The 72,089-nt window shown below is 36.4% G+C and overlaps 2 protein-coding genes across 2 annotated transcripts; both read right to left on the bottom strand.

Annotated features, from left to right (window-relative positions):
* Positions 1-42,234: 42,234 nt before the first annotated feature.
* LOC145803701 (polyol transporter, putative (DUF1195)) lies at positions 42,235-47,375 on the bottom strand. Its single transcript, XM_082897021.1, has 3 exons — positions 46,840-47,375; positions 46,505-46,720; positions 42,235-42,651 (listed from the first exon to the last, which is right to left on the bottom strand). The coding sequence occupies exons 1-3, from the start codon at positions 47,098-47,100 to the stop codon at positions 42,574-42,576; spliced, it is 555 nt and encodes a 184-aa protein (XP_082753147.1). The 5' UTR covers positions 47,101-47,375; the 3' UTR covers positions 42,235-42,573.
* A 2,495-nt stretch (positions 47,376-49,870) lies between these two features.
* LOC145790653 (uncharacterized) lies at positions 49,871-53,445 on the bottom strand. The gene is made up of 3 exons (XM_082868991.1): positions 52,968-53,445; positions 51,899-52,237; positions 49,871-50,508 (listed from the first exon to the last, which is right to left on the bottom strand). The coding sequence occupies exons 1-3, from the start codon at positions 53,253-53,255 to the stop codon at positions 50,026-50,028; spliced, it is 1,110 nt and encodes a 369-aa protein (XP_082725117.1). The 5' UTR covers positions 53,256-53,445; the 3' UTR covers positions 49,871-50,025.
* Between the last annotated feature and the right edge of the window lie 18,644 nt (positions 53,446-72,089).

Here is a 72,089-nt window from a genome sequence, read left to right as displayed (position 1 = left end):
AAGTGTTTTGGGTGTCAGTAGGTGGGACATGTAATCAAGGATTACCCTCAGAGACAGCAGGCGCGACAGGGTCAGGCAGCTCCAGCCAAGGCATTTGTAGTGATGCCAGGAACTGACAAAGTGCAAGGTACTTTTAATCTCTTTCAAGAACCTATTAGAGTACTTTTTGATACTGGTGCCTCTCATTCTTTTATATCTAGACAGTTTGTAGAAAGAGAACATATTGTAACTTCCTCTTTGTCTAGACCTATTTGTATTGAGACCCCTTTAGGAGGGGCAGTTACTCTTTATGAGATGTGTAAAGATTTTGAGATTAACTTTGCGGGCAAAGTCTTGTATGCAGACCTAATTGTGTTAGGGTTTGAGGGGTTTGTAATTATTTTGGGTATGGATTGGTTGCGAAAACACTTTGTGACTCTAGATTGTGCTAGAAAGACTGCAAATATAGATGTTCATGGTATGCCACGGCTTACCCACACTTCTAGGGATGGAGAAGAGTCGGTGATGACGAGTTTTTTGTGTTCGATAGAAATCCTTAAGAAGGATATTAGTGAGGTAGATGTGGTGCGTGAGTTTGAGGATGTATTTCAGGAGATACTTGGACCTCCACCTCGACGGGTAGTAGAATTTTGCATTGACTTAATGCCAGGAACTGCATCAATTTCTAAGGCAACATACAGAATGGCACCAAAAGAGCTTGTAGAGATGAAAAAATAACTAGATGAGATGCTTCAGAAAGGGTTCATTCATTCAAGTAACTCCTCGTGGGGAGCACCCGCGATCTTTGTTTTCAAGAAATATGGCACTCTCCATATGTGCATAGATTACAGAGAGCTGAACAAGGTGACTATCAAGAATAAGTATCCGCTCCCTAAAATTGATGACTTGTTTGATCAGTTGAAGGGGGCAGCCTTGTTCTCTCAGTTTGATCTCAGAACTGGTTACCATCAGATGGGTGTGTCAGAGGAAAGTATACCGCTTACTGCTTTTCGGACCCAGTATAGGTTGTGCGAATTTCCTATAATGCCTTTTGGTTTGACCAATGCTCTTGCTTATTTCATGGACTTGATGAACAGAATTTTTCAATCATATCTAGATAAATTTGTGATTATCTTCATAAATGATATCCTGGTGTATTCTAAGAATGAGGAGGAACATAGAGAACACTTGAAAGTTGTATTGCCGACTTTGAGGGAGTAGCAGTTATATGCTAAGTTCAGTAAGTGTCACTTTTGGGAGAAAGAAGTTCAATTTTGGGACATGTTGTATCCAATCAAAGGATAACGGTAGATCTTGAGAAAGTTATTGCGGTCAAAGAATGGAAGCAGCCTACGAACCCTATAGAGGTGAGAAGTTTTTTGGACTAGCCGGTTATTACAGGAGATTTATAGAGAAGTTTTCCACTATTGCAGCAACCATGACCAAGTTGACCCGCAAGAATGTAAAGTTCTTATGGACAGATGATTGTCAGAAAGCTTTCCAGGAGTTAAAGTAGCGGTTAACTACAGCTCCGGTGTTAACTATACCGGTACAAGGGGAAAAGTTAGTAGTGTTTACTGATGCGAGTGGAACTGGGTTGGGATGTGTGTTGATGCAGCAACAGAAGGTTGTATCTTATGCTTCTCGACAATTAAAACCTCATGAGAGACGATACCCTACTCATGACTTAGAGTTGGTAGCAGTTGTTTTTGCGTTGAAAGTGTGGCGACACTATTTTTTTGGGGAGCACTTTGAGTTGTACGCAGATCACAAGAGCCTCAAATATCTCTTTTCTCAAAAAAAGTTAAACATGAGGCAACAGAGGTGGGTTGAATTCGTCAGTAGTTATGATTTCAAGATCCTTTACCACCGGGGGGAAGGAAATGTGGTCGCTGATGCACTTAGTCGACAACATGGGATTATAGCTTCTTTGATGATTCAGGAATGAAAGTCCTTGGAGTTAATTTCGATGCATGATGTTCAACCAATAGAGAGTGCTGAGAGGGCATACATTGGTAGTTTGACCGTACAGCCAACGTTATTGCGTAAAGTTCGTTAGATGTAGAATTTAGATGGGTTTCTCGTCAGTAAGCTTGATGACCTTGTAGTGGATTTGATCGATGATTGTCCTACTGATTGGTCTGTGGACTTAGATGGGGGATTGCAATTCAAGGGCGGGTCGGGTGTACCTAACATTGTTGAATTGAGGAAAAAGATTATGGATGATGCCCATAGGTCCCAATATACCATTCACCCTGGTGGGACTAAGATGTATCATGACCTGAAGAGGACGTTTTGGTGGGAAGGTATGAAGAAGGATGTAGGAGAGTATGTTTCTCGATGTTATGTGTGTCAGCAGGTTAAGGCAGAACACCAACGACCGTTTGGACTTTTGCAGCCTCTTGAGATTCCTACTTGGAAATGGGAGTACATCTCTATGGACTTCGTGGACGGATTGCAGCGGTCTAAGCGAGGCAATGAATCTATTTGGGTGATAGTGGATCGACTTACCAAGTCTGCTCATTTTATTCCTATCAGTCTTCACCGAACTGTGGATAAACTAGCTAGGCTGTATATTCAAGAGGTGGTGCGACTTCATGGCACGCCAGTTTCTATAGTTTCAGATCGTGATCCGTTGTTTGTGGCAGAGTTTTGGGAGAGTTTTCAGCATGCTTTGGGTGCTAGGTCAGACTTGAGCATGGCTTATCATCCTTAGACGAATGGGAAAACTGAGCGGGTAAATCAAATCTTGGAGGATATGTTGAGAGCTTGTATCCTCGATCTTGGTGGTAGTTGGGAAGAACACTTGCCATTGGTGGAGTTTGCTTATAATAATAGTTATCACTCCAGTATCGGGAGGGCACCTTTTGAGGCTTTGTATGAGAGGCCATGTCGATCACCTGCTTGTTGGATGGAAGTAGGAGATGCACCATTGTTAGGGCCAGAGTTGGTGAGAGAGACCACGAAGAAGGTGAACATTATTCGGGAACGTATTAAGATTGCACAGAGTCGTCAGAAGAGTTATGCTGATAGAAAATGTAAGGAGGTTGAGTTGAATGTTGGAGATTTTGTGTTTTTGAAGGTCTCACTGATGAAGGGTATCATGCGGTTCGGAAAGAAGGGAAAGTTGGCACCTAGATTTATGGGACCATATGAGATCACCGAGAGGATTAGTAATGTGGCTTACAAATTAGCTCTACCATCTACTTTAGCTATGATTCACAATGTGTTCCATGTATCTTTATTGCGGAAGTGTGTACAAGACCCTTCCCAAGTAGTATCACCAGAAGTGTTGGAGATTAATGATGATCTCACGCATGTGGTGTGATTGGTTGCTATTCTAGATCGGGATGTAAAGCAGTTGCGGCGCAAGAAAGTGAACTTGGTAAAAGTGCAACGGAGCGAAGATGAGAACGATATTACCTGGGAGTTAGAAGAGAAAGTTCGGCGTATGCACCTGGAACTTTTTGCCTAGTACTCTCTCCTATCGAATCTCAGGATGAGATTCTTTTGAGGTGTGTATATTGTAGCGATCCTAATTTTCTTAACTCATTATTTATTATTATTATGATTATTATTATCTTATTTTATTTTTGGCTTTATTAATTGTGTGGTCACATGAGAATTTAATGTGATATTTAATTAATTTAATGTGTTATTTAATTAATCCATAAATTTATATATTTATATTTGTTATATAAAAAAAGAGGTGTTATATATATATACTAGCGTATGCCCGTGCCTAAAGGCACGGTGTAAATAATTTTAAGATTAAAATATAGTTATAATTTATACGTATTATGTTGAAATTTATAAAGTTTGTGTCATTTTTTGATAAAGATACTGAAAAAATATATTGAAATATTTTTCTTCTTAAAGAACTTATAACAATTTTGTTTGTATTACACGCTCTACAAAACTCAAATAAAATAACAACTCTCCCTAATCTTAATGCAAATTAAGAAACAAACATATAAGATTTAAAGTTATATTGCATATCAAAATATAAAAGACAGTAAAAAAACGTGTAAACAATGAATAAAAAACAGAAATAAAGTTATACTGTCATACACCAAAAGGGTAGGTTAAAACTTTACAAAAAGTGGGTTAAAGCTTTACAAAAGATGTATGCTTTACAAAAGATGTGTCACTAACATGTCATACACCAAAAATTATATTGTCATACACCAAAAATATGTATGCTTTACAAAAGATGTGTCAATAACATGTCTTCAAATATGCGTTTGCCCAAACTTCCTCCACATTACTTTCCAAAAAGTCTTTGTATCAACTTTTATGTATCCCCAATGAGGAATATGCACAACTTTTATGTTTTTTGTCTACAATATATGCTGGTATATTATGTTGAAATTTTTTGGGGTGTTTTCTTATAATATAAACTACAATATATGTTGATAATATACCAACATATATATGCTGGTATGGATATTTAGGATGTTTTTTGTCTATAAGGTTCATTGGTATATTAAGAAGACAAAAAACACCCTAAATACTACTTAGAGACCATAAACCCCCATCTGAAATATATGTTGATAATATACCAGCATATATATGCTGGTATGGATATACCAGTAAAATAGATGATCCAATCATCTATTTTACTTCACCAATAAAATAGCCAAATAAAAATAAATAAATAAATAAATAACATATAAGAGAAATATTGTTATGCAATTATAAGAAAAAAGCCTTGCCTACTACAAATGCGGATCAACCAACTCACAATTCGTAATAAAAGCATCAAAATCTCTCAAACGCCTTGAGACTCCATCCCCATTCAACTTTTTCAAACAATAAACCCCCATCTTCTTAAAAGCCTTGCCTACTACAAATGTGGATCAACCAACTTTTTTGTTATAAGAAAATATAACAATAAACCCCCATCTTCTTAATATACCAGTTTTTTGTCTATACCAGTATAAGAAAATATAACAAAAAACACCCTAAATACTACATAATATACCAGTATAAGAAAATCTCTAAACCATATGTTAAAAAAAAACCACTCATTTTCTTATAATATAAACTACAATATATGCTGGTATATTATGTTTATATTTTCTTAGTTTATATTATAAGAAAATATTTCATAGTTTATAAGAAAATATAACTACAATATATACTGGTATATTATCAACTAAGAAAATATATGCTGGTATATTTTCTTAGAATGCTATTCTTAACCATTAAGTATAAATATCATCCAGAGTGAATTTAATATATTTTACTGAGTATAAATTTAAGTATAGCTAAGTATAAATTTTATATATTTAATGACTCATATATCATCTAGACTCAACAATAACGCATCATTTTTTTAACATGCAATAACATAGTATACTTAAAGTCATTATCATCTAGACTCATATATCATCCAGACTCATCATGTAAGTCTAACATAGTATACTTAGGTAGTTGAGTCACATAAACCAGAACAATCTACACCACATGGAAATAAGAAGAAATCACCAAAATCACCAAAACATTTACAGTAGTATTTACAGTAATAAGAAGAAATCACCAAGAATCATGTGACCTTGAGTTATTTCAAAATCACCGAACTGAACTGGCTTCAAAACCAGCATGTTATTGAGTCATTAAGTATAAATATAATCAGTTTAAAAATCAGTTTCACATTACCGAGCAAGTTCCCGGCTGAGATTACTGAGCAGCCGAGTTAATCATTTCCACCTCTGTTTCAAGTTCCTGTTTCACATGGAGCCAGAGTGAACAATGGTGAGAGTGGTCAGAGTGATCCACAGAATGGAAATATGAAACTCTAGTACAGCTGAACCATTAGATAATCAAGCATCAAATGCCTAGATTATCATGGCATCACCACTCACTAAAGTAAATTGTTTATAATTTTATCCATTCAAGGATAATGTCATCCTCATTCATAATCCTTAGAATGGTAATATGAGACTTTAGTCCAGCTGAATCATTTACATAACAACCAAGTATGTAACCAATGAACAGAGCTATGATAGCACAATGTTATCCTAATTATCTATAAGTCATAACCCAAGAATACACATGTCATGAGTTCATTTTTGTCCCAAGATGCATGGAAAGATATGAGCCTCGCTAATTGATGGGGATAATTACATTTTTTTGTCTCTAAAATATGCGTTTTGTGTTATTTTGATAACACTTGCATCAGTTTTGTGTCGATAAACTATTATTTAAATGTAATTTAATAATTCAGCACTTGCGTCAATTTTTTCCTATTATGGTTTTCAATATTCACATCTCAATTAACTCTATTTCTATTGTTACTAAAGTTACATTCCACATTTTTTAAAGTGGTTTTAAACAATCAGACCAAAGCTAATAGATACTTATGCATAACAGGATAGACAATAGAGTGCAATAATCTAAAACTTTTACATACATTAGAGCAAAGGAGGAGCTTGACAAAATTCTGTGTAAGAAGTCCCAAAGATTTTTCCTTCCTATTGTCTGTCAACAAAAGTATCTCTTCATGGTAAGTTCAACAATTGACCCAAGACTCACAACATTGACTTGTCCAATTGTTCAAGTATAATTACCAATTGACAAAACAAAAAGATCAGTAAGTAGCAATATAATAATAAGTATGTGATTGTAACAATATAATAATAAGTACGTGATTATATGCTCTGATTATTCAAAGCTGTTTTTTTTTTTTTGCTTTGAATTTCTAACATGTAAACATAGAATTTCCTGTTTAATGTTGAAATTTCCTGTTTAAAAAAAAAAAAAAAATTGTCGAAATTTCGGAGGGAGGGTAACACCATAATAATTGAATCTCATTCTCCAAGCCAAGTTTGGTAATGGTAAGGAAGATCGAAGGTGCTGTGATTGTGTGAGAGAATAAAAATGAGAGAATACTCTATGAAAATGAGTATATAAAAATGAGAGACCCAATTCGGAGCTGTGCATAACTGTGCATATAAGAGACCCATGAGAGACCCATATGAAGCATATAACTGTGCATATAAGGAACCCAGCATCCATATGAAGCATATAAAAATGAGAGACCCAATTCGGACCTAGCATCCATCATAAAGGAACAATACTCATCCATCAAAAATGAGTATATAACTGTGCATATAAAAATGAGAGAATACTCATACGAAGCATCCAATAACTGTGCATATAACTATGCATATAAGAATTGGATAACTGTGCATATAAGAGACCCAATTCGGCAGTTAAGAGAGGAAAGGAAAGGAACCCGAAACATAATATATGAATTCAATAACTTTTGAATTTGAATTCAATAACTGTGAGCTAAGAGTGCAGTCTGTGAGCTAAAATGTTGACATGTGCTTGTCTCCAACCTTCTCAAATCAATTTGGGAAGAAGACAGAGGGTATGAGGGAGTATGGGTAAGAAGACAGAGGGTAAGAAGACAGTCTGCTTCTCTCAATACACACCTCACTATCTGCTCCTCAACTCTGCAGCAGTATGGGAAGAAGACAGAGGGTATGGGGGAGACAGAGGGTATGGGGCAGACACAGAAATGTGTTGGGCGGGAAACCTTTGATACATTTTGATATAAACCATTGATCTAAACCATTCATATATACTTGGGATTAATCTTAGCCATTGGATCAAAATGTATCTCACATACATTTTGATACATTTTTCAAAAACCTTTGTGACTTATTATATAGATGTTAGGTAAAAATGGTAAAACAGAAATTCATGACAATCCATAATCAGCCATGACCTTTTCAATTAAGAAAAACTGATAATATTATCAATTTTACTAAATATAGCTTATTAGTTTAAATTTTTTTAGATAAAACCTAAACTATCATAAATATTTATAAATTAAACTTTTAGGTAATTAACTCTTACTTATTCTACCATCATTCTAAAAGGAGACGGTAAGTATGATATTAATATCATAAAAAAAATCTCTCCCTCGTAATGAGACTCTCATGATAACAACTGGACTCTCAAATCACTTTCAAGTTCTATTATCCCATCTAAAACCGATTGATGTTTGGAAAGAGATCATTTACGTATTTTCTATGTTCAATATTACAATCACAAACTTATTTTTAGAGTGACAAAGCAGCATTGTGTACACCAACATCAAGCCCTATTGAATCACATTAGTGACTTCAAACTTGAATAGCACAGTATGTCATACTCCATCAAATTTAAAAATAAATATAAAAATAATAATAGTAAAATTAAAAATAACCTTACAAAGTTACCATGTATTGTAAATGAATAACATAAAGCAAGTCAGTCTACTCTTAAGATTCGTTTATTATGATTAAATCACGAATTAAGACTCAAGAACATAATAAAGTTGAATTGAATATCAATTTCATCATCATGTTGAGTTATTCATTTATTCTATTCACGAAGTAGTTTTTCGTTCTGTATAAAAAAAATTGTGTATAATTTTTTTCATTATTTATATGATTTCCGAAATGGTATTTTTCGGAGAATGATTTCTGGGTGGCTGAGCGTAAATCTAGGGTTTGAGAGAGAGGGAGAGAGAAGAGGAGCAAACAGAGGAGCGAACTTGGTGAGCCAATCGAAGTACAGTTTCACAGTTCTCAATCGGATCAATTGAAAACCCTACCAAAACACTGAAGTGGGGAAAAAAACTCAAAAGTTCCAACAAAAAAATGCAATAACTGCAATAATTAGGCAGTTGCTCTCAACAATGGCTTTAATCAAGAAGGATGAAATAAACCAATAAAGGGGGGAAAAAAAAGGCAAACAAACACATATTACTAAACCAAATCTTACAAACTTGATTTAGAGCAATCCAAATACCTAAAAAACCCTAATTAACAAATCAATTTAAGGTTTAGAAAAACAAAAATCAAAACCAAAATGAGTAATCTGTTATATGATCAAAGCCCCAACTCTTCGGGATATATGATCAAAGCCACAAAACTATAATGAAATCGAAAGGGTTTGTAAGGGAATCTTACCTTGCGATGAAGAGGAGCGTGACGAATGAGGAGGAGGAGGAGCGTTGGTAGCAAAGAGGGTGGGAAGGAGGAGCGTCGGTAGCAAAGAGGGTGGGGTTTTTTTTGCTTCTATCGAAGAAGAGAAGAACAGAGAGTGAGAGAGAGAGAGAGGGGGAAGGTGGGGAGGATGGGATCAGACGTGGATATATTTGGGAGGCAATCCTCATTCATTTTAACCAATCTGAACCGTGGATATAAACTTAAGATTCATCTCAACCGTTAATATCAAATGTATCTCACACACATTTTATACATTTTCAAAAACCCTCTTCCCTTATTATATAGATATATATTTAATCTTATATTTATATTTATAGATATTATAATTATGTTGTATTATATAATAACATATATTATAATAGTTCATTAAGTTAGAATATGATTAGGTAATCAATCAAAAGAAAAGAAAAGAAAGAGAGGTGCGGCAACAAAGAGAAAGCCACGAGAGAGAGAGATTCATCCAAAACCATAGACAGTGCAAGTAGAGAAGAGAGAGACGGCTTGGAGAGAAAGTGGTGAGGAAGAGGAGAACAAAAAAAAAAAAAAAAGGAAAGAGAAAAAAAGAAAAGGATTAGGGTTTTGTTTTGATAATTTCATTAGTTCTTCAAATATTTCTGTAATCTTCAAAATAATATTGTGAGTACAAAACCCACTTCCCTTGATTTATGTTTAATTTGTTATTTGTTATTTGTTATTTGTTTATTTATTTATATTTATTTGATGTTAGTTTGATTTTGTTTTTACATAAAGATGATAGATTGATTTTAATTATTTTGATTAGTCGTGTATGTAAGGTTTAGGACTTTTAGATGATTGATTGATTTTAATTATTTTGATTAGATGCGTATTTAAGGTTTAGGGTTTTTAGATGATTGATTGATTTTAATTATTTTGATTAGTTGTGTATGCAAGGCTTAGGATTTTTATATGGATTTATTTTATGGTTGTAATCACACTCATGGATATATAAAATTAAAATAAATTAGGAATCCATAGATAAATTCCTTACACTCCACCATGACTCCATGGATTGTTGTTTTATTTGAGTGTTGGTGAGAAAGAGTGTATAAAAAAAAAGTGAGGATTATGAGATTTATTTGAATGTCTTAGGCTTGGCATTATTATGTTTTTTCTCATGAGTAAGATGTTGTGGATATATATTGTTGCCTCGTTCTCATGAGTAGACGAGTGCTTTGATTTACGTGCGTACGTATATGCTAACCATCCGAGGAGTGTGGGTTAAACTCGGGACGATATCCCCATACAAGTTTGGCTTCGAAGCGGTGTTAGGTATACGGGAGATACATAAGATATACGTGAGGTCGGAAGTGGAGGCCGAAGTGGTGGAGTTTAGGTACAAAGAATTTAATTATGAGTTTGTTAGTATAGTGTGAATTGTATTGATTTGTACATCTTAAAAAAAAAGTAAACGATCTCAATAAATTATGAAATTTGAGCAGAGGCATGTATACGTGATTCTAGACAACTTTTGTGTTTTAACTTTTTATTAAAAAGATTGATTAGAACTTATAATCATTTAATCTTGGTTATTGTAGTTTTGATTTATTTTAGCAATGTAGATTTTAGAGGCTGTTTTAACCTACAAAACGAGCTCATTTTTATTGGTTTCACAAAACTAAAGTAAAATGTTATTCTGCACACTTTTCATGTTTTGAACTTTTCCGAAAAAAATCATCTTAGGACATTTTTTGTTCATTTTCAGCTTCAAATTTTTCGGTTGAAATCCGTCTAAGTTCTTCTATCAAGTCTTTCTCTCAACCTGTTTAGTTTCTACTAAATTCGTTCACATAGTCTTTTAAAAAATTTAATTATGTACAACTTTTGTTCTTTGAGTTTTGGTCAATTCGAATTATTTAAGTATGAAATGGTGCATTTTTATACTTCTTTAGCAAGTTGTTTAAGATTAAATTATACTAACTTTATTTTTTGCAAGATGGTGGGTCTTACTAATTTTTTTGCAGGACTGACTCACCATATTTTTATTTCTATTTTATTTATTTCATACTCAATTTATATTTCGTTGTGAACGGGCAAGAAACTAAATGCCACCGTATCTCGAGAAACTACCCATTCATCTCGGTGCGGATGGAACTACTTGTTTTATCCTATAACAAGAATCAAATGTATTTTTATTTGTGTCTGGTGGAAATTTGGGTGTTAAATCTTGTATTCATACCAGTATACCTATATACTGACCCGTTTTATCTTTTGGCAACTCAGGTGCGTTTTGTTTAAGCGCAGCTGTAATAACCCCGACCCGTAATTAGCTACTAATCAGTAATTAATGATGTTAATTAAGTGAATAAAATAAATTACGGGATTATTATGTAAATTGCATGAGGTTTGGCTTTCTATCTGTCACTTATAGAAATATCTGTTTAGAATTCCGCTTTGATATGAAAATTGAAAGCCTTATCGGCATCCGAAATCGAAATTGACTACACCAATGTGTTATTTGGAATTTTTAGAATCATTTGGCAAATTTTTAATAAAATTGATTCAATCTGATTCGTTAAGTTGCGTTTGGCTAGCTTAATAATCCAATTAATGCATTTTTGACATCATAGCTTTATATATGGGCCTTAAACTCATTTTGAGCTCATTTCTTTTACCACTTAGTGCAAAAATCTGAGAATACATTCTAGAGTGAGAGTGAGACTCCATTTTAGAGAAAGAGAGAGAGTGTGGATTCAAGGAAGAAGTGAAGAATTTTGCTAGAGTAGCTCAAGTTTGGCAAGGATCTTGTGTAATTTAGGGCTTTTGGTGAGTATCTAACCCATAATTCATGAAGAAGTTGTGTTATAAAGATGCATTCACGGAGTTGTTAGGATCATTTGCATGTAATTTACATATGGTTGTGAAGAGGATGGAGGATTTGACTATACTTCCACTTGCACGTGTATATATATATTTAGAGGTTGTCATTTGAGTTTGATTTTGAGCATCTAACTTATTTTGGGAGTTATTTGGTGCATGCATGTTAGAATCACCATGTTTAATCATTGAAATTCATGTTTTGAATTGCATGCATGAAAGTTTTGGTTCTACTTTTGGTAAATTCATGGGTTTTGACTAAAAAGAATTGATGAAAATCATACATTCATGTTTATGAATAAGTTTTGCAAGTTTATGAACAAGCCATGCACGAATTTGCCATTGAAATTGCTTTTGAAGCTCAAAACCCTGTTCTGGAAAACCCAGATTTTTTAAGGCCACTCGAGTGGGGGATTTGCCGCTCGAGCGGACATTTCATGCATCCAGTACTTTTGTCGAATTTTACAGTATGCTCGAGCGGGGAAGTTTACGCTCAAGCGGAGCTCTATTGTCTGCATTCCCGCTCAAGCGGGGAAAACCACGCTTGAGCGTGGACCTCATTTTCACAAATTTTGCCTACGTGTTCCAAGGCGTGTTTTGGCATCCTCATTGCATCTTAGGCATTCCTAAGCCTTAATTAAGCCATAGTAATGAGGATATGGCTTAGAAACACACTAAGAAAAGAATGTACTAAGTTCCAAGGCTGCAAGGGTGTGTGTGTTAAGTAATGTGTTAAGAATGATCATGAATCAACCTAATGAAAGCTAAGCCATATTGGCCACATGAATGTGTAATGATAAGACATGCTTGTGTTATGTATTTTGTGATTGTAGGTCAAGACTCGGGGATTGATTGACAACCTACTGGAACCACTGTGAGTAACGTTATTGTAAAGATACGTTCATATGAATTACGTTCCAAATAAAATATGATAAGTTTTGATTTCTGAAATGATATCTGTTTTCGTGAACGAATATTCCATGTTTGAAATCTATTATGGCATCCATAGATAGTCCCAAGTCATGGGAGACGGCATAAAAATGCGGGTCCATGACATACAAGTAATTACGAGATCTCGTTAGCCGCTTTATTGTGGTGATATGTGTTTAATCGGTATCCGGAACCGATTACTCTAGTCGGAAGACGTTCTGTGATGTGTTCTATGGGATGTACCATTATTATGTTCTGATATGAGAATGATTATGCTCTGATCTGTTTTCTGCTTATGATATGTTCGGATTTCGTTCACTAACCCCTTTACCTTAATGTTATTCACTGGGTTTTAGATCACTGTTTGTATATATATGTATATAGGTGAACATTCTGGAGTGCAAGCCCGAAGGCTTTTGCCTGGCGCTGTGTTTCTGTTGTCAGCCAACCACTGCGCCTTACGTGGAGGTTCCCGAAGTATCCTATGTTCAGTCCTTTGGGTTGTGTATATGTATAAGACTTGATTTGATGTTGTTGGCTGTATTTAAAATACTGTAATGCGTGTGGGTATAACGTATGGTTAACTATCGGATATGTATATAAAGTTTTAATTATTCTGTTTCATATAAGTCAGCACAGCTCATTGGACAAGTATATTTATGTATTTGCTTCCGCTAGCCCCTTAATTTTGTTAACTTGTTTAGAGGCCTTTGGCAATCCAAGGATTACTGGCCGGTTACGATGCTAAACCTATAGGGGCAGGTTTGGGTCGTGACAGAGTGGTATCAGAGTTATACCGTACACACGTGTCCATATGAGCTATAGGATGTCTTAGAAATGAAATAGGGACATTGCATTATCATGTGTAAGTATGTGAGCTATTATGACCATGTCCTTACTGAAAATACATTGAAATGAAACCTTTGTGCATGATCAAAGAAGTTAAGTGGAATAACATGTAATGTTAATTTCAATACCGAATGTGGAATCTACGTGAACATGAACGTATGAAAGTAAGGGATCATGTGACTGTATCTGAATTGAAATGAAAGTATAGACGCGTCTGATATGAAATGGAATGTGAGAACAGTGAGAACTTTCCTTATATTAATAAGCACCCTGCTTGTGTGTAGCTAATGGAAAGGACAAAGAATATAGATGAATCTGAATCTTCTGACGCTAGAATTAGCTGGTTAGAAAGAATGGTTGAAGCCTTAACCGAAAATCTGAAATAACAACAAGAAGGGCAAATACATGTACCTGAACCAGCTAGTTATGATATGATAACACTGACACAGAAATACAATAAGATGAAACCACCGGAATTTTAGGAGGGTATTGAACCGTTGAAAGCTGAGGCCTGGGTCTTAGAAACTGAGAAAATATTTGAGATATTTCCGTGTACTGAGACACAGAAAGTTTTGTTGGCAACATTCACGCTTAAAGAAGAAGCTAGGAGATGGTGGTTGTTAGTATGAAATGATAATGAAGGTGTGACATGGGATAGGTTTAAAGAAATTTTCTTCGAAAAATACTTTTCCCAATGCATTCGGGATAGAAAGGTATCCGAATTTGAACAACTAAAACAAGGCAATATGACTGTGGCCGAATATGAAACAAAATGCACTAAACTGGCCCGATATGCACCCCACATGATAGACACGGACTACAAAAAGGCTAGAAAATTTGAAGGTGGGCTTGACTTAGATGTGTTTGATCGAGTTGGCGTCTTAAAATTGCTAAAATTCGTGGATGTTCTTGATAGGGCCTTAATGTCCGAGGCAAACATAGCAGCCTTGAAAATATCAAAACCAACATCATCAACTGAATCAGAAAGAGCGAAACAGAAGAAACAGAAGGTTGAAATGACTAGTAATTCAATAACTTCTGAGAATGAAAAATCTAGGGCAAAAACTGTGAACAAAGAAAGCCGGGGAAGCAATGTGAACAATGGTATACCTATTTATAAAGAATGTGGGAAACAACATTGGGGCATTTGTCGCCGCCTATCAGGGGCTTGTTTTAGATGTGGTCAGAAAGGGCACTTGGCTAAATCTTGCCCACGAACTCATCCGAACAACACTAGGCCTAATGCTAGTACGACTGGTTCTGTTTCTACACCCTAGTTCCAGAAAATGCTCGGAATGCCGAAACAACTGACGCAGGTATTACCTTAATTATGTGCAATTGTTTATATGGAAATTTGTGTGGAAAGTGTACATTCCTTAACTTGATATAGATTGTGGACATGTTAATTGAACCCATTGACTTATTAGAATTATGAATCCCTAGTTATTGACTGCCTCGAAAACTTGCTAATTTTATGTGAGATGCCCGAAGCCCTATAACGAATTACCTGTGCTATGAGAATTGTTGGGACTTATGAACGACGAGAATTTGCTGGGTTAGATCCTTGTACCGTAGTGCAACAATTCAATGTGAACTGTTAGGCATGACCTTTTGAACTATGCTAGAACTATTGAACATGGGAACACATCATGATTGACTATAATTTGAGAAAATCTGTATGACCGTAACTTAAACTGAACCGTTATATATTGGCTGACATCATTGAATGATTAGACCCATGAACTCGAATTATATACGTGAACCGTCGTGTGTGGAACTTCTGAAATTGAGAACTTTTGTCAGATTGGAATAATGAACCTTTGCTTATGAATTGTGAACGAATGCCTAAAGGATAATTGATTTTGGACTTGTACCTGTCCGTATATTTCCATGCTTGTAATACTATTAGAATTGATGGGATTGAACCGTGGTTAATGAACACTTTGAGACCTACTGCCTGATGTGAACTATATGCGTGACGTTTTAGACTCTTTTGTTTAACAACTACCTATGCTATGGAGAATGTTTGGACTTATGTATCTGCATACCTATGCTTGTGGATGTTATTAGATTTTGAACATGTACTTATATGATTGTACCTTTGCTCAGAATGATCGATATGTATTTGTTTTGATAACTTGACTGTTGGGATTATGACTCTGGGATTGAATGACTAAGTAAGGACCCCATGTGATAACCTCTAAACTGTGAACTGTGATTGTTGAGAATTGACAAGACGGTTTGACTCGACTAGTGAGCCTATACTTTAGCGACTGTATAACCGATTTGAAACTTCTGTATAACAATCTGCTATTGTATACCACTAAGAAACTATATGTGATACACCGTTGTGTACCTTATGCTTACATGAAAAACTCATTTGGGAAATTGCTATATTGACTGTAATGCTTACCTCTCGATGTGAATAACTGCACACCTGTGCATTTACCTGTAGAATTATTGGGTGGAAACACATTGTATATGACCTGAAACACTTTGACATGAACTACTATGATATATGACTCTGATGTGACTGTGAGAATTGATGAACTTAGACTAATTGTGGAATTACTGACTATGCATCTAAGCGAATGGGGTATGAACTATAGAATTAATGTACCTCGTTTGGAAATAATAAGGCTGGAACCCTTACCTGATCTAATGTGATAGAACTATGGTTCGATGACTCACGCTTGAACTTTGACTTGATATGACTGGGTAGAACTTTCATCTGATGTGATTCGATAGGACTTTCATTTGATTCGATCTGAAGAGACCTTTACCTAAATAGAGAACTATTATCTGATTTGGTTACATTATGGGGAATTGTGAATTGCTTATGATTAAATAACAAGGCCGTGTTGCTAAGGGAACTAACCGAATGAGAATTAGAATCAATCTTGGACCCTTAGGGAGAATGTGAACTGTCAACAGTAGACTATGTGATTACGAATAGCTTCTTACTATATGCCTGTAACTGATTGGGAAAACACGTGAATGAGATTATGAAATTTGGGAACTTGTGCTTGGAGAATATGGGAATACCATATACATGACATGTGATTAATTACCCGGTATTACCGTTTTGACTATGAACTTGTTTGACTAGAGAACGATTGCCTTTGTGTTACCGTACTTCAAAACTGATGGGATTTGTGACAACAGACTGGTTTGATTATAAACTCTGACTACCTGGAGGAATATGTAATCAGTATGACTGCTTCTGTATTGACACATAGTATGATTGAATTTGTGGAAACTGAGGCTGATGAATATTCTATGAATGATTACTTCGGGATTTTGTTTACTGCTATGGGGTTAATGTACGAAATTGCCTTGTATTTCTGCTATACTTTGGGTGACCTGGACTAACTGTAATGGATTACCGAATTGAAAACCAAAGTGAACAAAGACCGAATGAATGACTCGGAAATGCATAATCAAATCTCTGTAACGTAACAGGGGAAATTACTTATGAAAATGGAAACAGTGTGAATCTATGACCCCGATAAGTACTTGATATAAGTAATGTGATTAATAACGTAGTAAAGTTGTATTCAACTGTATTTGTTTTCTGTATGTCTAAAGGGGATCTGTTTTCTGAAATATTATGTGTTGTGCAATGAATAATTGTCTAACCTCTGATATGTATTCGTGTGACTCTTGGTATTATATGATATCTGTTAGCTGTTACCCGGTATCGGAAGTTCCTTTATGGAACTTATTTTTGTCTGCACTCTGTTACCCGTACCGGAGGCTCTGTCACGGGGGCTCAGCTTCTGTTCTGTTCAGTTACCCGAATTCGGAGGTTCCTTTATGGAACTGGGTATTTATGACCATCACGTGTCTGTATCTGTTCTGTATCTGCTATGTCTGCATCTGTTCTATATCAGCTCTACTGTGCTAATAAACGCACCACGTATGTTTAAGCAAGACTTGTGACATCTGTGTATGATCTGAACAAGAATATAAATGTGAAACCGTATCTGAATCTGTTCTGGACTAAAATCTGGATGTGTATAAGACTCTGTTTTATTACGAACCCTAATCTCTGCATATGATTTATGATTCTGTTTCTGTACGAAGCTAAGGTCGAGATTAGGTCATGAACATGGCTATGCTTCTGTTTTGTAGAGTTAAAGTTATATTTTTGTTGGACATCATTTCTTTGATATAAGATAACTTGAGTTTGGAGGACCAAACTTTTTAAGGTGGGGAGACTGTAATAACCCCGACCCGTAATTAGCTACTAATCAGTAATTAAGGATGTTAATTAAGTGAATAAAATAAATTACGGGATTATTATGTAAATTGCATGAGGTTTGGCTTTCTATCTGTCACTTGTAGAAATATCTATTTAGAATTCCGCTTTGATATGAAAATTGAAAGCCTTATCGACATCCGAAACCGAAATTGACTACACTAATGTGTTATTTGGAATTTTTAGAATCATTTGGCAAATTTTATTAAAAATTGATTCAGTCTAATTCGTTAAGTTGCGTTTGGCTAGCTTAATAATCCAATTAATGCATATTTGACATCATAGCTTTATATATGGGCCTTAAACTTATTTTGAGCTCATTTCTTTTACCCCTTAGTGCAAAAATCTGAGAATACATTCTAGAGTGAGAGTGAGACTCCATTTTAGAGAGAGAGAGAGTGTGGATTCAAGGAAGAAGTGAAGAATTTTGCTAGAGTAGCTCAAGTTTGGCGAGGATCTTGTGTAATTGAGGGCTTTTGGTAAGCATCTAACCCATAATTCATGAAGAAGTTGTGTTATAAAGATGCATTCACGGAGTTGTTAGGATCATTTGCATGTAATTTACATATGGTTGTGAAGAGGATGGAGGATTTGACTATACTTCCACTTGCATGTGTATATATATATCTAGAGGTTGTCATTTGAGTTTGATTTTGAGCATCTAACTTATTTTGGGAGTTATTTGGTGCATGCATGTTAGAATCACCATGTTTAATCATTGAAATTCATGTTTTGAATTGCATGCATGAAAGTTTTGGTTCTACTTTTGGTAAATTCATGGGTTTTGACTAAAAAGAATTGATGAAAATCATACATTCATGTTTATGAATAAGTTTTGCAAGTTTATGAACAAGCCATGCACAAATTTGCCATTGAAATTGCTTTTGAAGCTCAAAACCCTATTCTGGAAAACCCAGATTTTTTAAGGCCACTCGAGCGGGGGATTTGCCGCTTGAGCGGACATTTCGTGCATCCAGTACTTTTGTCGAATTTTATAGTACGCTCGAGCGGGGAAGTTCACGTTCGAGCGGAGCTCCATTGTCTGCATTCTCGCTCGAGCGGGGAAAACCACGCTCGAGCGTGGGCCTCATTTTCAGAAATTTTGCCTACGTGTTCCAAGGCGTGTTTTGGCATCCTCATTGCATCTTAGGCATTCCTAAGCCTTAATTAAGCCATAGTAATGAGGTTATGGATTAGAAACACACTAAGAAAAGAATGTACTAAGTTCCGAGGCTACAAGGGTGTGTGTGTTAAGTAATGTGTTAAGAATGATCATGAATCAACGTAATGAAAGCTAAGCCGTATTGGCCACATGAATGTGTAATGATAAGACATACTTGTGTTATGTATTTTGTGATTGTAGGTCAAGACTCGGGGATTGATTGACCACCTACTGGAACCACTGTGAGTAACGTTATTGTAAAGATACGTTCATATGAATTACGTTCCAAATGAAATATGATAAGTTCTGATTTCTGAAATGATATCTGTTTTCGTGAACGAATATTCCATGTTTGAAATCTATTATGGCATCCATAGATAGTCCCAAGTCATGGGGGACGGCATGAAAATGCGGGTCCATGACATACAAGTAATTACGAGATCTCGTTAGCCGCTTTATTGTGGTGATATGTGTTTAATCGGTATCCGGAACCGATTACTCTAGTCGGAAGACGTTCTGTGATGTGTTCTATGGGATGTACCATTATTATGTTCTGATATGAGAATGATTATGTTCTGATATGTTTTCCGCTTATGATATGTTCGGATTTCGTTCACTAACCCCTTTACCTTAATGTTATTCACTGGGTTTTAGCTCACTGTTTGTATATATATGTATATAGGTGAACATTCTGGAGTGCAAGCCCAAAGGCTTTTGCCTGGCGCTGTGTTTCTGTTGTCAGCCAACCACTGCGCCTCACGTGGAGGTTCCCGAAGTGTCCTATGTTCAATCCTTTGGGTTCTGTTCATGTATAAGACTTGATTTGATGTTGTTGGCTATACTTAAAATACTGTAATGTGTGTGGGTATAACGTATGGTTGACTATCGGATATGTATATAAAGTTTTCATTATTCTATTTCATATAAGTCAGCACAGCTCTTTGGACAAGTATATTTATGTATTTGCTTCCGTTAGCCCTTAATTTTGTTAATCTGTTCAGAGGCCTTCAGTAATCTAAGGATTACTGGCCGGTTACGATGCTAAACTTATAGGGGCGGGTTTGGGTCGTGACAGCAGCCGAGCTTCCTTTGCAATATTAGTTGGGGTTGCGGTGGTGACGTGGAATAGCTATAGTTGTTTGATATGTCTCTTGGATTTCTTTTGTTTTCTTGAGCTTAGGGTTGATATTAGTTTATGTATTTATTATTTTTTTTTATGACTTTAGTATTGGGATAATTGGGCATGGTTTGTAACCGTACATTATTTAAGTTGTTTTGACTAGTTGTTGCTACCTTAATGTTGAGGTATTGGTTAGTTATGAAGTTATGATGGATGGTTTGATTGGTGTTTAGTTTTTTTGTTTCACCCCTAGGATTTGGATGATGGAATATTGATTGGGGTTTAGTCCTAATTTAATATTTAATTGTCTAAATTTTGGGAAGTGACACACCCAGTATGAAGCAGAGAAATTTATTGATAAATATAATGACTTCAAGAATAAAGACTCTGCCTACTGAAATGACTTGGATATGGACGAGATAGAACAAGGATTGAAGGAAACAGAGTTCGTAATAAAATCCGAACAACTTTTTTATCAAATAAGAGCATATCAGCTTTAACAGCCTAGCTTGGAGAAGATAAAAGACATAATAAAAAAGGAACATAAATTCATCAACCATTGTTGGAACAAGTTCCATAACCTTGTCATTTTCTTTATTTCTTATTTTTATGAAATTGAATATGTAGCCAAAAAGGCCTTCTGATGTAATTACTTTCACCTTAATAAAGCTAGGCTTTCCTTTATTTATTCGGCATGGTCTGAGTTCATTTTGTTTGTCCAAAATGAACAAAATCAGTGTTTCGAATTCACCAATTTTGCCATTCGAAACTTGATTTAAACATATCCAATGGAATACTAGAGACCTAATTTGAACTTCCTCAGCATATGGAGTGTAATTGACAATTTTCCCAATCATATGGTTAATACAATCAACAATTTCGAATCAACTATTTTTGCTTCGAACAAACAGTCTACATTTTCTGAAGTATGGAAACTTCCTTTAAGGACTGCACTGTTTTATTCTAAAAGAGTGATTCCTTTTGTATACTACTAAACCAATTATTGGTTTTACGTCACTTCGAAGCCTAGAACAAACAAATTCTAACCGTAAGGTATTTCAAACTTTGCTTCGAAGGATTTTATTTTCACTAAGAAACCTAAAAGCAGGTCTTTAATCATTTTGAAGTAAACAAATACCTGGGCACTCCTGCACTCCTAGGTGTGAAATGTGCTTCGAAGTCAACTTCCTGTTTTCGAAACTGTTTGTCACTTGATTTTGGCGCCAAAGCTTGGTTTCGAAGCCAAACATTTGATTTCGAAGCCAATATTAGTATTTGAGATACGTTTCCCTCCCAAATTATCAACATTGAGAGAAACCTTTCGCATTCGTACCTTTAGCACTTCTTTATGAATTCAACCTATGTTTTCAGACAGAAAGGTTTAAAAACCCTTTTCTTTCGTGCTTTCAATTCACTTGTTTGCCTAACACACAAACCTTTCATCTTTATTGACTTTCTCTTTCCCCTTACCCTCTTCCTCGACTTTGTCTCCTGAAAAAACTCCTATCAATGGCTTCTTCTTCCTTGAAAATACCAGTTGTGGAGCGTGCGAGTCCATCTGTAGCCTTAAAAATGATCATTGATGAAGAGTGTGATAAGTACACGGCTGGTGAGAAAAGTGCCATCGACGGACGCATCTTCATTCCTCATCGCCATGAGCAACAAGAATACGTGCTTGGGCCCATTTTTAAGGAGATTTCCACTGAGCTTCCAGCTCTGTATCCGCGTCTGGAAGATCATTGCCTCCTTTATGAAGGCGGTCTTGATTGGGGAAGCTGGAGGATGAACCGACTCCATCACTGCTGGCCCACAGTAAGACCAGAGTGGGAGGAATGGTATGATCAGGTTGTCCCTAATAGAACACTAGATCTTCAGGAGTTTTGCCTCTTTGACGCCCTTCAATTGTCCAAGTTCACTATTTCAGAGGACCCATTTTTAATACCTGTTGTTCGTTGCTTTTGGAATTCTACTTTCAATTTCTTTCAATTTAGATATGGGATAATGGCTCCTACTGTCCATGACATCTGCCATCTATTCGGATTATCCCCTATTAGTACCCCCATTGGTCTAGATTATCCTGACCTCAAAACTCCTTTTTCTCTTCCCCCTCTGAACTCATCCTATAGTGACTTTGTCAAGGTTGATAACAAAAGAGAAGGCCCTGTGATTGATAGGGAATTTTTCTCTTTTTTATTGTATTGGTTTTGCAAATTCCTTTTCTGTACCTCTTCTCAGAGGATCATGCCTGAATTTGCCCCTCTTGCCAAAGCCCTTGTTTTACAAAGAAAGGTGGCCTTAGTTCCATACGTTTTGGGTCATGTTTATAGAGCTTGTTCCATTTTTTGTGAAAAACCCTTGGATGCCAATCAAGGAGGCCCATTTTAAATATTCCAACTTTGGCTTTTTGCATATTTCACTGATTTGCAGTCTAAATGCTTAAAGTTTTTCTAGCCAAACCCTACCACTCATGGCATGAAGTTAGCCAATGTTTCACTTTATCTTTCCAAATTTGCCTTCTACTTTTCTTTCTTTCACCAACTCTCAGCTTCTCCTTCTTCTCATATTTTTTGTGAAAAACCCTTGGATGCCAATCAAGGAGGCCCATTTTAAGTACTCCAACTTTGGCCTTTTGCATATTTCACTGATTTGCAGTCTAAATGCTTAAAGTTTTTTTAGCTAAGCCTTACCACTCATGGCATGAAGTTAGCCAATGTTTCACTTTATCTTTCCAAATTTGCCTTATACTTTTCTTTCTTTCACCAACTCCCAACTTCTTATTCTTCTCACATCTTCCGTCCTTCGAAGCTACCAATATTGGCCCAGCCTGGCTGAGGACCTTTTTGAGTGATATGTCCTGTTCTACGTCCCAGCACAAAAACTTATAGGCCTCTATTCTGATCCCTAGGGAACTATTCATTGGTACTATGAACCCCAGAGCTTACAAGTGTATCTTTGAGCCCTATTGTTCTGCCCAATTTGCTAGGCAATTTGGATTCTCACAAGGGGTTCCTGTCCCTCTTTGCAATCAGTCCAATTTAAGCCTTACCAGCAGAGATTTGAAGATTCGAAGATCTAAATTAGAAGAAGCAACTTCCAAATTTATCCAAGATTTAATTGACTTTGAGTACCTACCATTCATTCTTCAAAGCAATTGATTGAAGAGGCACCAGAACTGGTGGATGGCCAACATGGAGGTGCACTTGGCTATTTCTCCTCAAGATTTATTGATGGTACTAGATGTACCACAAGCCAAGTCCAAAAGGACTGGAGTTGTTATTTCCTTCACTGTTTATGTTAGCCCAGCTCTTACGCCTGCTACCACAAAGTCTACTCCTACTGCCTCACCTCCTCCTAGAGTTACTCGAGTTGCCTCGAAGAAAAGTATGTACTACTGTTTTTTTTATTTTCTCCTCCTTTATGATGCTCTTACTCTTACTTATAGTTCTTTCTCTGGTGTAGGTGGTGTGGGTGCCTCACAGGGAAAAGTTCAAGCTTTAAATCTTCTCAAGAGCAAACAACAACAACAAAGGAAAAGAAAGCTCTTGTTTGATCCTAAAGAGGAGGTACCTGAGGTTCATATAAAAGAAAAGGAAGCAGAAAAAGAAGAAGCAGAAAAAGAGCAAGAGACACCATTAAAAACAAGGAAGAAAATGACGATCACTCTTTCTGATTCCACTGGGGACCTCATTCACGAAGCATCTGCTAAAGCAGTGGAAGCAGAACACTCCAAAGAACTTATTGTATTTCAGAGGGCTGAGAAGAGGAGGCAACACCAAATGCTTAGAGATGAAGCTGCTGTTGCTAATGAACTCCAAAGAGAAGCTGCAAGGAAACAACAAACTGCTGAACATTATACCTTCGCAGCTCTCCAACCATTGCTACCACTTTTGAAACCAGTAATTTCCTTTTGTGTCTCTAATTTCATTTCTCAAGTTCTTGATATTGAAACTTAACATTACTTTGTATTTATTCTTTTGTAGCAACAACTACTCTGCTTTCTCCTTCAATAAGGACTCCTTCAGTTTCATCTGAAGCTGAAATACCTCAAAATGTGGAGCCTATTCAAGCAATACTCCCACTCCTTGGTCCTACACTTTTCAAACCTTTCTCGAGACAAAGCATTCCTGCATCCCTATTTTTCAGCTTAATTCCATACTTTCCTCTTCTATCCTTTAACTCTACCCAATTTAATCTCTCTTCAAGCCTTACTGCTCCTTCCCCTCCTGAACAAATTCTAGCTATTACTTCATCTCCAGTGATAGTTGATTCCCTTAGAAAAGACACTGATAGCTCACTAGTTCCTTGTCCAATATCCCTATCTAGCTCCAGTCCCTCTTCTTAACTTATTGGTAGCCAAGACTATAGAAACTGCTAGGGATGCTTCATCTTCCTCTCCTATCCCTATGCGACCATTTCTTCCTCCTACCAAAGCCCTTTCCGCACCAACCATGTCAACAAAAGAGGTGGACATTTTCGAAGCTAGACTAGCTAGCCTTTTTGACATGCCTTCCACTATTTCAACAACTAGCAATGAAACTGAGCCATTAGTCCTGGCTGATTCTCTTTTAGAAATTTTTGAGAGTTCTTCCTCCACCAATATGACTTCCTTGCCTTCAATTGATTTGGACAGTTGTTTGGAGTTGCTAACATTCTTCTCGAGGATCCCCTTCAAAGCCTTACAAAGGCCTATTATCAAGAATGGCTCCCTCCAGTGCTGTAAGGTTGTTGAGCAATCCAGCACGACTATTTCAAGTCATTTATCTCAGGCATCAGTTACCATTGACTTTTATATCAACATCTGCCATGTTGCCTAAGCTGCAGAGGAGAAATTGTTGAGAGACTAGAGATTTGTTTCCCAGATACATGTTGAAGTGTCAGAATTGAAAGAACAACATTCCTCTGTCTTCCAATTTTGAGCTCAACTATTGAGAAGAAAGCTCAGCTAGAACAAGAGTTATCAGCAGTCAACCTGGCTTTGGATCGAACTGCCACCAAGCTATAGATTACTAACCAAGGATTGGCTGATAAAAAATAGGAGATGGTTACGACCATTTAGTTGTTCCCATCTCTTAAGAGTAGAGAGTCAATTGTAAAGGAACAACTGAAACATTGTACTGACTTTTGGGCCAATCTATGGCTGCATGTATTCAACTCCTTATGAAATAAAATCTTTATTTGTTATATGAGTGTTTTCATGCTTCTTTTGTTTAACACTTATTATATTCCTTGTGTTTCCTACACGGTTGGATAATAAGACTTCAAATATCTGCCATTAATTTTCTTAGGATGTACATATCTATTCAAATTTCTCAAATGATATGTTCCCTAAGGCAAAACTCTATGAACTTGATATGGTCCTTCCCAATTAGGTGACCATTTGCCAAACCTATGGCTTTTAATCCCTATTGAGAGTATTGTTTTCCCCAAAATCACCTTCATCAAAGCTAATGTGCTTGACTTTCTTATTATAATTTTTGGCTGCTTTCTTCTTTTAGAAAAGAATGCTATTTAATGTTAGAATTCTAGCTTCATTCACATTCTCTAACTCCAAGCATATACTATGATGGTACGGCTCAGGAACTAACTAATCCTAGCATCTCACCCTCAAGGACTTGATGTTAATTTCTACAGGTAATACTGCATCATGCACATATACTAAGGCATAAGGAGTAACTCTTGTACTTGATCTTAGGGAAGTGCTATAAGCCCATAATACATCCAACAGTAAGTTATGCCAATCCCTGAGATTGTCTTCCACAACTCTCTGTATTCCTTTTTTCAAGGATTTATTGGATGATTCTGCTTGACCATTTTCCTGTGCATAATAGGGGGTAGAATTAATAAGGCTAATTCCAAATTCTGCCACAAAAGACTTTACCATCTTCGCATCAAATACAGTCTCATCATCAACAGTTATAGTCTGTGGGATGCCAAATCTATGGATCAGATCTTTAATGAATCCAATAACTTCGGTCTGGTCTACAGCTTTATATGGTTTAGCTTCGACCCACTTAGTGAAGTAATCTGTGGCCACTAAGATGAAACAATGATGCTTCGAAGAGGGTGGATGTATTTTTCCTATCATGTCCATAGCCCATCCTCTAAACGGCCAAGGCTTCACAACTGCATCCAGATAAGTTATGGGTACATGTCTTATTATGCTATGCTTTTGGCATGCCTGACAACTCCTAGCATATTCTATACAATCTTTAAGGATGGTTGGCCAATAGTAGGAATGTCTTTGAAGCAGCCATCTCATCTTCACACTAGGCTGATGAGCACCATAGATGCCTTCGTGTACCTCAACCATGGCTGTCAATACCTCATTTGGCCCTAAACATTCTAATAATAACCCGTCTGCCCCCTTTTTGTAAAGAGCAATACTATACATTATGTATTGCATAGATTGCAATTTAATTTTTCTGCTAGCTTTCGAAGATGGGCCAGCTAGATACCGCATTGTTGGATGCCTCCAATCTTGTTCTTGTAAGTCATTATGATTGACTTTTAACACCACATTCCTTTTAGTTAAGGGTGGGATTACTTTTTGATATGTTGTTTGGCTTATGTTCATTTAAGTGTTATCCCTTCTCCTGAAATTCAAAACTTTCTGAGCTACATCATTAGCTTTGTTATTCATGAATCTTGGGACAAAAGTCACATTTGCTATCTGGAATTGAGAAAGCAAATGTAATGCAACAACATAGTAAGGCAACATGCTTGCACTTTGACATTTAAAAATTCCTTTCACTTGGGTAACCATCAATTGAGAATTTCCAATATATCAACTGCATGAGCTTGCAATCCAACAAGTATTTCTAGTCCCATTATTAAAGCTTCATATTCAGCTTGATTATTAGAACAAGTAACCTCATCCACTCTGAAACCACGTGTGGTTTTTACCTCCTGTGGTGACTTAATCACCACACCAATTCCAGTTAGACCGTTGGCTTTTGATCCATCGAACCACATTTGCCATGGTTCAATATTGACCATACTAAGATCCATTATCTCTTGGCTTTCTGTCTGACATGGATGATCTGTCAAGAAATTAGCTAAAACTTGTCATTTTACTGCTTTTTGGGGGACATATTCTGAATGAAATTCTGATAAAGCTAGTATCCATTTGCCAATTCTTCCTCTCAACATAGGTCTAGACAACACATATTTAACCAAATCTGTGATTGTAATTACCAAGGCAGTTGTAGGCAAAAGATAGTAGCTTAGTTTTATTGCAGCAAAATACAATGTAAGGCACAACTTTTCTACAACTGATACATTCACAAGAATTTAGAAACCTACTAAGGTAATAAACTGTTTGCTCTTTTCCTTTTTCACTGTCCTGGGCTAAAAAAACTCCCAGTGAATCTTCTGTTACAGCAATATACAACTTCAAGGGCTTATCACCCTTTGGTGGCATCAGCACTGGAGGCTTGGCCAAGTAGGCTTTGATTCCTTCGAAAGCAGTTTGATGCTCTGCTGTCCACACAAAATCCTCTTCATCTTTCAACCTTAATAAGGAAAAAAATACTTTAATTTTTTCTGCAGTACTATAAATAAATCTTCGAAGAAAATTAACCTGTCCAAGGAATTTTTGTACTTCTTTCTTACTTGATGGAGGCCTGGCTTTAATGATAACTTTGGCTTTGTTTTGATCAATTTGTATTCCCTTCTTGTGTACTACATAGCTCAATAAGTTTCTAGCTGATACGTTAAAAGCACATTTGAGAGGATTAAGTTTCAACTTGAACTTTCTCATTCTTTCAAAAGTTGCTTCCAAGTGAAACAAATGTTTCTCCATGGATTGGGACTTCACTACAATGTCATCAATGTAACACTCTAAATATCCTCTAATGAGATCATGAAAGATAGTGTTCATAGCCCTTTGATATGTAGCCCTGGCATTCTTCAGGCCGAATGGCATTTTAACGCATTCGAAGGTGCCAATGTTCACAAGACATCTGAATGCTGTCTTATGGATATCCCCTTCTGCAATGCAGATTTGGTTATAACCAGAGTGCCCATCCATCATTGATAAAATCTTATGCCTTGTTGAACTATCCACCAATAAATCTACTATGGGCATGGGGTATTCATCTTTTAGAGTTGCTAAATTCAGGTTTTTAAAATTGATGCATACCCTCATTTTACCATTTTTCTTAACTACAGGCACAATATTGGATAGTCATTCAACATACCTGGTTGTCCTAATAAAGCCTACCTTAAGGAGCCTAAGAATTTCCTCCTTGACCTTTTGAATCACTCTAGGACTCATCCTTCTTCGTTTTTTCTTGTATGGCTTGAAATTAGGCTTCATAGGAAGCCTATATTCTACTAATGACCTATCCAATCCTGGTAGTTCATTATAAGACCATGCAAAACAATCTTTATATCTCTTTAAGACCACCACCAACTGGTCCCTGTTAAGAGCACTTAACCAAGCACTAATGTAGGTGGGTTGTTGTGTAGAACCTTTCCCTAAGTTAACCTCTTTCAAGGTGTATCTGAGAACTCACTAATGCTTCTTTTTTGATTTTTTCTGTCTTCGAAGCAATTTATTTTCTTTTTTCTGCTCCCAGTTTCTTTGATTCACCATCTTTGCTCTTCTTCTCATAGACAAAGTCTGTCCATAAGGTTTCTTCCTCCTGTATTTCCTGGACTTTTGTTTCGATATCCAATGCACAGTATTTATCAAAGGTCAAAGGTCTAACCTATTGTAGTTTATGCTTACAGCCAACTATCATGGCTTCCTTCTCTTGTTCCCGAACCTTTTGGACTATTGCTTTTAAGTCCAATGTTGTGAACTTAACTAAAGCCAAAGGTCTGGGTTCTTGGGTTTCACCTTCTTGCCTACAACCAAGCATCATTATCATCTTTGACGACGAATTCTTCATCAGCACTCTCATGTACCAAGTGCTTCAGGTGTGCTACTTCCTTATCAACCATCACTTCGGTTGAACCATCAGGTTTTCTCAATATACTGAGTGGTGTTACTCCTTCAGTATACAACTTAGCCTCCGCAAAATCAGCACAAGCGACAAAGGGTTGAGGGTCTGCATTGATCTCCTCTGTCTCTCCATTGCACAAGGCCATCATTATCTTCTGATGTAGAGAGGAAGGCACACATTTGTTAGTGTGAATCCAGTCCCTACCAAGTAACGCATTATACTTAGCATTGCTATCAATAACAAAGAATGCCGTCATGCAATCCCTGGTTCCTACACTCAGGTTGATGGGCAAAATACCCTGAGCCATCTGTTTATCTCCAGCAAAACCAGCAATGGTTGTGCTGGTTGGGATTAATCTGGGGTTCCTTTTTCCTAGTTTCTTTAAAGAAGATTTCGGAAGCAGGTTTACTGCTGCCCCATTATCCACCAATACCCGGTTCATTTGTATTCCATTGAAGAAGGCCTTGATATACAAGGGTTTGGCATGCTGTGTCATGGATGTTCAGGTAGTTATATCACATAAGCAAATAGCCTCATAGTAAGCATGCTATCATGGCAGTCACTCACACGCATGCAAGGATGCTAAAGCATAAACACTTACCGAGTACTCCGAGCCAAAGAAAGAAGCCAATTAGAAATCATGCATGAATCCTAACTATACTAAGAATGCCTAATGCAACACATGCAAAAATGCAACTACGATAGGCTCGGCAATTCTAAGATGGCATATGAGATGTAACAATCGATACATGTATTCAACTTGGAATTGAAATACAATGCGGTTAGCATGATGCACCGAGCCCGGTGCATGCAAAATAGATGAATGGATGCAAACATACGAGCATAAGGATGCTAATTTAAACGTGCCCTAAAACTAACCATCATAAGCTGGTAAATAAAAGGGAAAAAGACGTGGGGTTGGAAGACTGTAGACACCCTATTTTTGACCGACCTTAAGACTCAGACGTCACCAGTTGAGCGCTCGGTGATGTTGCATATTGTGCTCGTTCTGAGGTTTCAGAGTCTCGGCTGCGAGCCTTGCCTCCGGACTTCGGGGCTCTTTTGTGCTTTGCCTCGGTTTGCGAACCAGGTCCTGTTTTCTCTATTTTCTCTTCCCGAAGGGAGGGAGAGGTCCCGTAGATCATCTCTCAGTGGCCGTAGGCTAAGTTTCATGGTCGTAGGCCATTTTTTCCCATTTGGAGCCCGGTTTTCGATTTTCGGAGCTGTCGGCCGTGTGCCTCAGTTCGGAACTGCTTAACTACCTCTGTTTGCTCCGGTTTTTGGCACACACCTTATTTCCTCCCTTTAGAGGGACACTGTGGCCTGGGAGACCACTTTCGTGGTCATACGCCACTTCCGGTGTCTAACAGCCTGTTTTCGGGGCCCCGAACCGCGCGTTTTGGCCCCTGAACCTTCGTTTTGCATCCGTTTTGGTCCGTTTTTGGCAGAGACCCTATTTTCACTGTTAGGGAGGTGGTAGGATGGTGGACGGCTACCTATTCCCTTGAAAAACTAGTTTTCTCATTTTCTCTCTCCAAAAGCCAGTTTTTCTGACAGAAAGCTGGCTTTTCCCACTTTTGAGCCACATTTTCTGGCTTTTCATACCACCATTGTGATCTACTCATCTGGGAGGCCACCAATATGGGTAGGCCGACCAGTAATTCACCTTGACCCTTTTGAACCTTGTTTAAAAGCTAGCTTTTCTCTCTTCTGGGTCACTTTTTCTGGTTTTTCTCCACAAGGCTGTGTTCTACTCATCTAGGAGGCCACCTTTCTGGGTAGGCCGACCAGCAATTGTTCTTGAACCTTTTGACCCCTGGTCAGCTGACCAGGGGGAGTGGCCGGCCATCCACTTGAACTGGTCGGCCTGCTAAGTGTCCTTGATGCATGTGCTTAATTACCCCTTGTATGCCCTTCCAAAGAAGCCCCTCATTTTTGCACATGTTGGCTGCATTTCAGTGATTATTTGGACATATTTTGGCATGTTTTATTCACTGATTTTTGCTGGTTTGGTGAGATTTCATATGCTTCATATGCATGCCATGTAAACCATGCATGCCATGTAATACATGTGCCTAGTTTTGAAGTTTCGGGGCTCATCTCATGCATCGGGTGCCATATATCCATGATTCGGGATCGTTTTGCATCATATTTCAGTGCTGAAATTTACATGTTTGAATGCCATGTTGCATGCCTTGCCATGCCTTATTAGAGTTGCACGTTGTGTCTTAGGTTCGGTCCTGGATTTGCGTGCATGCGTGCACGCATTTCGGTGGTCTTATTTTCATCTTATGGCCACTGATGTGAGTGTGGCTGAGGTCCACTCATGTTGGTGTAAGTCCATTATGCATTGTGTATGCCATTTCATAGTATTGCGTATGCTAAGTTGTATGTTAGAGCATTGTGTATGTCATGTTGCGTCGTGCATTGTGTATGCCATTTCATAGCATTGCGTATGCTAGGTTGTATGTTAGTCGCATTGTGTATGCCATCTCATTTGCATTGTGTTTGGGATAGAAGTTAGCCTAAGCACGGGAAACGAGGGACGTTTCGTACTCTGAGTGACGGAACGTGTCTCAATTCCCCGGTCGCCGACACTCCGGATTACCCATGATGGAGTTTAGGTCTTGTTGTGTTTTCATGTGCATTCATTTCACATCGAGTCGTGCAATTCGACTTCTCGGCCATCATGCATCGAGATGCGTGATTGGTGGCACGAGGATCGAGGACTACACTCCCTGAAGAGTAGTCATGCATACATATATGAAATACTTTGCCATGCCCCTTTGTTACTCTCTGTTGCAGCAAATCAGAAATCAGCGGCCTTCTGGAGCGTTGCGCAATATTCCGAAAACAATTGTAAACAGAGGTGAATCGGGGCATCGCAATGGATTTTCGCGCCAGGCAATTCAAGCATGCTTCATTCCACCATTCGGAACAGAGCTGAGGCAGTCCATAGGCTTACATGCTAGTTTATCGCTTTCCTAGTTAATTTGTTAATTAATTAGGGTTTTGTAATATTTAATTATTCATTCCGGACTGTATCTATTCATTCGGACTGTATTATTCTTTAGGACCCTCCGAGTGAGGGCACAATTGTAATAAGTGTGCGTGCGTGTGATGTATGTCTTCCAACCCCATGTCTTTCTCCCTTTTATTTACCAGCTTATGATGGTTAGATTAGGGCATGTTTCAATTAGCATACAGTATGATAGCATGTTTGCATCATTCATCTGTATTGCATGCACCGGGCTCGGCGCATCATACTAACTGCATTTGTATTTCAATTCCGAGTTGAATACGTGTTATCCGTCACATTTCATATGCCATGTTTAGAATAACCGAGCCTAACTTAGTTGCATTTTGCATGTGTTGCATTAGGCATTTCAGCATAGTTGGGATCATGCATTGATTTCTAACATAGTTTTCGTTTTGGCTTGGAGTACTAGGTAAGCTTTTATGCTTTAGCATCCTTGCATGTGTGTGAGTGACTGCCATGATAGCATGCTTACCATGAGGCTATGTGCTTACATGATATAACTGCCTGAATGCCTGTGGGTGAAGGTTGGGTTATTTGGATTAGAACAATTCATCGACTGCGAGTTTTAAGCCCACTAGATAGTGGCAAAATCATGTTTTCTAAGCCCATCTGAGGGTGGCAAATCCACATTTTAGCCTACTTACGGGTAGCACCACCAAACCATTTTCAAATAAACAAACATGAAATGTTTTGTTCTAATTCAGGCGACCCAGTCTATACTTGTATGCTGTGCGCATCACATAGTAAATCTAGGCTAATAACCGGAATAAGAACGCATAATGTTTTCCAAATTAGATATCATGGTTAGTAGAGGCCGATCTTTGATCGGGCGAGCGGGGGTGCTCACGAAGTGACCTTTCCCAATCGTACCCAAGTTCCCGAGCCGAGACAACTTTGGTGATGACGGATACGTGGCCTTAGGCAACGAGTCAGGGTTTCCTAAATTTTTCAAAATAAAATATTTAGGTGGCGACTCTGTATCTGGCAAAACAGTCCATGTTTGGCACTTCTTTCAAAAAAATCTGTTTTAAAAAATGATTTGCCGGATTTGGACTCTTTGATGATTCATCGGTCTTGCATTGCACTACGCGAGATTAGATACAGGACCGTGACACAAATTGAGTCCGAACTGTAGAGAGGCCCGAGGGCGCGTCTACAAAGACATACATCACACACACGCACACTTATTATAACATTGCCCTCCTCGGAGGGTCCGAATAAATAATACACAACCGAATGAATAACGAATTATAGTTAATTATTACACAACCCTAATTAATTAACAAATTAACTAAAATAAATAAACTAGCATGCAAAACATATGAAATGGATTGCCTCAGCTCGGTCTTGAATGACAAGGAATGCATGCATGCTCGAGTCGCCTTGCCGGAAAATCCATCGCGATGCCCCGATTTGCCTTTGTTTGCAACTGGTCCCAAAACACTGAACAAAACTCCAGAAGGCTGAAACTCCACCATGCTGTAAAGGTACTACCGACCAGTTTTTGCTGTTGGCTTCCGGTTTGCTGCAACAGAGAGCAAGAAAGGGGCATGGAAAAGTATTTTCAACATTTGTATGCACGACCACTCTCCCCGTCATTGCATAAGCTCTAGGGAGTGTAGTCCTCGATCCTCGTGCCACCAATCATGCATCTCGATGCATGATGGCCGAGGAGTTGATTGCACGACTCGATGTAAAATGAATGCACATATAAACACAACAAGGCCTAAACTCCATCATGGGTAATCCAGAGTGTCGGCGACCGAGAATCGAGGCACGTTTCGTCATTTGGAGTACGAAACGTCCCTCGTTTCCCGTGTTTGGACTAAACCCTACTCCAAACACTATGCAACAACTAGAATGGCACGGCATGCAAACAATGCAACAACTAGCATGCAGTCCTAAACGAAATGCAACTAAGACATGCAAACATGCAAGGAATGACATGCAAAGGTGCAACTAGCATACGCAATGCTATGAACTATAAATGGCATACTCAATACACATGACGCTATATGGCATACACAATGCACATAAGAAGATGGACATAAACAAAGGCATAATCAAGGCATACACAATGCGACGATCAAGCATGCGACAACATGGACATGGCATACACAATGCAAGATGGACTTAAACTAAAATGAATGGGCCTCAGCCACACTTGAATTAGTGGCCAAACATGATGAAATTAAGCAACAAAACACATGCAAATATGCACAAATGCAAGGGACCAAACGTAAGTCACCAAATGCAACTCTACCAAAGCATGGAAAGGGATGAAATATGGCATACAATCATACATTTTCTAGCTCTGAAATGACATGCAAGATGGTCCCGAATCATGTAAACACCTCACATAATGCATGCTAGATGGCCCGGATACCGAAACTAATGAAGTGCATTACACTAGAGGTACACAAAGCAATGCTCCAATGACCCAACTAGCCCCAAACAATCCCTATGCAGGTCCAAGACAGTGGGAAAATGGTCTAAAATGATGGCTCGAAATGCATAGAAATGAAGCTCATGCAATGGCCCATAAATGAGGTATTTAAGCACGACTCTCAAACACATTTAAAGAGTGGAAAACATGGAAATATGGAAACCTTATATGCTTTGAAATATCATGTTTAATGATGCCAAAACATGTCAAGGGCCCAAACAACGCATGCTAGTGGACCCGATATGCAAAGCTAGTGAGCTTAATTGAACTATGACCATATACAACAATGCATGCATGACCCAAAACACTTTAAATAGAGCTTAGGCAGCCCAAAATATGAATTAAATTAGTTTGGATCATGGCCAAAATATGCTAGGAAAGGGGGCCAAAACATCATGCAATACAAGCTAATGAACCATGATTTACACTACAACTATATGAAGCACATGAGAGGCCACCAAACCAGTCAAAAAATAATCATGGCATGTCAAATGAAGCCCAAAAACCCACTGAAACCTGACCAATACATGCAGGAATGAAGTGCTACTTTGATAGGCCATACAAGGGATTGTTCTACACATGCAAGAGGCACACCCAAGGTGACAAAACCAACTCTGGATAGAGCCTATGCAGGCCCTAAAAGTCACTGAAAAGGTCCTAAAACAAGGCTTGGAGGTGTGAAAATATAGGCTCCTTTGAAAGGCCAAATATGTTAGTAAACAAGACAACAAGAGAGAGGGTCACCCCTCTCTGATTTTAGCCCTCAAAATTACATCTCAACCACTAAAAATCTGCTGGATTTCAGTGGCTAAAGGGCCAAGCAAAGCTCAATACAAAATCCTTAGGGCATGGCTCAAAACAAGGCAAAATGAAGCATGCAAGGGGGTAGATGACCCCCAACAGAAAAATGATCTTAAACAAAAATGTTAAAGGCCTCAAAATAAGACTTTTTTCAGTTTACACCAAAGCTCGAAAATGCTTGCAAGTATGGCTAAAAGATGAAGCAAAATAATGCTAAAAAGGGGGAACAAGTGTGTTACCCTTGAAGCTCAGCAAGACAGCAACTTTGAGACCAAAAACCCAGACCTTCAACCTTTGAAAATGACCTCCAAGGACCTCAAAGCAATGGTGGAGGTGTTAGGCTAGGAGGTGGTGTGCAAAAGGGTCAAGAACCAAGCACTCTTGGAGCTCAAATGTAGAGATATAGAGGGATATATGTATCTTGCCTTATGCAAAAATCTGAACCTCTCTAAAGGAGAGGAAGGCCCTCTCTTATAGCCAAAGGGGTCCAAAGCTTCTCAAAGAAGCTAAAAACAAGCTTGAAGATCCTCCATATACATGTATAGAGGATCCATTCTGTGCCTTCCAGCTGGCATAGCTGACAACAACTCACAGAGATAAGACTGAAGGAGGCAGGCCGACCAGTTCAGGTTTTCGGCCGACCAATTCAAAAGGTTCAAGTGAGTGAATGGTGGTCGGCCATCCCAATTGGTGGTCTCCCAACTGAATACAAGCTAGTGGTATGGTGGGAGACCAGCAATTGTGGCCCAAAAGTAAGGGAGACCAGTCACTTGTTAGGGAAACCGGCCGGCGGTGGAAAAGTGGTCTCCAAGGAGAAAAGGTGGTCTTCTACCCTTGTACCACCTTCCAAACAATGAAAATAGGGTCCATGCCAAAAACGAACCAAGACGGATGCAAAACGAGGGTTCGGGGGCCAAAACGCGCAGCTGGGTGCCCCGAAAACTGACTGTTAAGCATCGAAAGTGGCGTGTGACCACGAAGGTGGTCTCCCGGGCCACAGTGTCCCTCTAGAAAGAGGAAACAAGGTGTGTGCCAAAAACCGGAGCAAACAGAGAAAGTTAAACGGTCCCGAACCGAGGCGCACGACCGAAGGCTCCGAAAACCGAAAACTGGTCTCCAAACGGGAACAGTGGTCTACGACCACGAAAAGTAGCCTACGGCCACTGAAAGATGGTTTACGAGACCTCTCCCTCCCTTCAGGATGAGAAAACAGAATCTGGTTTGCAAACTGAGGCAAAGCACAAAAGAGTCCTGAAGTCCGGAGGCAAGGCTCTCAGCCGAGACTCCGTAACCTCAGAACAAGCACAACATGCGCAATCACCGAGTGCTCACTCGATGATGTCTGAGTCTTAAGGTCGGTCAAAAATGGGGTGTCTACACTTTGTTTTTGGATGTTTTAGTAACACCTAATTATTTGGAGTTACCAGTGGAGGTTTAACCATCATACCCTGGTCTCCAACAACACTTCTCTGGGTAGGAATCTCCTTAGGCTTGTTCTGCATGTCAAACCAATCTGGAATCCTAGGTACCCATGAACCTATTAGCTCAGTTGTTGAATTGTCTCTTTCTGTCTTCGAAGCCAATTTCGAAGCTGCCTGTGGAGACCACTGTTTGGCCCTGCCCCCCTGTTTTGGGCCTAATTCAAGCCTTCCATAAGGGTGGCTACTTTCCATCTTGTGTGAGGCTGGTCTAGGAGGCCAATCTCTGGCTTTGATCCCATAACTTGAGCCCACTTCAGGTCTCCTCTCAGAATGATTGCCCTCCATTATGTAATAGTTGGGTGGTCTGAACTCATTTAGACACCTCTTGCCCTTGGAGTGCATTCTAGTGGCTATTGATCCAGCCAAGAATGGCTATTGTCTAGAACCAGTTGGATATGGCCTTTTGTTGTAGGCACTGGTCGGTTTTAGCCGCCTCTGCACATCCTTGTAATACTGCTTCCCATCAATCGGGAGCCCTTTCAACCATTTGTAGCTTAACCTGCATCTGGGACACATTCTTTGCATGACAGCTGCCTCTAAAGAGTCATCCTCCAGTGCCTCCTCATCAGATTCTTCCCTTTGGTCTGCAAAGCTCTGCCCATTCGCTGGTGAACTCCTAGCATTTTTCTTGACAGCAAAATGACTGGCAACATGCATCTGCACATTAACCTCTTCCAATTCTTTCAGGGATAAGTTCTTGAAGTCTAGCACAATAACATCGGCTGTAACTTCTCCAATTTCTGGGAATGGATTAGTGTCAATCCCCATAGCTTTTTGCTGGGAATTTTAGACTCCCTTTTTGAATCTGTTCTTGTATCCTGTCTCGAAAAAAAATATAATTTTTAGTTGAGTGAGACCAAGAATTGTGCCATTTACAATACATTTTTCCTTTAAGTTCTTCTGGAGAAAGAATTTGACTCATTTTGGTAACTTTAGGAAATTGGTTGCAAGCAAATGATAAAAAATATCATCTGCCTTTGTTAAATCGAAAGAGTATTTCCTATGAAGGTCTTTCTTTTTAAACTGCTGATCTATTGTAGTGTCTTTATGAATTAACGCCTCACAGATCACATGCTCTTTTCCTATGATCTCTGTTGCATCAATCTCATAATTAGGATCTCTATAATATGTCTTGTATGATGCATTACTTCGATCTTGTTCTTCTTCAAGTAATGATTCATACCTAGACACCTTATAGGTTAATTCCACTAAGTCTCAAAACTCCGTTGAGTCAAACTTCTTTCGAAGCCTAAACTCTAAACCATTTTGAGCCAATCTCATAAATTTAAGCTCTGGTAGAATGATCATACACTTGTTTTGTGCTCTTTTGAATCTGGCAATAAATTGAACAACCTTCTCATCAGGCCTTTGACTCAACCTTGCTAAATCTGCCATAGAAACTTTTGCTCTGTTTGGAAGAATTGGGCATGAAATGCCTCATCCATTTGTTACCAAGTTTGGATAGAGTCAGGTGTAAGGTTAATATACCATACAAAAGCTGCCCAGTTAGAGAATTTGAAAAAAGTCTTAACTTCATGTAATCATTATTGGTAAATTCACCACACTGGACAGCGAACCTAGCAATATGTTCTACAGCGAACCTAGCAATATGTTCTACTGTTGACTGGTTTCCATTCCCATAAAAAAGAGCAAAGTCTGGTATTCTAAACCCTCTCGGGTATTCATGTACCCTATCTACCTATTCTGGATATGGTTTCCTGTACACAGGAGTTTGAACCCCCCGAGCCATAGGTCCACACATGTCTCTAACAATATCAGCAATCTCGTCCCTAAGAACCATATTTTGTGCTTGTTGAACCACTACTGGAGGAACAAACACAGGATTTGGTGGACAGTCTTGTGCCTGTGGTCCTCTTGGTCCATAGGGAGGTATATTTGGGACTGGCTGTCCCTGTGGTGTTGGCTGCTGTTGAGGGTATGGTTGACCTCTCTGAGCCCATCTTGTGAAAGGACCTGCGAAAGGTGCTGGAATAAGTGTTGTGTCTCTTCTAGTTGCAAAAAACCCTTCCAACCCCCGGGTACAAATTCGAACAAAGGATTAGTGAACCCCATTGTCCCAGGTATGGCTTCGAACATAGGATTTGGAAACATCCTTATGCCATTTTCTTGTGTTGGCCCAAATCCACCAATTTGTATGGTTTTACTATTAAGTAATGAGGCATTTTGATTTGTCATATACCTCGAAAGAGGCTCATACCAAGACTGAGGTGATGGTCTTTCATAATTTTGATTACTAGTTTGACCATTAGTATGTCTATTACTTTGCATAGGCTGTTTATCTCTAACCAATCTTTACTGAGGGACATTTGCAATTTGCTCTATATGCCTTATGTTAGTTGGTTGATGGGTATTCATCCGATCCATAAAGGATATTGCCCATCTTTCCATTGTGTTCATTAACTACTGTCCCATGGCATCTACTAGGCCTCCCCATGGATTCATCGGTTGAGTAGATGGAATAGTGGATGGTCTAACTGCATGGCCTCGTCCAATATTTTGAACATGTGGTACTTGTTCCGAAGTGCTGGTCTGTTCGACCATAGGTTCTGATAAGACAGGTACTTCCACAGGATATGTTATCACATTATCCTCTGGATTAGGTATTTCTACCTCTCATTCCACACCTTCTTCTAAGCATTCATTTTCTCCTTGTCTTCTACGTCTAGCCATTTCAATTAGTACCACTAGGCGTGCTAAAAAATATATGTTGACTTTTTTGGCTTTCGAAGGTTAGTATTGTAATTTTACGTGTGCCAACAAGGATCAATCAGTCCTTACAGAAGATTAATTGCCAACCAATTATCAGAGGATTGTGTTTCAGTTCTTTCAACCTCAATGAAGATGACTTTTACTGGTGGTTTGTTTAGGAGAATTTAGTAAACAATAATTTAATAAAGAACAATTGCAGCATTTCATTAAGTAAAAATGAAAAACTTACAATGATCTGATTCAGCCTCATAGAGGTTTATAGCAACAAGATACTTGAAACTACTCTTATGAATAAAGTGCAATACAAGAATTTAAAGTACAGAAATGAAAAGAACAAGAAATGTAAAAACTGAAAGGAAAATAAAGTAGATAAAAACTGGTTTCTGAATCTGAGTCTGGGGCTTCTTTCTAGGGCCTTCTCTGCTATTTATACTTTTCAGTGATAACTGTCGAAATGAGCTTCTAACCGTCGAAGCATTCCTCTATAATCACTGATCATGCTTCCTCATAGTTAGCTCCACTACGCCATGTCTGCAGTTAGGCTTCCCTTCTGATTTTGAATTTGAATCTTGTGAGTAACCGTTAGGCCACATCATTTTATATCACTTGATCATTCTAGTGTTATGCAGACCCATTATTGCCAGTATGGGTTGACACGTGTCTGATTAGGGTTGGCGATTTATATTGCCTTCCCAAATTGCCCTTCTCATACAACGTGTTGAATTGTGATTGGCTTATACAATTTATACAGCCAGCAGAGTTGTTTGGGATGTCCTAAATAAGTACAGTTTTTGTCTTTTTGGACTAAAAAGATAAGGGAAAAAAGATTGATGTTTGGGTTAATTTTTTTGACTTTTTACAAAAAAAAAATGTATATTAAAAAATTGTATAAATTAGTGTGCAGGAAAAGTTTTGACAGTGTAGGTTGTATAGTGGCAGCAAGTTTGCATAGTGGTATAATAGGAAATGGTTGCCTCCTTTTCGGGCAACTATTTAGACGATGCTCTTTGGCCAGTGGGGGCCCACTATGGGTCTCTTTTTGCTAATCGGAACCGTTGAATATATGCAACTCGTCGAGTATTATATATTTGTAAAAAATCACGTTGATCGGATATCTATAACTATTTGATTGGATTAGATTTTTGTCAACCATTAACTATAACACCATCCGTTTGTTATACAAAACTGATTTGATCATGTAATTAGCGATATTCGATCAACGTGATTTTTTACAGTCATACAGTACTGGACGAGTTCTATACATTAAACGGTTTGGATTATCAAAACGGGACCCGTGGTGGGCCCCCACGGGTCCAAAATTACCGTCCAACTTAGTAAATATATATAATTTTTTTTTTGTTCCTTTCACGGTACAAATTAGCATCAATTCAGTACCTTTCACTTACAAGTTAGTTGGTATTAAAATATAATGTATATTAAATTTTTTATATTTTTAATTTGTAAATAGTGATAATTTTTTTTTCTTTTTTTTTTTTTTTTTTTGTAACTTTTTCACTTTTTGAATTTTTCCTAACATCCCAAACTACGTCTAAGTAATCATTACTTGATAAATTTACTTTACTATTCTCTATATACATTAAGGACATTTCACATGGCTTATTTTAGTTTATTTTGACCAACATGTTGCTTTCACAATAATATTACTTCTTTTTGCCTTTAAAAATACAAAGGAATGATAAAAGATTATTTTAGCAAAATAACATAAAAACGTTCTTTTTATTTCTCCCACTAGCCTAATTAAACAAGATAAGTGAGAAATTACTCTTTCATATTTATTGAAATAAGACAACAAGAAATTCAACGATTTCATTTTTTTTCCCCCTTTTTTCATGTAAATAAGAAACCACCATCATTTCTTCTCCTCTCAAATGAATTGAGATGAGTTATACTGATCATGTATACTGATCATGTCTCACTTTTTAAAGAAATTATAAATTATCTTTGCAATCATAGGGAAAGACAACCGAAGTAAACCAGACCAAAAATACAACACAAGTCTACAGATAATCCAATCTCACCCATAACCATACAGAAAAGATTACAAAGTTCAATTTTTGCTGATATTAGTGGAACAAATTTTGTATAAATGGTTGGTGTGAAGATACATTTCTATTTTTCTTACTCAATGTTTTCCTTGTCATGTTCTCCTTGCTTTGTCGATTTTCTATGCATTGATTGAACTTCTAGTTGATATAAACGTTTTGAAAAGTCAATTTAAAGATGGTAAATTCAATATATGACCAATAGTTTTCTTTCCGCTGTGTTTGGTCAAAAAATTTGAGAAGAGATTTAAAAAGAAAAAAAAATGTGTAAAACTAAGTAAAATATCACCTGTCTTTTTCCTTTCTAAATCTCTTTTCAAATATCTCAACCAAACACAATTAGTTCAAATGAAGATATCAGGTCAGAAGGTTCCTAGACATGTAATGGAAATGTATACAGCCTAACAAGTTCAAACGTAGTAACATGTAAAAAGCCAATGACAAAATTGTAGTAATATAACAAGTTCAATGAAGAAATGAAAAGAAAATAAATATGCTTTACTGTAAGGAATAAATGTTCAGATAACCCTTATGCATGATCTCGACATACTCTGGTCAGTTAAACTAAAGACACAAGAAGGTTTTCTCACTTCAAATATTATAAAATAAATTTATAATTAAAAAAAAAAAAAAAATCTATTACTTGAATTCATTAACTCAGAAGTTTGTTTCTCTTTATCACCCATGTCGCAATGTTGTGAAAGCAAAAAATGGAAGAATAAGAACCTAATAAATACATTTTCGTTCACGTGACGAAACATGACGAACCAAGTATATTTTTCTTTCCCTCTCTTTTTTTTTTTTTTTTGTGCTGAAAACTACCTTCCACTAAGTTTGGGCTGCATGTCAGCAATTCAATGAGATGAAGCGAGTATAGAGGAATGGAAAACTTGCGGGCTTGGATGCTGAACTTCACCAAGTCATAGCCTCCTACTCCCCCCTGAAGTCACCCCATTATTGCCTCTCACTGCTTGCTTCAACCTTAATTCGTGTATGCTCTGAGAGTATGTACAAAAAACACAAGCCAACAATCATATAATTCTCAGTTAGAATTCCTGTATATTTTCAGCTTAAAGTACATAATCAGTGAAATATGTAATAAATACATTAAGCATTCTGTCTCTTCTGGTACAATAATGTTTCGCATTAGTTTTGCTGTATACGAGAGTGAACTTACCAACAAGAAACATAGTCATAAGTTAGCAACTACAGACTTACATGGCCAACAGATTAACCAAAACCCAGTCAAAGGGCAAGGATTTCCCAGTGCTGGACCAGATAATCCTTTCAACAGGGTATTGATAGTGTATCCCAGAGAGAGAGAGAGAGAGGGAGGGAGAGAGAAAGCAGACTACCAACTAACCTTGGGACAATTCTAAGCAATTCTTGTAACCATGTTAAGGACAGGCCACACTTGGACATTGATGTGAAAAGTGAGAGACACATTTTTGGGAAACTATAATTTATCATTGATATAGCCTACAACTCTTCCAACAAGTATCAGATGAAGCCCGTGTTTCAAAAGTTTCAATTACCAGACAACAAGAACAAAACTTTTAGCTATTTGAGTACAAGTGATAAACATTTGCGAATAAAAAGTTATAAGCTTCTCTTTTATGACCAGAGCCCATGTTTCAAAAGTTTCAATTACCAGAGAGAAGAACAAACCTTTGAGCTATTTGAGTACAAGTGATAAACATTTGCAAATAAAAAGTTATATAAGCTTCTCCTTTATGACCACAGCCTCCTTTATGACCACAGCCCGTATAATTACCTTTTATGTCCTACAGAATGTTACTAATCAATCAGCCATTCTGAAGCATTCATTCTTCATATCCTAGATTAATAGGTCAGGGAATTCCAATATAGATGGTTTTGATGAATAAAATAATTCTATCTGACTGAACTACTGAGAACAACTTTCTAGGGCATGTCTACTGTGTAGATCATTGCAGGCATGTAGCACACATTCAGACAACATTTTAAGACAAAAAATGATGAAAACAAAAACCATACCAATCAGGCTATAATCTATTTAGATCTATATCAGAGTTTGAGAGAACTTTCATGGTCAAAGGCTAGTTTTAACTAAAAGATTGGTCACAAAAATGAATTTTTGTTACTTCTCCATTGGGAAATCAAATGTAGCAGCATCAATTTACCATTCAAAGTCCACAAGTGCTCTAGAAGGGTAGGTTACATTTTTCTATTCAGTGGTAAAGCAGCCTGGTTCAAATGATTGGAAAATCATTCCAGAGACTATCTATCAAAGCTACAGTTGAAGCACCCCCATCCCAAAGAGTAAAATTATAGCCTGCTTTGCCGAGGCTCACAATTTTAAAATACATTATTACTAGTAAGGGACAAAACACACACACATAGCCTAAGCACTTTTTCCTACCAAGTGATGGGTCGAAATCCCAACCATGCAATGGGAGGAATTAGAATATAATATTTCATGCTCAATTGATCTTTAAAAAAGAAGAAACACACAGATAGATAACATTGGCCAGAAGTCTTAAAAGCCAAGTGAAGCACCATGGTTTAATCATTAATGAAAGGGTTATGAACGATTCCAATGGTAAAACCATATTGGTTCGTCTCTTGAGAGAATTTTTGAAAAAAATTTCAAAAATTTGTGTGGTTGAAAATTTTTGGAAAAAAAATCCAAAATTACTTTTTCCTTTACTACACATTGATCAATTACATTTTCTCTAACACTCACCTATTGAACTACAAAAAAAAAAGAAAAAAAAGAAAAGAAAAAAGAAGGACCTAAACTTAAAAACTATTTTCAAAACATACAACCAAACAAATTTTCAAATTTTGTAAACTCTTTTCAGAAATTATTTTTCAAAATTGTTTCATAAATACAAACCAAACATGGCCATAAAGTCCCACATTTATGAAGCGGTTGGGACTAACAAAAGAACAATATCTAATAAATATTAAGAATTTATCCTTCATCACCACAGGATGGTGATACAGTTATGGTGGTGACCTAAATACAGCAGATAGCATGTTCTTATTTATATTTGATAAAATCTATTTAGGAAAAACCTCTAATTCCCCATTGCACTCTCTTTCAAATGAAACTACTACTAGACATAATATGAAATTTACAAATGAAGCAGCTGTTATTTTGTGAGCTGAATTTCTAAACTCAGAAATGATAATAATAGCCCAAATAAGAAAAGGTCCCTTGAAGAAAAATGCTGGAGTTGGAGACACAAGTTTAATCCCAGCTAGTACTCTATCTAAATTAGAACCTTACCACCTTTGAAAACCATTTTTGATTAATGGAGCGTATTGATCAAAGATGAAAATTAAAATAGGCATAAAAACAAAATTCTCAAAATACCAAGACTACTATTTATGCTCTGTTTGTTTGGATGGAAAACGTTTTCTGAAAAATGTTTTCTGTATTTTCTGGTGTCTAGTACGATGGAAAACAAAAATCGACGAAAAATATTTTCCATGGTAAAAAAAAAAAAGCCTTTATGGGCAGAAAATATTTCACTTTTAAAGGGCGGAAAACGTTTTCCGAACTAAAATCTTACCTATATTACCACGCTACCACCGCCACTCTCACCTCCACCACCACACCACTATCACCATCACCATCATCATGACCATTGCCACCATCACCGCTGCTGCCGCCTCACCACTATGCCACCAGCCCCACCTCCACCTTTATTTTACCACCACCACCACCAAACATAAAAAAATACTTTCTCTGAAAAAATTTTTCTAAAAAAAAGTTTTCATAGAAAATATTTTCCGCCCAAATAAATGGAGCGTTAAATAATTTTGAAATTATGAAACTCAACTAAAGCTTACTATTGTGAAAAAAATTAATAACATAAATATATTGCAATCACCTATGAACAAGACTCTTCAATTGTCAAATCATTCAGAGAACTTGGCTACATCTAGATATGGATAACAGCTAACAAAGTCCTTTTGGCCCCTTTGTTTTCAGAGGTAAAATGAAGGGAATTCACAGTGAGGGAATTGTTAGTGAGGGGATTGATAGTGAGAGGATTAAGTAAAATTGTGTTGATAGTTGATAGTGTAAGAATTATTAAATTATTTTTATATAAAATAATAAATCAAATAAAAAAATATAAAAAATTAAAAATTAATGTTTAAAAAAAAATTCTCAATATGTAAAAAAATAAAAAATAAAAAAATTTCTAATCCCCTCACTATTTTTCTAATACCACCTCCACCTCCACCTCCTCCATCCCAATCCCCCCTTCCAACCTCTATCTTAATCTCTTCCTCCATCTTAGTCCCCTCCCATCCATTACACCCAAAACAAAAGGGACCTTGAAGTTATAACAATTAAGTACAATGAAAAGCTGCCTTCTTATCTATTATCATACTCTATAATTTTGCCTGCCTGGGCTAGCCAATCAATTTCGATGTTTGCTTTTCATAAAGTATGTTCAAATGTTGTACAATGAAACTACTCAGCATCTAAATTAACGATTCTTAGATCAGTGGCCACAAATCTCATGAATATTTAGCCGCCTCATTTATTTATAGCACAATAACATCCTTGAGCTTCCTCAACCTGAAGATATTTAAAAACTTTTCTCATAGCCAAAATATGCCCCAACTTGCCTTCAAATTCAGTTCCAAGAACTGATATTTCTTACAAATTACATGTGTTTCATATGTAGATGTTCAACCTATGCACTCCAATCAATCTTTTCTCAGGCTATCAATTTGTGTCGATGCACATCAATGATCACACAATTTGAGAACAGAACAATGCCTAAGATGATAAAATTTCCAAATCAACAATTCCAGCCAAATTCAAAAATCAGCAAGTAAGAAACTAACCGATGATTGATGAGGAGGCGGCTCGACATCGATGGAGCGCAAAGACATCTTAGCGATCTCGGAGATCGCAGAATCGCGAACGCCAGGGACGTCGCTGGTCAATTCCTCGTAAGCAGACTCGAATGCCTCTTGCCAGAATCGAGGCAATCTGATCCGCCGGCTGTTGGTGTACATATCCCACATATGCTTCACCAGCTTCTCCCTCTCCTCCATTTCCTGTTTTACAAGATCCCATTCATACAATTAACACACAAAAACATTATACACAGACATATATATATATATGTATATATATATATATATATATAGAGAGAGAGAGAGAGAGGAGGGCGTACGAGAACGTCGAGATCGTCGTGGATAGGAATGTCTATGTCGTCGGAGAGACGGTTAAGATTGCCGGCGGACCAGCGGAGAGTGACGGTGCCGGTGAGCATGGACCAGAAAGCGAGGAGCAAAATCGCGGCCAATGCCCAAAACTTGTACCGGCCTTTACCGAGAACGCTCGAATCTGAAGACTCTTTCTTTGTAATTGAGGTCGCCGTTGATGTTGTATGTCCAGTCGTCGTCGATAATGGTAGGTTATCGCCATCCTTCATTTCGATTATCACTCACACACACACACACACACACACACACAGAGGAGATTTATTGAATGTGTGAGAAAGTTGATTTTGAGCTCTCTTCACTATCTGGAAACTTCAGATTTGGATGATCGATCTGATTGATGAGAGAAAGAGATTTGCTGTTTCGGTAAAGGGGAGGGGGAATAATGAATTTCCTCTTCTGCTTTGTGGGGCACCACATCTACAATGGCCGATTTTTATTTTGAGCATTGACATTTTTGTAATTTTCAATACAAAGTTGATCTGACGTGTGAATTGAAAAGTTGACTGTCGACTTTGTGAAAGTAATGAAGCAATAACCCATGCAGTGATGGGCCTACCCTAAGCCCAAGTATAAGCCTCTTAGGTATGGGCCTCCTTTGGAATCCATATTAAGAAAACAGCAGTGCTACATAGCAATGATTTTAAAACTGGAGCGGTGAGTGAACCGGAAAAGAGACTAGGTGGATGGGTCACCGGTTCAACCGTTGGGTCAAAGTGGTCAAACCGTGACGTCATAATTAATATTATATAATTAAAAATATAATTAAAAATTATAAATAAATAAATATATATATAAATAATTTTAAAAAAAAAATTTGTTGCATAGTATTTATTAATAATATTTAATAAGTCATAATTGGTTAAAAAAGTCATTTATTTTAAAGAAATTAGATTTTTTAAACATTCCCTCCAAATAAATTGATTGAATGCTAGATTTAATTTTGGAAAGAAATAAAATTTTCAACTCTCCCTCCAATCAATATGTTTTAAATAATTTGATTGAATCCCACGTAGAATTTTATAGGTTTTTTTTTGAAAAATCTTTTCCTATAAATAGGAATAGATTTTCATAATCTTCTCAAACTTTCAATGAGACTCTTCCTTATGAGAGGAGACTCTTGAAATAAAAATTTTTAGTCAAAATTTTAAAATATATTTATATATATATATATATATAAATATATAAGAAAGAAAGAAAGAAGAAAGAAAGAAAATAAAAAAAGTAAAACCGAAAAAAAAAAGGGACCGGTCTGACCCTCCCGAACCGGTCCGGGTCACCGGTTCGACCACTGGGACACCGGTTTTTCCCGATTTTGGCGCCACTCCAGGTTTTGGGGGTTGACCAGACCGGAACAAGGCCCGGTTCCCGGTTTGACCGGCCGATCCGGTCCGAGTTTGAAACCATTGCTACAGAGCGCTAGTAGAGTTGCTCTAAAAGTAGCTCTACTGAGGTGGCATCCCATTTAAAAAAAAAATAAATTAAAAAATAAGTAAAAGACAAAACAAGAAGAAGAAAAAGACAAATTAATGCTCATTTAAAACTCCTCTTTTAGAGGTCTAATTCATTTTTTATTAAGAAAAAGAGAAAGAAGTGAATTAGAAGCTATTATTATTATTATTAATTTTGTTTCACCACTTTTGCTTTTGAAATTGACATACGAAAAAGAGGGTTCACATTCAAGTTCCCAAAAAACTTTAATCCAAATTTAAAAGTAGTGTTATGATGACATGTTTTTATATCATATTTAATTTATAATATGATGTGTTATCACTGTATTAATAATATATATAAGTAGTAAACTTATTCAATCAATACATTTATGTTAAATTTAATATAATATAAAGACATAATCACTCTATCATTACTCGCCTCATAATATTACAATCAGCATGCCTGACCAATTGAGCTAGTTAGCATCAATATCCAAAATCTTTTATGGGCCCAAGATGGAGGAACATAGTCTGTAAGCATGACAAACAAAAATGGAAATGACATGAGAAACAAAAACATGAAATGTAGTTTAAATACATTTGTACCTTTGCATTTTATCATAAATTTCATATTGATTCTTTATTTTTTCAACTATAACAATTTATTTTTATTTTATATTTATAATCAAATTGTACAATCACTTTTCTATGAGTTATCATTTTTTAACTAGCACACTTTGGTTTCTCTATAAATGCTAAGTGAGCATTTTTTTAGTTAGCCCATACGTAAAATTAACATTGTAACTTAATCATCAGTATAAAGATCAATTGTTACTATTGAAAAATAAAAGAGAAAGTGATCGACATATAATATTTCTCATAATGGAATTTAAAATTTTGTGACATTTTCCTCTTTCTTCTTTGCACATCCAACAAATACCATGGAATTTATATTGTCAAATGATTAGACAAAAAATCGAATAAGATTATTTTAATAATTAAGTTGTTGGTATCAACCATTTTGGTAGAACTCACCTTTGAAAATTAGCTTGTAAGGGAATGGTATTCAAGAGACTTATATTTATGAGGCAAAACCTCTTTTGTTTCAATGTGAGATTGTAATAATTGTTGCCTTCATGTGTAGCCGGAGTTACTGATTACAAAAAGTTCAAAAATTGTAAATCTTGAATTTGTATATGAAAAAGGAAACAGGAAAAAAATAATGAACTAGATTTCTTTTTTGTCCTTTCTTTTTTCCCTTTCATTTTCTTTTTCCTCCATAAATTCAAAATCCAAACAGTGCTCAAGCCAGAACACAGGTGAAACAAATTAATTTAAATATGAAGTTGCAAAAGCATAAAGGGAAGTTCCTCAGCATGGAAGGCCTGTTGGCTTGATTAGTCTAAATGCTTAAGCTTTCTTAATCATCTGATGCATAATCTCACAGTCAAGAAAGTACATGACTAATCCTCTCATCAATTTCTGAAAACAATGAAAAACAAATCTCTACACTGCTCAAAACTATGCCAAAAAAAAAAAAAAAAAATTCTTTCAAACATTTCATACTCTCCAAGTTGCCTTTATGTACACATTTTCTTCAGTCAGTAACCTCTTGCCAAAGAGCAGAAACAGCATCAAACTTTTTTCCTTCTTTCTTTCTTTTTGTTTTTTTTGTTTTTTGTTTTTGGCTTTCAACTTTGTTTTTTATCTCTTGATTTCTGAAGGAGGCATAAAGAACTCTGAAGACAAACCCCATATGTTAAAATCCACCTCCTCAATCTTCCACGATTCTTCGAGCTCACGCCTGTGATTCGCTGATTGCTCTCCATATCTATATACTGTCACAAAAGTCTTGCCACTGTGAGCAATGTTGACACCATCAACATACTTGTAGTCTTCAATCACTGACTCTGTGCTTGTTTCCCAGAAGACACCTTCACTGTCTTCCCCTTTGGTCTTCACCGAGAGCAGCCTGGAGTCCTCGAATTTGACTAGGAGGCCAGATCTTTGGCTGAAATAGCCCCATATTGTGTGGTGGATGATTTCATATTTAGGTCCACTTTGTGCCTCAAGGGTTGATTTGCTTGTGTCAAGCTTGAGAATGAAGCAGTCCTCACCTTTTATGATCTTCTCTCCTATGCATACTGCATCTAGGAACAAGTTGGCTGTGGACCTTGGGTCCAACCCCTGACACAATGCCATTATTGTTAAGAAGGATAAGCACCTCTTTAGAAATAAGCTAGATCAATAAAATTAAGATGAACTAGAAAAACCAGTCAAGAAAAAAGACACAGATTTACAAAAAAGAAAAATGAAAAAGAGAATGAAGCTTCTTGTTGGTGTTGTTTCCCCTCAAATATGTTTTTGCATAGAATTCAGTATTGGCATCACTATATTTATCGTGGATGAGGTTCACACTTCACCAGAATGAATGCAGTGCTGTTAGTATCACATTCTGTGTATTTTTTTGTGATTCCCCCCCCCCCCCCAATTAATACCATTAAATCTTAACCAATCGGGATTAAAAACAAGTATTATCTTGTGAAAATTTTTAAACTACTCCAGAATCAAGACAACCAGACAAGTATATTGAATTCTGCTGTTTTGAATTGTTCAACCAGAACACATAGGAGGATGCATATATGTTGCCTAACAAGTAATTGTATACAAAAATACATTCAATGGTCATGACCTTGTGATAATGATGATTGTAAATATTATAATTTTGGAGTCATCTAACTTAAATTGGTAGTAGGTGGAGAGATTATTAGATCATATGAACCAAAATTGAAGGTCTAGTTTGGCAACATCACTTTTTAGTTTAAAAATCAAAAAGTCACTAAATCAAAAAGTCAACAACTTATATTAAAAAGTCAAAGATTTCTTATTCTCTCTACTTTTTGCACATCTTTTCGAAAAAATCAAAAAGTCTTCCCAAACATACTATTTTTTTTTACATCATGTTTTAGCCAAAAAATAAAAAAGTTACCAAAAAATCTATTCCCAAATGAGTTATAGAGACAATGTTGATCAAGTTTTTAGAGATAAGAGAAATTTTTTTAAAAAGTAGAGATAAGAGAATTAGACTTGGGTGGGATGGGAGACTCCGTCCACAAGAAAAAGTGAGACTCACTCTAATATGTTAGAATTTTTAGAGGAATTTACGCTCCCTTCATTTGGGAGAAACAAAAGTCAACAAAGAAAATAATTTTTGTGGTCAACGAAAAACTTTGTTTTGACAGAAAATTAAAAGTAGAAAAAGTTTTTTAGATTAAAAGTTTACTAATGCCACTACATTACCACGACTACCATCACCTCCTCCTCCACCCCATCCCACTACTACCAATACAATTATTAGTACGTTAGTTTTAAGGACGAAATCACTCTTCGAATTTTTCTTTTCTATCATTTGAAAAATATTTTTAGGCAAAACAATAGGAGGGCTAATTCAAAATCAATAGACAATTAATAGGGGAAGGGAACTCTAGATTATATGAATCAAACTTAAGAGTGACACGAGATAAGTCACTAATAATATAAATGTTATAATTTTGTAAAGCATGAAGAATAGGAGTACCTGCAAAAACCGGCGTAAGGGTCTGGGAGGACCCTTTGAGATGGGTGTTTGTAGGTTGGAGGATTGCCTCCAAGAGATCTTGCCATTGCTTCCAGAGATGACTTTGCACCCTGAAACAAGCAGCTCTAAGCACCACAAGTCCGGGTTCTTCTGCCACAGCACAAACCCTCCAGCCTCCTCGGTACTCCTCAAGTTCACACTTTCATCCCCTTGGTGAAAATCCGATGCGCTGATTTTCACCTGTCCAATTGCACACATGCTCTGCAAAGAGTTCAATGCTGCTTGTCCTCCTGTCGCTGCTATGTATTGTTGTACAATGTATTTTGCTGTTGAAGCTTCCTGCATTAACATAGATACAAGTACTCAAAACTTCAAGCATGGTTCTCAAGCATTTGAGATCAAATCATTTTTTATAAAAGCTCAATTTAGTCAATTTGATCCCTATAATTCCAATTAATCAATTTTTACTACGAACAATTTTTTTTACACAAAATGATATAGTTTCTTGTTATCTCTTCAAAGCATCCACCATTATCAACAAAAATTCCATATATAAAATTTAGGAAAAATTGCACCACAGTGGTGTCAACAAAAGTTAATTATAAATAAATGATAAACATTATAAGTATCAATAATTAAAATTATAAAATTTACCGTGAATTTGTAATAACTTTTTTCTGTCATCATTGACCAATAATTTCCCTTAAAATTTATGCAATATGTGACAATAACATTTTTATAATCCTGAAGAATATGGGTTTTGACTTAAAATGTAAAGATTATGCAAGGCTAGTTTATTCTGTATTAAATTTTTATTTGTACAATATAATCCTTTCACAATTACTATCATTTTGGATATATATATATTTCTTTTATATAAATTTTGAATAAATCCACGAACCCAAAACTTTTGACATGAAACCTATCATGAAAAACAATGTGTTGGTAAAATATCTGAACCACATGTTAAGTTTTCCGGGTAAAATTACGAGTAAATTTTCTAAATTTGTAGGATTGCTTATAAATTTTTGTTTTAAAATCATAAAAGAAAAAAGAAACAGTAACTTACGATTGAAGAGTGTCGAATGGGACGGTGCATGGAATGGTCGACCTGGACCTGGAGAGGAATGAGGGGAGATCCAACAATGTAGAGGAGGAAACTGAGCTCATTGTAACGGCCAGCTATAATTGGGGAAGACCATTTATCAGAAGTTTGAGCCTTCATCCAAGTTGCCATGTTTTGCCACCGAAGCGCCACGGTGCTTCCCATGCTCGTGAACATCTCCTCCGGTATGGGGACCTCGAGCACCGTCTCGAGCCCATCTTCTCTATCAAAATTCGGACACAGTTTCCTCATGTAAATATGTCAATATATTCTTATGTGTCTGCGTAAGAATATGAAGGTGAAAGTAAAACTTGAGAGAGATGGATATGAATTAAAGAATAGGAGGAACAGAGGAATGTTATCCCAAAAGGTTTTTCTCTCTCCTGAAATGCTACTTTAGGTGATAGGAGGGGACGTCTGGTGTGGAGAAAGTGGAAACGAGAGGGTGTGGAAACTCAATTGGCATCTAAGGCTCTCCTTTCTTGTAGCTGTCTTTGTGGGCAGATTGTTGCTCTGCCTGGACTGCCTAAACTCCTATTTATTATTCAACAAAATAGTTACATGTATGTGGAGAAATTATTAAAAGCTGTCAATGGTAGTGATGCAGCGATGTTACAAAGTAATTTTAATTTTCTATGTCACCTGTATAGATAACTTAAAAGATCGATTTGCCACATTGATAATAGATAATAATTATTCTGAATATATGTACAAAAATCACCGGTCATAGGACTCACTTCTTTGTATAAATATTTTAAAACTTATTTTTGTGAATACCATTGTGAACAGTACATACTTTCAAACTAGTGAAAATAGAGGAATCAAAATACAATACTTTTTAGATATAGAGTCCATTATTCTGAACTAATTAGAATTTGTGTATTTTTTTTTTCACACTCTAAAAATGTGTGAATAAATTCATTTTTGTTTTGTTTTTTTTTTTTTTTTTGTGCATGTGAAAGTATTGCGTGTTGAATGAAGAGAACAAAGACTAGTTCATAGGTACGAACGAGTGTCTTGTGTGCTATAGACTATATGGTACATTTGGCTCGCATGGCTCCCGTTGGCAAGAGTTTTTTTAGTTATTTTAGTCACAAAAGATAAAATAAACTATTTTAACCACAACAAATAAAACATCACATCTAACCCATAATTTTTTCTTACAAAAAAGTCAAAAAGTCAAAAAATCCTTCCCAAACTAAGTTTTTTAGCATAGGTTAAAATAGTCCAAAAAGCTAACCCACTTCCCAAACGGTGGCTAAGATTGCTAAGGTGCAATATTTGTATGATTAGTATGTTGTTTAAGGACAGATTTGCATATCTATGCCAATGAAAAATAAATCTTAATTTCTTTGACGCGTAATAATATATAACATTCATGTATGAACTAGTTTGGATTGGCATTTTCTCTATTATATTAATAAAATAAAATTATTTATTTCATGATATATAATTGTGAATAAATCACATAAAAAAATATTTTATTTTATTTAAATTGAAAAACGGTTAAGAGAAATTAACATAATAATTATGTACCAATAATTTTAAAATTTAATCATGTTATAGCTTTGTGCATTACAATTTCAATTATATAATAGAAAGGACCTAAATCTGAAGTCTTTGTTTTCTTTATTCAATATACAAAGCAAAGCAACCGATAAAATAATTGATTACAAAACACACAGAAATGGGTCCTACAATCCCATGGCCAGCACTTGTTTGTAATATACAAATACAAAATCAATACATAAAATTTATTTATACATAATGACTGACTTGGTTGATTCTAAACTTATCAATTTAAAACTAAGATACCACCGAGAAGCTTTAATTACACAAATCAAATTGCTACATTATTCTCATACAAAATATTTTTATGCACATATCTTTTCATTCTTCGATTAACGGGAATTTAGGCCGTCCAGGCAGCAACAATTGTGCCCCAAGACTGATACAAGAAAGGCTCCTTGGAGCCCAAGTGAGTTTCCACACCCTCTCGTTTCCAATTTCTTTTTCGCTTCTCTCTTACGTTGTGTTTGGTTAGAAAATTTGATCATGGATTTAAAAAGAAAAAAAGAGAAAGTAAGTGAAATGTGAATAAAATATACTTACATTTCATAGAGTTTCACACACTTTTTCCTTTCTCTTTTCAAATCTTTTTTCAAATCACCCAACCAAATATAACACTAACCTTTTTTTCTGTTCTCTTTCAAATTAATTTTTTATATAAATATATCCATCTCCCTCTACCTCTCTTCCTTTTCACTGTAAGACCCATACATACACACACAGAGATCCATACATACACACACAGAGATGAATATAATACAATTATGCTATGTCTGGTTGAGGGATTTAAAGAGGAATTTGGAAAGGGAAATGGAAAATTTAGATAAAATGTAAATAAAATATACTTATATTTCACTTACTTTCACACACATTTTTCTTTTCTTTTTTCAAATTTCTCCCTAAATCTCCCAACCAAATACAACGTTTATGTTGATTCACATTTATTAGAGGGTTTGCAAACAAATGATCAACCACTCAGTGTGTAATTAGTGTTGTGCGGGCCACCCTAGAAGGAATGTGATTCATATATTTTTTATTTTCTGAATTTTTTCTTTCCTTGGTAGCTAACAATATTGAATGCATGTAATCCAAGCTCTATAATTGTATATATTAAGACAGTTTTGCAATTGAAGAATTTATTGAGTGGCATTAGGAGAGATAGCGAGAGTTTTTAAGATATGGCTTCAATGAAGAAGCTTAGTGACGAAAGCGACACGGGCATCAATAAGTTTGTAGATACTCCTGTTCTTCTGTTACTAATAATCAAACAAAATTTATAAGAATGATGTGGAAGAGCAGAGGTATTTGGGAAAGAAAAAATAATTTAGTACACCATTTTTTTTAAATATTAAAAACTCAATTAGAATAATGTGATAGTGATAATGTTGAAATTATAAATCATAGTAAAAATATTTTAATTGAAAATGAAATGAGAATAAAAGGTCATACTTTACCATATGAAAATTTCATATAAAATTTTATTCGTATATCATTACCTTTTGTGAAATAATGAGGGTAGTAATGGTAAATATTTTTAAAAATGAAATAATTGTAAAATATTACACTATATATTAAAATCATGAGTGGTGATATATTTTTTAATTTTACTCCCCAAATTTCATCCTTAATGTACTCTCATGTGAAGCGATTTTACACCTTTTTCTCTTATCTTTAACCTCCTTAATTTTACATGATTAGAATGAAATTGGAGAAACAAAATTAGGAAAATAAATCATTATTTTAAAATTATATACACAATGAAAATGTGTTTTGCTAAATCTACCAAATCTCAAAATTTAATTTTATATCCGAAGGACCAAAATAAAAAATTATTGTAGGTATGTATGCGTTATTCGTGAAGATGTTGCAAATCCAAATGTGGATGAAGGTGTAGTGGATTTGAAAGGGAGATTCGATCAGCCCGTTGGGTGAATTAACGAGGGGGTGGTCAATTGGGTATGGGCTAGGAAGGTGCATAGAGTGGGGAAGAGGATGGGAAAGAAAGGAAAAGTGGAAGTAGAGTAAAATAGATAATATTTTAGTAAATAATGTGATCAATCTATCTATCCTATATATAAGTAAATGTAGTGGGGTTTTTTAAATTTTCAAAACATCAATCTTAATATTTGAAACGTTCTCTCTCGTATATGGTAGTTTCTTAAGTCTCCCTTACTTTATTTTTCTAATTTTTAATTTTTGTATATAATAAAAGGTCAAACAAAAAATCAAAAAAATTTAAATAAGGATATGATTGGTTAAAATATATTTAAATCTTTATTTTAGTAAATCACATCATTTACTCATATTTTTTCCTTTTCCTCTATGACATATTAAAAATTAAAAATTTTGAAACAATGAAATTTAAATAACGATATGATTTGTTAATCTATATCAATCAAAAGTATATGTATCTAAATCTTTAATTTGAATAAATCATAGGATTTACTTCTATTTTTTTTCTCTTCCTCTATAACATATATTATTGTCTTTCCTTTCCTCTTCTTTCATTGTGAGTAATAAGGCGCGATTTTTGTTATTATTAATTTTTGATATATATATATATATATATGTGTGTGTGTGTGCGCGCGCGCGCGCAAAAAATAAAAAGAATTTATAAGGAAGTTGATTTTTTTTAAGGTTTGTGCAAAATTAAAAAAACTTAACATTTTGGCTTAGCCAATTTTGTTTATTTCAAAATTATTCAAAATTTATACATTGTATTCCGTACATAAAATATTTTTTTATTTAACTATCTAAAAAATATTTCTTATAACATGATGTTTTCGCTAATAGTTTTGATTGTTATCTTAATTTCATAAATTATAAATTGATATATTTTTTGCACAATAAAAAAATAACATGAAGTTTGTTTAACAATTATAAATTCCATGTATAACATGGATTATATCATTGCACAAGTTATCACAAAAAATTATGTAATAACTCATTTTAAATTATAAGGCTCCATGTGTAGCACGGGTTATTAAGATTTTGTTTTTGTTTTTTCAGTTAGACATTTTTTGGTGGCTTAGGAACCAAGTTGGGGACACGTTTTTCTTTAACACCAAAGTGGAAAAATGATGATGAGTAAATTTGTAATTTACTCTATTTCCATCACAATAGTATAACTGTTGTTAGAATTTAGACCAAAAGTGAGAAGAATATGATAGTTTGAGAACTTAAAGAGGGAATCCTTATTTTGAAATTGGAGAAAAATGCTTTAAGTATAAACAAGTTCAGTATTAGTTAGTATGATTTTTTATTTTTTATTTTTCGATGCGCTTAGTGAAACCTATGTATAGCATTCCCTACCACAAAATACACATTCGGCTAATAAAAAATTAGTCGCCAAAGCTTTATTTTTGGTCACCAAAAGTCAATGGCAACTAAAAATTTTAGTTGCCCAAGTAGTCGGGTATACCTTGTTGGTGATAGTATTAGGGACTAAAATTTGTTTGGTCGCTAATTTACAACTTTAGGCTACTAAAATTTCATTAGTCCCCAAAGGTAATCTTTTGGCGATTAAAATATTAGTCGCTGAAAGTTTTCACATAAAAATGAATTCAACTATTGGTGACTAAAAATTTTAGTCGCCAATAAATTTTTGTCAAAAATAATTTAGTCGCCAATAATTTTTTGTCGCTAATAATAATACATTTAGCGACCAAATAGTTTAGTTCTCTTTATTTTTCACAACTAAACATTTTAATCGCCAAAAGATTGGATATTTTCATTATTTTAGCCACCGAAGGATGCCGCGTTCTTTCGTGACTAAAATATTTAGTTGGCAATAGTTTTTTCCCTCATTCTGATTTGTTTTGGCTACTAATTATTTGGTCACCATAAGTCATTTTTTTTTTAACTACTAAATATTTAGCACCAAAAACATTTGCTTGCATTTTTTGCTACCAAAATATTTAGTCGCTAAAAATTTTATAATTTGTTTCTTTTTTTAAAGTAATTTCTCGACCACCTGTATTTATTCCATTATTAGTGCAACATGTACCCTGTATATAAAAAAAATAATCCTTGAATACTAATTATATTAGGCACCATTCTACAACGCGCACACATTTCACTTTCAATCATCCAAAAAATTCATATTTAACGTCAAATTCTAAATATAATAGAAATTCCATACAAACCAAGTATAATTCAACCTCAAAAATATAATTCCATACATAACAGACGATTAACCAAATTTAATATCCAAAAGGTAATATGTACCAAGCCAAAAGAGTAATCCGTACCACGCCAAAAGAGTAATTTGTACTGCACCAAAAACTAATTTGTACTACATCAAAAGGTGATCTGTGCCACGCCAAATTTTAGATATGTACCATGCTAAAAAAGTAATTTGTACGAACAATTCTAATCCCAAAAACAGTGTCTTTTATACTTGTCAAAAAAAGTCGTATCTACAATACCACGCTAAAAATCATCAGTAAAAACAAAATTAATCATTAATTTTGACTAAATATTGACATATTTAAAATTATAAATAAACCATATAAAACTCAAATTTACTTAATCTTTTCAAATTAATCATTAATTTTGCTTACTTGAATATATATGAAAGAAAAATATGTAAAACTCAAACGCATATATTAGGTAACCAGTAATATTTTACAAGTAATCATTGTCCATAATTAATAATTATTTTTCCATTTTTGGGCCCCGAAAGTCGTTTTTTCAACTAAGTTTAAGGCATTATCGACTCTAACTCCCAATCTACATGTTCTATTTACGTACTGTCTGTCCTTAAAGGTCATATTTGGCACGGGAAAACTACCCGTTAACATCCCAACAGTGGTTGGGAAGCCCCTCGAATGCTTTTTTTTTTGGAATATGTTTTAGGGATTTTCGACTCTAATAAAATACTTACGTGTCCTATTCATTGTTAAAACTAACAAATTTTAACAAAGTATATATGACATTAATAAAAAGAGATATAACAAGCAATAACATGATTTTGTTGAATTAATAAGACAAGTATTTTGGTTCATTATCATATCCAAATCATAAAAGCAAATGCATCAAGATTCTACATCAACATCTGTATCAAAATCACTTTGCAAGTCATGTTCTTCTTTTGTGTCGTCACCCTCCCTCATTAATTCATCTTCATCATCACAGATGAAGGCATCATCTATAACACCCTCGGCTTCTACACCTCTGTTAGATTGCACAACTAACACACAGTTTAAAGTAGTAACTGATCTCTTTAAGTGAACAAATTATCATAGATTTGTTAGAAAATGAAAAGAGAGAGGAAAAAAAAGAAAAAGAAAAAAAAAAAAAAGAACACCAAGTTCTTTAGCAATGGGGTTGCAGGTTTAATTAGGGATACTACTACCATACATTCCAATAAGTCACCACACCAAGTAATTTCTTACGTTTAAGGGAATAACATTAGAGCAATATTTCCCCTTTTTTTAAGAACCACATAAAACACTAAACCTTTGGCAGTTTCAGATCTTACCTAATGGCTACAATAACACGCAAGTAGAGAGAACAACATGCTATATATATGTGCCCTTGTGTCATTTCCTATTCAATTGCATCACATTTCTTGTCAATTACTACTTCCCAGCAAGATTTTATATCTTGCTTCCAAGTGGCAGAAGGCAAAGCAAACCACACTAAGCACAACAATACCAAAATTGGTTAGGTGAATAAGGTGCTTCTCTTACTGGTTATGATGTTTGGGTTCGAATCTTACCATTGTGTGATGTAAGCTTTCCTTATGCCCCCTACTGATTGTAAATATATGTATATGTATATATATATATAAGAATAGATAGTGTATTACTACTTTGAGGTTTTGTTTAAATGGTCAGAATTTTATAGTTTTCATGTATCAATCCTAGAAAAATTAGAAAAAGTCCAGCAACCTATAAATATCTGTTATGACCCAAACTCGTCCCTATAGGTTTCGCATCGTAACTGTCCAGTAATCCTGGGATTACCCAAGGCCTCTGAACAGATTAACTTAATAATAAGGGGTTGCGAAAGTAGATATAAAAACATACATAATCCATAGAGCTGTGCAGACATACATTGGACAAAAATTTAAAACATCTACATGAACCCATATAAGACGTCATATACATAACCATTCCACATTGTCATAATATGCAAAATAAGACAAAAGAACTGTTTACAAAACAATAAAAGTCTAATTCTTATAACTTGGTTTGCAAAACTCGACCACTAAACTCTTTCTGGAACCTCCTCGAAGGCACAACGGTTGGCCGACAAAACTGACCTCCGAGCAATCATCACTGAGCCTGGTCATGCGTCTGGTCACCTACATACATAAATAATACAATGAGCTAGAGCCCAGTGAATAATAATAGAGTAAGGTTTTAATGAATGATGTCCAGAATAGATTTCAAATCTCTTTTCAAATAAAAAATATAAGTATATCCGTATCAGAAACAGAGTCTTATTCATATGCGTATTCAAATAGTATTCGAATCATGCGTGGTACATCCATTAGCATTAACATATCATTTTGGTCAAGCATATCAAGTTTCATAATGAAACCTCCGGTACCCGGTACCATATCTCATATGTGGGTCACGGTATTGTTTCCCCTAGGTGAAGGCTTAGGCCACGGTATTATTTCCTCCGGGTGAGAGCCTCATAACCATAAGCTACATTATTGTGTCCCCTGGGTGAGGGCCTCTGCTAAGAATACCACATAGACATTTCAAAGAATTGGATCATCATTCATGTAATCACAAAATAACTTTTTGCATTGTTTGGAAACAGTTCATGTCATATCATAATGTACATAAAGTAATTCATATCGAACATAGCTTTACTAAATTATTACTCACAGACAGTTTCACAGATAGCTTCGATAGACCAATGGATTAACAGCTCACGGCACGTGACCTACACAAACATAACAGATACACATATTGAAACACACGCTCAGTTCGTACTTAACTTATTTCATTTTGTTCTTAGTGTGTTTCTATGTCTTATCCTTATTATTGTGTCTTAACTAGGGCTTAAGAATGCCTAGGATGCAATGAGGATGCCAAAATGTACATGAAAACACTTAGTTAGATTTGCTGAAAATAGGGGGTTCGCTCGAGCACAATTTCCTTCGCTGAAGCGGAGGTTCAAAAATAAGAGTGGTCGCTCGAGTGGTTTGTAAACTCTGCAAAAGTACTAGCCGCTTGATTTTTCTGCTTGATGAACGCTTGCGGTCGCTCAAGCAGGAGACTGAGTAAAACAGGATTCTCGCTCGAGCGCAACTATTGTCGCTTGAGCGGTCTGCAAACATTGTGAAATTTCTGGAAGTATGAATTTTACACTCAAGCTAACTTTTGGTTGCTAGAGAGAAAGTGAAAAACTAAGAGTGGTCGCTCGAGCACAGGTTTTGTCGCTCGAACGGAGATGCAGAACTCTAGAATTTCCAAATTGCTATTCAAGGTACAAAACATGAGTTTAAAGTTTCATACTTACTCATTCGGGCCAAAAACTTGAGAAAACATGTCTAAACTTGTAAAATATCAAGAATTAAGGATCATTTCATAAAACCAAGGCCCAAAAGCGAGTGAATTATCCTAAAACCACCTTCAATGATATATATATATATATATATATAACATGCATGAAGTGATATGCATTCTTTTCCTCCAAAACATGATCAATTGAGATGTTTGGCACCCAAACATGGTGAATTCTTAAAACATAGCCAAGGTAAGAACTTGCATGTGAGAATTCCTTAGAAAACAAGCTCAATATGCCATGAGATGCACATGTATGCATGAATTGGTTCCCAATTCCATCATTTAAGCTCAATTCCCATTTTAATTCACCTCTTTCACTTGATTTCACATACTTTAACACCTCAATTACATAAATAAGGGGTTGAACTCTTACCTTTAAGTCTTAATTTGCAAGAATTCCTAGTTGTTCCTCCCAAAATTCAAGTCACTAGCTTAAGCTCAAGCCAATTCCTTGGTCCTCCTCTTTTTGGTCTCAATCTTTAGCCCTCCCTGCCTCTTACATTTTTGCTCTCAAGAATGACAAAATGAGAGTGTTTTGACATCTAGAATCCTTATATAGGCTTGGTTTAGGGTTGACTAATTAAGCTTTAATTAATCTAAGCAATGACCATTAATTTATTCTAATTATTTTGCACCGAATTGAATTTAAATTGAACCTACCATAAACTTCTAAAAATTATAAATAACACATAAACCAAGTCAATTTCATGATCAGATGCCGATAAGGCCTTCAATTCGCAGAACAAAACAAGAACATAAACAAATATTTCTACGACAGACAGATATAAACACAAATAATGCAACACACATGCGATTAATACAAACTTTCACCTTTATTACATATTAGGCATTCTTAATCATGGTTGAATAATTAATCACAGGTCGAGGTTGTTACAATACCTATGTAATAATTCTAGTCAATAGATGAGTTGGATTAAGAGAATTTATGTTTGAAATTGTGTGATGAATTACACAGACTCGAGTAATTTCCAAGGAATTCTACACCGGATATACAAATGGTTTTTCTTCATGCCACTAATCCAACAAGTTAATTTTCTCAAGGCACAATTTGCAGCCCCAAAACAGCACCTCTTAACTCCAAGACCTTAGCCTATTAAGCGCCAATTAACCCTAATAACTTTGGGCGTTGATTTTATACTTTAAAATGGCAAATTAGCTATTATCCATCAAACCAAGCCAATTTTCACGCTCTTCCATTTAAAAAGACTAGAAGCTTTCTCCTACGGTCCTACCTAATATAGCCCTAACCCTAACATCTTTACAAATCCAACCATAGGCAACAAGACATAGGTTTCTTCAAGCAATACTCTGCCATGGAAACCATCATTCAATACTCTTTCAATTAACATTATAACTAAACAGTAACCAATCAGAAAATAAGTCATTACATAAATCGTATCAACTTTTTCTAAATTATTCCTGTGGTTGTAGCTTCTAAATTATGCAAATGGAAAAAGGCAAAGAAAGGAAGGCAGAGGGACAAAGACAGAGAGAGGGCAAAATAGAGAGGACATACCTGGGATAATGCTCCAATGGTGGATTGACAGAGGTATGATGGTGCGATAGCAGCGTGACGATGCGACAATATGATGACGATGTGAGAGAGATTGTTGAAGGAGAAGGGCAGAGGCGTGAGAGAGAGAGAGAGAGAGAGAGAGAGAGAGAGAGAGAGAGAGAGAGAGAGAGAGAGGCAAAGAGTCACAGTAAAAGACACACACCAGCTTTCCAAGTATAGGTAATTTAGCCTAAAACGTAACGTTTTGAAAACCTAGCTTCTTTTTTTTTTTTTTTTGGACTAACTGTTTTCGTCGCAAAAAATAAAGAGTTATAAATTTTTCCCGACTAAAACATACTTTCGTCGCCAATTAATTTAGGAATCCCTCCGAAATTTTGATTACAATTGCCAACTAAAATTTAGTCTCTAAAAGTCAAGTAAAGGGCGACTAAATTTTTTTTTAGTGACTAAATATTATACTTTTTGCTGACCAAATTTTGTTTAGTCGCCCAAAACCATGCTTTCAACGACTAAAACTCAATTAGTTGCCAAAAGTAAAATAAATACCGACTAAATTAATTTTAGTAGCTATAGATTGAACATTTAGGGACCAAATTTTCAACGATTAAAACCCAATTAGTCACCAAACATAAAGCAAATACCAACTACATTATTTTTTGTAGGTAAAGATTTACCTTTCATGACTAAATTTTTTTTACTAGCTAAAATGTGTACCTTTTCCAACTAAGTTTTTTTTAGTAGCTAAAGTGTGTACCTTTAGTGACCAAATTTTTTTAGTCGCCATTTTTAGTTGCCAAAGGTGTAATTTCCTATGGTGATTGAAATACAGTTCCAAATATCGACTACCTCGTTTGATGCACCTTATTTTCTTCACTAGATAGATAGATAGACAGATCTGATCTATCAGACGAGTAGATGATATAGCAACTGTACTATGAAACTAGTAATGTAAATCTGTACAAATTGGGTTTCTTTTTGGAATGAATTGTAAAATCAAACATGGCCTCCTTTGATAATCCTTCTCTTTTCTGTTTTGTGTTTTTGATTTTCAAAAAAATAGAATTCATTCTAAAATTTTTAGAATTGAAAAACTATTTTTTAGTTGTTTTTAAAGTAAGTTTTTAAAGTTTTTACTCTCTCCTTCCCTTTAACCTCCTGCTACTACCCATTGTCGCCACCAACCTTCACTGGCCTACAGCACTACCAGCTAGCTCCAACAAATTCCGACCTCCTTTTGGCGACTATCAATCACCACTCGTAACCTTTAATGGCTTGATGGGACTAGGATTTGCGTTGACAACGGTCGAACTCCACACCAATAATGGGAAGCTCATTTGGGCACACTAGCTTTTAGCATCACTTCGACTTATACCTATGTGGTGTTCTTCAGCATTGGGCTTGGTCCGATGATGTGGGTTTATAGCTCGGAGATATTTCCATCGAAGTTTAGGGCTCAGGGTCATAGTATTGGGGTGGCGGTGAATAATTTGATGAACGCAACCATTGGTATGAGTTTTTTTTATCAATCTCCAAAGCCAAAACTATTGGGGGTCCTTTCTTTATGTTTGCTAGTGTGTCTGTGTTGGCGTGGTTTGTTGGTATTTTTTCATAATAATACATGAAAATATATAAAATAAATTAAATAGAAATGACAAAATAATTTTTTATTAAAAGGATGAAATACAAAATAAACGACATAACTAAAAATACAGAAATGAATTAGATTACATTAGATTAGAACTCATCAAATATAAGAACAAATGATAAGAAAAGAAGCAAACTGAAGCCAACGCTAGACAGTTTCCTTAAAATAGATTCACCACCTCCTAATGGATGCTGGAGGTAATCCAGCGTCTATCTCCCAAGATACGATGGTCGAAACCAGCTAATACAGAAGCACTTTCTGAATAGTTTCAGCAAACTTGACAATGGATGCACTCTCTCTAATAAGAACCAAAGAAGAGACTAACAAAAGAAGACAGGAATTTTTTTTATTTTATTTTTTTTTTGTGTGTAAAACCATCTCTAACTTTTTATCTCAAAACACCATTTCATTTTCCATCACAAAACCTCTCTAAAAACAACCTACTAAGTTGAAAGAGAAATGTCTCTATTTATACTAGTAGGGAAGAGCCTTAGTCATGAAAGCTAACATCAATGGGATCATCAAATGTCATTAACTCTAGTCACTAGGGCTAGAGTTACAAAGGTTCAAAACTCTAAAACCATTATATAAATCATAATGTGTATATAATGTATAAGGTTGGAGAATTAAACTAGATGGGTTGCAAAATAAATACTTATGTTAGGTTACAATCCAATCCAAACCCAATTCTCAAACACATGCACAAGTTAAACCCAACACAACATAGCTTAGCCCAAGCTCAAGAATAAGTCCAAGTCCAAGTTCAAAACCAAACCCAGCACATGAACAAACACAAGTTTAGGCCCAATCCAAATCAAGATAAGTCCAAATCTAAGCCCAACTGTAGACACCCCATTTTTGACCGTCCTCAAGACTTGGACGTCACCGTTTGAACACTCGGTGATTATCCATGTTTGTGTTCGTTTGGAGTTCCCGGAAGTCTCGGTTCGCGCGCCTTGCTTCAGGATCCCCGAACTCGACCGTTTAGTGTCTGGTTTTGCACCAAACACTTGCATCTTGCCCTTGAGAGGCAAGGTGGGGCTTGTAGACCATCCCCACCCACCACCGGCAGTGGCTAGAGGCCACCGGCTGGTTTTTGCTGCCACCGGCAATGTATATTGCCGGCCGGCACTTTTTATTGCCGGTCAGCACTATTTTGTGCCGGTCGACACTCTTTTTGGCCAAGATGGCATTTTTGGCCGGCCGATTGCTGTTCATCTGCTTTTGCAGATATTTTTAGACAGCTGTCTTGCTTTTGCTCCCCTCCATACACGTGTGTGGAGGGATCTCCCTCTTGCAAAGCTTGTCTTGTAAGCTTTACAAGACAATATAGAGAGAAGCTCTCTCCAAGGCAAAGGAGGGGAGGCTTGGTTAGAGACTTAGGATATTTTGAGAGCAAGAACAGCCATTGTTAGGGTTTGAGTTCTAGGCTTAGAGTTAGATACACACTCTATCTCTCTTTCCCTCTCTTTTGTTCACTAGGTGCTTTGTGTCTTACTATTGCACACAAACACCTAGTGTTTCACCTTCCTCTTGGAGTTGAGGTTCTAAAGAGTTTTTTTTGAAGTTTTGGTGTTGGATTCAAGCTCAAGGAGGCCATTGGAGCACCATTTGTGAAGGGGTCTTCAAGGGTGAGATTCTAGTCCCTTTTTCCCCCATTTTTGCATTGATTTTATACCTATCTTAGAGCTATTTTTGTGATTATTGTATAACATAAAAAAGTTCTTTTTTTAGGCCCTCTTTATTGTTTATTAAGAGTGTTTTGTTGTTTGAGGGTTGTTGACCACCCTTAGGCCTCAAAAGGCCTCATTTTAAGCCATTTTGTGTTAGCTCCGGGATTTTGGTGTTGGGGTCTCTTCACCACTAAAATCTTGAGGGATTTCAGTGGTGAAGATAATGCCTTGAAGTCCCAAGAAGGAGAGGGCCACCCCCTCTCCTTGTTGTCCTTGAAAAGGGCATGTTTTGGCCTCTTAAGGAAGCCTATGCTTGAGTGTGTGTTGAGCATGTTTGGTTTGTTTTTCATGCTTATATATCCATAATATAACATGATTTCAAGTTGGTTTTGGAACTCCATGCATGCTTAGTATAGTTGCCATGTAATGCCTTGTTTATGCCTTAATGTGCCTTAGGTTGTTAGCCTTTGTTGGAGCATGTTTTAGGCTTAGTCTTGTGAAGATTATGTGCTTATTTTGCCATGTTTTAGATCTGTCCATAAGTATTTGGGTCGATTTTAGCATGCATTACATAGCTCCTTTGTATTTGGGCTTGTTGGCCTTGAGTATGTGCATGTGTAGCATGGCATCTTTGCATTGTTTTGGTGATTTGGGATCATTGTATAAGCCATTTCAGTCCCATTTCCATGCTTGTTTGGTTGCCTTGCATGCCTCTTTAATGCCTCATAAGCTTGTGTAGCAATGCTTCATGTTTTGGTGCCTTTGCATGCCTTTGTTTTTTAGCCATCTAGATGCCATCTAAGTGGTCTTTTGGGCCTTATGTTATGTGCTAAAAACCTGTTTTAGGTTGCCTAATGCATGCCATGTTTGTTGTGATAAAACATGCTTCAAAGCTTCATGACTTGCCTCAAGTACTTAGACCATGCTTGCATGCATTTGCTTGTCTTGTTTGATATGATTTGACATCATTTTATGACATGATTTCAATGCTTATGTTGCATACTAATTGCTCTTGTTTATCCCTTTCAAGTGTGCTTGAGGGTTGTTTAAATTGTGCCTAAGTGTGGGCCTTCCATCATGTGTATGTGCGCATGTGTTTTGGCTTCTTGTTTTGGTCATTACGGCCACTGTTTTAGGCCTTATTAGAGTTGCCTAATTCATGTATAAGTCCATCTTGCCATCCATTTGCATTGCCATATGTATGCTTGTATGCTTGCATAAGTGCCTTGCCATGCCATGTTGCATCCTTAGCTTGTATGCCTAGGTTGCATTACATCTTGCATGCATTCCTTGTCCCTTGACTTGGGTGATAGGGATTGAGAGTTTTGTTTGATTGGTTTGCATACATTTGAAATCAAAGTTGCATACTTGGTTCTTTGGGCCATCATGCATGGAAATGCGTGATTGGTGGTCCGAGAACCGAGGCACATGTCCCTTTGAGTCATTACAATGATAAGAGACATGGTTGGTGCATACATGCTTTGAATTGTGCTGCCATGCTTTGCCTTGCCCTCTGTTGCTGTCAGTTGCAGGTTCTGCAGGAATACTCTGCCGACCGGCAGTGTAATGTGCCGACCGGCAACAATTTCTCTGCCGACAGATTCAATTTTGTGCCGATGGCCATACCACACTGCCGGTGGCAATTTCAATCAGCCGGTGGTGATCCTCTCTGTCCAAGGGATCAGTCCTGAGGCTTTGACAGCCTCCAGAGGAGGAAAGGAAGGAAAACAGAGGCAGCCCATGCATGGTGGCGCTTCCCGAGGCATTTTCCTATTTTAATTAATTTATTTAATTTGTTAATTAAATTAGTTAATTTGTAATATTAATTAGCTTGTGTAGTTAATTAATTTGTAATATTTATTCGGTCCCTCCGAGCAAGGACAAATCTGTAATAAGTGTGCGTGGGTGGTGTGTATGTCGTCCAACCTCACTTCTTTCTTCCCTTTTACTTACCTGCTTTGATGGTTAGTATTAGGGCACGTTTAATTTAGCATACCCTATGCTATGCATGTGTGCATCCATGCATTTGTATTGCATGCATTAGGCTCGGTACATCACGCTAACTGCATCAATACTTCAATTCCCAAACTGAATACGTGATAATTGTGCATTTTCACATGACATGTTTAGGATAGCCGAGCCTATTCTAGCAACATTTTGTATGCGATGCATTAGGCACTTAACATGGACTTGGATCATGCATGTTTGCTAACAAGTTCTTTGTTTTGGCATGGAGTACTATGTAAGTATTTCCGCTTTAGCATATCGCATGAGTGTGAATATTGCCATGACAGCATGCTTAACATGTGGCTAGATGCTTATGTGTTAAACTATTTGAAATGCCTGTGGGTGAAGGTTGGATTGTTTGAGTTGGAAAAACTCATTAAAATCCGTGTTTTAGCCTACTTGCGAGTAGCAAATTCCAAAGCATTTTCCAAAACAAACGGATATGCAATGCTTGTTTCCAAATTAAGCAATCTAGTCTATACTTGTTTGCTGCGCGCATAACATAGTAATTCTAAGCTAATAAATGGAATAAGAACACATAAAGTTTTCAAATACGGATATCATGGTTAGTAGAGGCCGGTCTTCGGACCGGGCGAAAAGGGGTGCTCATAGCTGACCTTCCCCGATCGTACCCAAGCTCCCGAGCTGAGACAACTCCGGTGATGACGGACATGTGGCCTTCGGCACCGAGTCAGGGTTTCCTAAATTTCCCCATTTTAAAAAATATTTAGGTGGCGACTCTGTATCTGGCAAAGCAGTCCATGTTTGGCACTACTTTTTCAAAAATCAGTTTCTCAAAACGATTTGCCAGATTTGGACTCTTTGGTTCAGATTAAGAACCGTGACACAAATCGAGTCCGAACTGTAGCGTGAGGCCCTCCGCAGGCGCGTCTACTCCAACTTTATTGATGTCCACTTTATGAGACAATTCTCATTCACAAATCAATGGTTTTGGCTCATTATTTTTATATTACAATCTTCTCACTTAAGAGAATACAAAACCACTCAGACCTACCTCAATAGGCAGTTGGGTCCCACTTTAATTTCGAATTAAAATTGTCAAAAAATCATTATTTTCCAATATGGTTGTTCTTCTACTTCTTGCTGGAGATGAAACGAAGAACCTTCCACTACAAAAAATTCAATTTTTTGCGACGGCAAATGAATTTTAGCGACAGCAAATGGGGGGTCACAACAGAAGGAGTTACAAAAACCTTTAGTGACGGCATCATGCCGTCGCCTTTTTTTAGCGACGGCAATTTATTGCCGTATATAATATGTAAAAAAGTCAAACCTTTGCGACGACACCGTTTTATCGTCACTAAATTTTTTTTTTGAGACTGCAAAAAATGCTATCACGAATGGTTTTGTTTTTTTGCAACGACATGCCCACTGTCACCAATGTTTCTAATATTTTTTGCGACAGTATGGTGTCGTCACCAAAAAAAAAATGCAATATAATTATTAAAAATATTAAAATTACTTATTTCTTGCGGCGGTGTGGTGCCATCACAAAAAAAAAAAAAAAAAACCTACAATAAAATTATTAAAAATATTAAAATTACCTGTATTAAATGAAAAATAATTGAAAAAGAAACCAATAATCGCATGATAATATAAAAATTCCTGTATAGAAAAAATAATTTCTCCATAATAAAAATATTCTTGCATTCATAACTACACATCAAAAAAATTACCCCACTACATAATGTTCCATAATACATATATAATGTTTAAATACATAATGTTGTTCATAATTCAAAATAAAATAAACCAAAATTACAAGTTTTGCTCATCATTCTCCGTGGGTAACAAAAACAAAAATTTGTCGTATTCTTCACAGACATCTGTAAACACCCCATTTTTGACCGTCCTCAAGACTCGGTTGTGCTTGCAGGTACATCCCGACACAAGTTCGATTGCTCGTCGGGCATTCGACTTTTGCGGCGGAACGTCACAGGTTCGAGCTTTCCAGACCCTGTATCCTTTCTGCCCCTTTCTTGGACCATGACTTGGTCCTTTCAGCATCTTTCTCCTGGTGCACTGCCGGCCATGGATTTGTTTCTGCCGGCCATTGAGTGAGCCTGCCGACCATTAGTGAGCCACTACCGGCCATCACTGATGGCCGGCAGAACCCCTGTCTCAGCTGGTTTTACTCCAAATCTTTTGAGCCAGCTAGAATACTTTTATCTGCCCTCCATACACGTGTATGGAGGGATGGAGCTCTTGCCAAGCTTCTTGAAGAAGCTTTGCATTGTTTTTCTTCTATGTAAGGAGAGAGCCTTTCTCTTTAGCAGAGGTTCAACTCTTTGGAGAAGAAATACCCCTTTCTCTCTATATTTTGTTGTATATTTGTGCCTTGAAGTCCATTTTCCTTGCACTTTTACACTACAACACATAGAGATACACCACCACCATTGGATTGAGGTTCTTGGGAGGACTTCTTGAGCTTTGAAAGTGAGGTTTTATCCCCTGAAGTTGCTAGTTTCGAAGTTAGACTTCGAGGGTGAGTATTTTTCCCATTTTAGCACCTTTTTGTATCTCATTTTGGCCATTCTTGCATATTGATTTAGGCCTTTCTTTCAACTGAAAAAAGTCTTGTTTTTAAGTACTTTTGGTGGTTGTTTAAGGTCTTTTGGCTGTTGAGGGTCTTCAACCCACTTGTTGGCCTTGTTTGGCCTTGTTTGAGCCATGCCTTAAGGCCTCCGAGCTAGCCTTGGTTTGGCTTTCTAACCATTGAAATACAGTGGATTTTCAGTGGTAGGCATGAGGTTTTGAGGCCTCAAATCAGAGGGGGTGGCCCCCTCTCTTTTGGTTCTTGTTTGCTTGCATTTTTGGCCTTCCCAAGGAGCATGCCTCTATGTATTTTTGAGGCTTGGTTCAAGCCATTTTTTGTGACTTTTAGGATCTGCCTTAAGTCTTTCCATGGTTGGTTTGGTCATATTTTGCATGCATCTTACATGTGTAGTGTAATCCCATTCATAGCCATACAAAGTAGCATGTTCTTCTTGCATGTGTTGGCTCCATTTCAGTAGGTTTTTGGTGATGTTTTACCATGCCTTAAATCTATTTTGGGTTAGTTTTTTCACTCCATGAATGCATCTTACACTTGTAGTTTAAATCCCA

This window comes from Camellia sinensis, chromosome 1 (assembly GCF_055761805.1).
Source record: "Camellia sinensis isolate YWXY chromosome 1, ASM5576180v1, whole genome shotgun sequence".
In the NCBI taxonomy this organism is placed as follows: Eukaryota; Viridiplantae; Streptophyta; class Magnoliopsida; order Ericales; family Theaceae; genus Camellia; species Camellia sinensis.
Note: the sequence above shows the minus strand (reverse complement) of the source record. Positions and strands in the feature narration are given on the sequence as shown.

Coding starts and splice junctions, on each gene's coding strand:
- LOC145803701 (XM_082897021.1), bottom strand. CDS start 47,100: ATGAAGGATGGCGATAACCTACCATTATCGACGACGACTGGACATACA. Junction 46,721..46,839: donor ACGACGATCTCGACGTTCTC/GTACGCCCTCCT, acceptor CTTGTAAAACAG/GAAATGGAGGAGAGGGAGAA. Junction 42,652..46,504: donor CGCCTCCTCATCAATCATCG/GTTAGTTTCTTA, acceptor ACATACTCTCAG/AGCATACACGAATTAAGGTT.
- LOC145790653 (XM_082868991.1), bottom strand. CDS start 53,255: ATGAGGAAACTGTGTCCGAATTTTGATAGAGAAGATGGGCTCGAGACG. Junction 52,238..52,967: donor CCATTCGACACTCTTCAATC/GTAAGTTACTGT, acceptor ATGTTAATGCAG/GAAGCTTCAACAGCAAAATA. Junction 50,509..51,898: donor CCTTACGCCGGTTTTTGCAG/GTACTCCTATTC, acceptor GCATTGTGTCAG/GGGTTGGACCCAAGGTCCAC.